We start from the raw sequence: 67,138 nt of genomic DNA, 5'->3' as shown, positions 1-67,138 counted from the left end.
AGACGCAGAGTCCTGTTGAGTGTGGGGTTGCGTAAAGGCTCCCCCAGGGAGTTCAGGTGTACCCAAAGGCTTCCGCTCAGAGCACTTTTTGATGGCAGAAAGTGGCACCGTACGTGTTTTTTCGGGTCTAACTCGGGTTCAGCTTCTTGTTGCGGTTAGGGTTATGTTTAGGGTTGTTAGGAAAGAGTGAAGACGCAGAGTCCTGTTGAGTGTGGGGTTGCGTAAAGGCTCCCCCAGGGAGTTCAGGTGTACCCAAAGGCTTCCGCTGAGAGCACTTTTTGATGGCAGAAAGTGGCACCGTACGTGTTTTTTCGGGTCTAACTCGGGTTCAGCTTCTTGTTGCGGTTAGGGTTATGTTTAGGGTTGTTAGGAAAGAGTGAAGACGCAGAGTCCTGTTGAGTGTGGGGTTGCGTAAAGGCTCCCCCAGGGAGTTCAGGTGTACCCAAAGGCTTCAGCTGAGAGCACTTTTGGATGGCAGAAAGTGGCACCGTACGTGTTTTTTCGGGTCTAACTCAGGTTGAGCTTCTTGTTGCGGTTAGGGTTATGTTTAGGGTTGTTAGGAAAGAGTGAAGACGCAGAGTCCTGTTGAGTGTGGGGTTGCGTAAAGGCTCCCCCAGGGAGTTCAGGTGTACCCAAAGGCTTCCGCTGAGAGCACTTTTTGATGGCAGAAAGTGGCACCGTACGTGTTTTTTCGGGTCTAACTCGGGTTCAGCTTCTTGTTGCGGTTAGGGTTATGTTTAGGGTTGTTAGGAAAGAGTGAAGACGCAGAGTCCTGTTGAGTGTGGGGTTGCGTAAAGGCTCCCCCAGGGAGTTCAGGTGTACCCAAAGGCTTCCGCTCAGAGCACTTTTTGATGGCAGAAAGTGGCACCGTACGTGTTTTTTCGGGTCTAACTCGGGTTCAGCTTCTTGTTGCGGTTAGGGTTATGTTTAGGGTTGTTAGGAAAGAGTGAAGACGCAGAGTCCTGTTGAGTGTGGGGTTGCGTAAAGGCTCCCCCAGGGAGTTCAGGTGTACCCAAAGGCTTCCGCTGAGAGCACTTTTTGATGGCAGAAAGTGGCACCGTACGTGTTTTTTCGGGTCTAACTCGGGTTCAGCTTCTTGTTCCGGTTAGGATTATGTTTAGGGTTGTTAGGAAAGAGTGAAGACGCAGAGTCCTGTTGAGTGTGGGGTTGCGTAAAGGCTCCCCCAGGGAGTTCAGGTGTTCCCAAAGGCTTCCGCTGAGAGCACTTTTTGATGGCAGAAAGTGGCACCGTACGTGTTTTTTCGGGTCTAACTCGGGTTCAGCTTCTTGTTCCGGTTAGGGTTATGTTTAGGGTTGTTAGGAAAGAGTGAAGACGCAGAGTCCTGTTGAGTGTGGGGTTGCGTAAAGGCTCCCCCAGGGAGTTCAGGTGTACCCAAAGGCTTCCGCTGAGAGCACTATTTGATGGCAGAAAGTGGCACCGTACGTGTTTTTTCGGGTCTAACTCGGGTTCAGCTTCTTGTTGCGGTTAGGGTTATGTTTAGGGTTGTTAGGAAAGAGTGAAGACGCAGAGTCCTGTTGAGTGTGGGGTTGCGTAAAGGCTCCCCCAGGGAGTTCAGGTGTACCCAAAGGCTTCCGCTGAGAGCACTTTTTGATGGCAGAAAGTGGCACCGTACGTGTTTTTTCGGGTCTAACTCGGGTTCAGCTTCTTGTTGCGGTTAGGGTTATGTTTAGGGTTGTTAGGAAAGAGTGAAGACGCAGAGTCCTGTTGAGTGTGGGGTTGCGTAAAGGCTCCCCCAGGGAGTTCAGGTGTACCCAAAGGCTTCCACTGAGAGCACTTTTTGATGGCAGAAAGTGGCACCGTACGTGTTTTTTCGGGTCTAACTCGGGTTCAGCTTCTTGTTCCGGTTAGGGTTATGTTTAGGGTTGTTAGGAAAGAGTGAAGACGCAGAGTCCTGTTGAGTGTGGGGTTGCGTAAAGGCTCCCCCAGGGAGTTCAGGTGTACCCAAAGGCTTCCGCTGAGAGCACTTTTTGATGGCAGAAAGTGGCACCGTACGTGTTTTTTCGGGTCTAACTCGGGTTCAGCTTCTTGTTGCGGTTAGGGTTATGTTTAGGGTTGTTAGGAAAGAGTGAAGACGCAGAGTCCTGTTGAGTGTGGGGTTGCGTAAAGGCTCCCCCAGGGAGTTCAGGTGTACCCAAAGGCTTCCGCTGAGAGCACTTTTGGATGGCAGAAAGTGGCACCGTACGTGTTTTTTCGGGTCTAACTCGGGTTGAGCTTCTTGTTGCGGTTAGGGATATGTTTAGGGTTGTTAGGAAAGAGTGAAGACGCAGAGTCCTGTTGAGTGTGGGGTTGCGTAAAGGCTCCCCCAGGGAGTTCAGGTGTACCCAAAGGCTTCCGCTGAGAGCACTTTTTGATGGCAGAAAGTGGCACCGTACGTGTTTTTTCGGGTCTAACTCGGGTTGAGCTTCTTGTTCCGGTTAGGCTTATGTTTAGGGTTGTTAGGAAAGAGTGAAGACGCAGAGTCCTGTTGAGTGTGGGGTTGCGTAAAGGCTCCCCCAGGGAGTTCAGGTGTACCCAAAGGCTTCCGCTGAGAGCACTTTTTGATGGCAGAAAGTGGCACCGTACGTGTTTTTTCGGGTCTAACTCGGGTTCAGCTTCTTGTTGCGGTTAGGGTTATGTTTAGGGTTGTTAGGAAAGAGTGAAGACGCAGAGTCCTGTTGAGTGTGGGGTTGCGTAAAGGCTCCCCCAGGGAGTTCAGGTGTACCCAAAGGCTTCCACTGAGAGCACTTTTTGATGGCAGAAAGTGGCACCGTACGTGTTTTTTCGGGTCTAACTCGGGTTGAGCTTCTTGTTGCGGTTAGGGTTATGTTTAGGGTTGTTAGGAAAGAGTGAAGACGCAGAGTCCTGTTGAGTGTGGGGTTGCGTAAAGGCTCCCCCAGGGAGTTCAGGTGTACCCAAAGGCTTCCGCTCAGAGCACTTTTTGATGGCAGAAAGTGGCACCGTACGTGTTTTTTCGGGTCTAACTCGGGTTCAGCTTCTTGTTGCGGTTAGGGTTATGTTTAGGGTTGTTAGGAAAGAGTGAAGACGCAGAGTCCTGTTGAGTGTGGGGTTGCGTAAAGGCTCCCCCAGGGAGTTCAGGTGTACCCAAAGGCTTCCGCTCAGAGCACTTTTTGATGGCAGAAAGTGGCACCGTACGTGTTTTTTCGGGTCTAACTCGGGTTCAGCTTCTTGTTGCGGTTAGGGTTATGTTTAGGGTTGTTAGGAAAGAGTGAAGACGCAGAGTCCTGTTGAGTGTGGGGTTGCGTAAAGGCTCCCCCAGGGAGTTCAGGTGTACCCAAAGGCTTCCGGTGAGAGCACTTTTTGATGGCAGAAAGTGGCACCGTACGTGTTTTTTCGGGTCTAACTCGGGTTGAGCTTCTTGTTCCGGTTAGGCTTATGTTTAGGGTTGTTAGGAAAGAGTGAAGACGCAGAGTCCTGTTGAGTGTGGGGTTGCGTAAAGGCTCCCCCAGGGAGTTCAGGTGTTCCCAAAGGCTTCCGCTGAGAGCACTTTTTGATGGCAGAAAGTGGCACCGTACGTGTTTTTTCGGGTCTAACTCGGGTTCAGCTTCTTGTTCCGGTTAGGGTTATGTTTAGGGTTGTTAGGAAAGAGTGAAGACGCAGAGTCCTGTTGAGTGTGGGGTTGCGTAAAGGCTCCCCCAGGGAGTTCAGGTGTACCCAAAGGCTTCCGCTGAGAGCACTATTTGATGGCAGAAAGTGGCACCGTACGTGTTTTTTCGGGTCTAACTCGGGTTCAGCTTCTTGTTGCGGTTAGGGTTATGTTTAGGGTTGTTAGGAAAGAGTGAAGACGCAGAGTCCTGTTGAGTGTGGGGTTGCGTAAAGGCTCCCCCAGGGAGTTCAGGTGTACCCAAAGGCTTCCGCTGAGAGCACTTTTTGATGGCAGAAAGTGGCACCGTACGTGTTTTTTCGGGTCTAACTCGGGTTGAGCTTCTTGTTGCGGTTAGGGTTATCTTTAGGGTTGTTAGGAAAGAGTGAAGACGCAGAGTCCTGTTGAGTGTGGGGTTGCGTAAAGGCTCCCCCAGGGAGTTCAGGTGTACCCAAAGGCTTCCACTGAGAGCACTTTTGGATGGCAGAAAGTGGCACCGTACGTGTTTTTTCGGGTCTAACTCGGGTTCAGCTTCTTGTTGCGGTTAGGGTTATGTTTAGGGTTGTTAGGAAAGAGTGAAGACGCAGAGTCCTGTTGAGTGTGGGGTTGCGTAAAGGCTCCCCCAGGGAGTTCAGGTGTACCCAAAGGCTTCCGCTCAGAGCACTTTTTGATGGCAGAAAGTGGCACCGTACGTGTTTTTTCGGGTCTAACTCGGGTTGAGCTTCTTGTTGCGGTTAGGGTTATGTTTAGGGTTGTTAGGAAAGAGTGAAGACGCAGAGTCCTGTTGAGTGTGGGGTTGCGTAAAGGCTCCCCCAGGGAGTTCAGGTGTACCCAAAGGCTTCCGCTGAGAGCACTTTTTGATGGCAGAAAGTGGCACCGTACGTGTTTTTTCGGGTCTAACTCGGGTTGAGCTTCTTGTTGCGGTTAGGGTTATGTTTAGGGTTGTTAGGAAAGAGTGAAGACGCAGAGTCCTGTTGAGTGTGGGGTTGCGTAAAGGCTCCCCCAGGGAGTTCAGGTGTACCCAAAGGCTTCCACTGAGAGCACTTTTTGATGGCAGAAAGTGGCACCGTACGTGTTTTTTCGGGTCTAACTCGGGTTCAGCTTCTTGTTGCGGTTAGGGTTATGTTTAGGGTTGTTAGGAAAGAGTGAAGACGCAGAGTCCTGTTGAGTGTGGGGTTGCGTAAAGGCTCCCCCAGGGAGTTCAGGTGTACCCAAAGGCTTCCGCTGAGAGCACTTTTTGATGGCAGAAAGTGGCACCGTACGTGTTTTTTCGGGTCTAACTCGGGTTCAGCTTCTTGTTGCGGTTAGGGTTATGTTTAGGGTTGTTAGGAAAGAGTGAAGACGCAGAGTCCTGTTGAGTGTGGGGTTGCGTAAAGGCTCCCCCAGGGAGTTCAGGTGTACCCAAAGGCTTGCGCTGAGAGCACTTTTTGATGGCAGAAAGTGGCACCGTACGTGTTTTTTCGGGTCTAACTCGGGTTCAGCTTCTTGTTGCGGTTAGGGTTATGTTTAGGGTTGTTAGGAAAGAGTGAAGACGCAGAGTCCTGTTGAGTGTGGGGTTGCGTAAAGGCTCCCCCAGGGAGTTCAGGTGTACCCAAAGGCTTCCGCTCAGAGCACTTTTTGATGGCAGAAAGTGGCACCGTACGTGTTTTTTCGGGTCTAACTCGGGTTCAGCTTCTTGTTGCGGTTAGGGTTATGTTTAGGGTTGTTAGGAAAGAGTGAAGACGCAGAGTCCTGTTGAGTGTGGGGTTGCGTAAAGGCTCCCCCAGGGAGTTCAGGTGTACCCAAAGGCTTCCGCTGAGAGCACTTTTTGATGGCAGAAAGTGGCACCGTACGTGTTTTTTCGGGTCTAACTCGGGTTCAGCTTCTTGTTGCGGTTAGGGTTATGTTTAGGGTTGTTAGGAAAGAGTGAAGACGCAGAGTCCTGTTGAGTGTGGGGTTGCGTAAAGGCTCCCCCAGGGAGTTCAGGTGTACCCAAAGGCTTCAGCTGAGAGCACTTTTGGATGGCAGAAAGTGGCACCGTACGTGTTTTTTCGGGTCTAACTCAGGTTGAGCTTCTTGTTGCGGTTAGGGTTATGTTTAGGGTTGTTAGGAAAGAGTGAAGACGCAGAGTCCTGTTGAGTGTGGGGTTGCGTAAAGGCTCCCCCAGGGAGTTCAGGTGTACCCAAAGGCTTCCGCTGAGAGCACTTTTTGATGGCAGAAAGTGGCACCGTACGTGTTTTTTCGGGTCTAACTCGGGTTCAGCTTCTTGTTGCGGTTAGGGTTATGTTTAGGGTTGTTAGGAAAGAGTGAAGACGCAGAGTCCTGTTGAGTGTGGGGTTGCGTAAAGGCTCCCCCAGGGAGTTCAGGTGTACCCAAAGGCTTCCGCTCAGAGCACTTTTTGATGGCAGAAAGTGGCACCGTACGTGTTTTTTCGGGTCTAACTCGGGTTGAGCTTCTTGTTGCGGTTAGGGTTATGTTTAGGGTTGTTAGGAAAGAGTGAAGACGCAGAGTCCTGTTGAGTGTGGGGTTGCGTAAAGGCTCCCCCAGGGAGTTCAGGTGTACCCAAAGGCTTCCGCTGAGAGCACTTTTTGATGGCAGAAAGTGGCACCGTACGTGTTTTTTCGGGTCTAACTCGGGTTCAGCTTCTTGTTCCGGTTAGGATTATGTTTAGGGTTGTTAGGAAAGAGTGAAGACGCAGAGTCCTGTTGAGTGTGGGGTTGCGTAAAGGCTCCCCCAGGGAGTTCAGGTGTTCCCAAAGGCTTCCGCTGAGAGCACTTTTTGATGGCAGAAAGTGGCACCGTACGTGTTTTTTCGGGTCTAACTCGGGTTCAGCTTCTTGTTCCGGTTAGGGTTATGTTTAGGGTTGTTAGGAAAGAGTGAAGACGCAGAGTCCTGTTGAGTGTGGGGTTGCGTAAAGGCTCCCCCAGGGAGTTCAGGTGTACCCAAAGGCTTCCGCTGAGAGCACTATTTGATGGCAGAAAGTGGCACCGTACGTGTTTTTTCGGGTCTAACTCGGGTTCAGCTTCTTGTTGCGGTTAGGGTTATGTTTAGGGTTGTTAGGAAAGAGTGAAGACGCAGAGTCCTGTTGAGTGTGGGGTTGCGTAAAGGCTCCCCCAGGGAGTTCAGGTGTACCCAAAGGCTTCCGCTGAGAGCACTTTTTGATGGCAGAAAGTGGCACCGTACGTGTTTTTTCGGGTCTAACTCGGGTTCAGCTTCTTGTTGCGGTTAGGGTTATGTTTAGGGTTGTTAGGAAAGAGTGAAGACGCAGAGTCCTGTTGAGTGTGGGGTTGCGTAAAGGCTCCCCCAGGGAGTTCAGGTGTACCCAAAGGCTTCCACTGAGAGCACTTTTTGATGGCAGAAAGTGGCACCGTACGTGTTTTTTCGGGTCTAACTCGGGTTCAGCTTCTTGTTCCGGTTAGGGTTATGTTTAGGGTTGTTAGGAAAGAGTGAAGACGCAGAGTCCTGTTGAGTGTGGGGTTGCGTAAAGGCTCCCCCAGGGAGTTCAGGTGTACCCAAAGGCTTCCGCTGAGAGCACTTTTTGATGGCAGAAAGTGGCACCGTACGTGTTTTTTCGGGTCTAACTCGGGTTCAGCTTCTTGTTGCGGTTAGGGTTATGTTTAGGGTTGTTAGGAAAGAGTGAAGACGCAGAGTCCTGTTGAGTGTGGGGTTGCGTAAAGGCTCCCCCAGGGAGTTCAGGTGTACCCAAAGGCTTCCGCTGAGAGCACTTTTGGATGGCAGAAAGTGGCACCGTACGTGTTTTTTCGGGTCTAACTCGGGTTGAGCTTCTTGTTGCGGTTAGGGATATGTTTAGGGTTGTTAGGAAAGAGTGAAGACGCAGAGTCCTGTTGAGTGTGGGGTTGCGTAAAGGCTCCCCCAGGGAGTTCAGGTGTACCCAAAGGCTTCCGCTGAGAGCACTTTTTGATGGCAGAAAGTGGCACCGTACGTGTTTTTTCGGGTCTAACTCGGGTTGAGCTTCTTGTTCCGGTTAGGCTTATGTTTAGGGTTGTTAGGAAAGAGTGAAGACGCAGAGTCCTGTTGAGTGTGGGGTTGCGTAAAGGCTCCCCCAGGGAGTTCAGGTGTACCCAAAGGCTTCCGCTGAGAGCACTTTTTGATGGCAGAAAGTGGCACCGTACGTGTTTTTTCGGGTCTAACTCGGGTTCAGCTTCTTGTTGCGGTTAGGGTTATGTTTAGGGTTGTTAGGAAAGAGTGAAGACGCAGAGTCCTGTTGAGTGTGGGGTTGCGTAAAGGCTCCCCCAGGGAGTTCAGGTGTACCCAAAGGCTTCCACTGAGAGCACTTTTTGATGGCAGAAAGTGGCACCGTACGTGTTTTTTCGGGTCTAACTCGGGTTGAGCTTCTTGTTGCGGTTAGGGTTATGTTTAGGGTTGTTAGGAAAGAGTGAAGACGCAGAGTCCTGTTGAGTGTGGGGTTGCGTAAAGGCTCCCCCAGGGAGTTCAGGTGTACCCAAAGGCTTCCGCTCAGAGCACTTTTTGATGGCAGAAAGTGGCACCGTACGTGTTTTTTCGGGTCTAACTCGGGTTCAGCTTCTTGTTGCGGTTAGGGTTATGTTTAGGGTTGTTAGGAAAGAGTGAAGACGCAGAGTCCTGTTGAGTGTGGGGTTGCGTAAAGGCTCCCCCAGGGAGTTCAGGTGTACCCAAAGGCTTCCGCTCAGAGCACTTTTTGATGGCAGAAAGTGGCACCGTACGTGTTTTTTCGGGTCTAACTCGGGTTCAGCTTCTTGTTGCGGTTAGGGTTATGTTTAGGGTTGTTAGGAAAGAGTGAAGACGCAGAGTCCTGTTGAGTGTGGGGTTGCGTAAAGGCTCCCCCAGGGAGTTCAGGTGTACCCAAAGGCTTCCGCTGAGAGCACTTTTTGATGGCAGAAAGTGGCACCGTACGTGTTTTTTCGGGTCTAACTCGGGTTGAGCTTCTTGTTCCGGTTAGGCTTATGTTTAGGGTTGTTAGGAAAGAGTGAAGACGCAGAGTCCTGTTGAGTGTGGGGTTGCGTAAAGGCTCCCCCAGGGAGTTCAGGTGTTCCCAAAGGCTTCCGCTGAGAGCACTTTTTGATGGCAGAAAGTGGCACCGTACGTGTTTTTTCGGGTCTAACTCGGGTTCAGCTTCTTGTTCCGGTTAGGGTTATGTTTAGGGTTGTTAGGAAAGAGTGAAGACGCAGAGTCCTGTTGAGTGTGGGGTTGCGTAAAGGCTCCCCCAGGGAGTTCAGGTGTACCCAAAGGCTTCCGCTGAGAGCACTATTTGATGGCAGAAAGTGGCACCGTACGTGTTTTTTCGGGTCTAACTCGGGTTCAGCTTCTTGTTGCGGTTAGGGTTATGTTTAGGGTTGTTAGGAAAGAGTGAAGACGCAGAGTCCTGTTGAGTGTGGGGTTGCGTAAAGGCTCCCCCAGGGAGTTCAGGTGTACCCAAAGGCTTCCGCTGAGAGCACTTTTTGATGGCAGAAAGTGGCACCGTACGTGTTTTTTCGGGTCTAACTCGGGTTGAGCTTCTTGTTGCGGTTAGGGTTATCTTTAGGGTTGTTAGGAAAGAGTGAAGACGCAGAGTCCTGTTGAGTGTGGGGTTGCGTAAAGGCTCCCCCAGGGAGTTCAGGTGTACCCAAAGGCTTCCACTGAGAGCACTTTTGGATGGCAGAAAGTGGCACCGTACGTGTTTTTTCGGGTCTAACTCGGGTTCAGCTTCTTGTTGCGGTTAGGGTTATGTTTAGGGTTGTTAGGAAAGAGTGAAGACGCAGAGTCCTGTTGAGTGTGGGGTTGCGTAAAGGCTCCCCCAGGGAGTTCAGGTGTACCCAAAGGCTTCCGCTCAGAGCACTTTTTGATGGCAGAAAGTGGCACCGTACGTGTTTTTTCGGGTCTAACTCGGGTTGAGCTTCTTGTTGCGGTTAGGGTTATGTTTAGGGTTGTTAGGAAAGAGTGAAGACGCAGAGTCCTGTTGAGTGTGGGGTTGCGTAAAGGCTCCCCCAGGGAGTTCAGGTGTACCCAAAGGCTTCCGCTGAGAGCACTTTTTGATGGCAGAAAGTGGCACCGTACGTGTTTTTTCGGGTCTAACTCGGGTTGAGCTTCTTGTTGCGGTTAGGGTTATGTTTAGGGTTGTTAGGAAAGAGTGAAGACGCAGAGTCCTGTTGAGTGTGGGGTTGCGTAAAGGCTCCCCCAGGGAGTTCAGGTGTACCCAAAGGCTTCCGCTGAGAGCACTTTTGGATGGCAGAAAGTGGCACCGTACGTGTTTTTTCGGGTCTAACTCGGGTTGAGCTTTTTGTTCCGGTTAGGCTTATGTTTAGGGTTGTTAGGAAAGAGTGAAGACGCAGAGTCCTGTTGAGTGTGGGGTTGCGTAAAGGCTCCCCCAGGGAGTTCAGGTGTACCCAAAGGCTTCCGCTGAGAGCACTTTTTGATGGCAGAAAGTGGCACCGTACGTGTTTTTTCGGGTCTAACTCGGGTTCAGCTTCTTGTTCCGGTTAGGGTTATGTTTAGGGTTGTTAGGAAAGAGTGAAGACGCAGAGTCCTGTTGAGTGTGGGGTTGCGTAAAGGCTCCCCCAGGGAGTTCAGGTGTACCCAAAGGCTTCCGCTGAGAGCACTATTTGATGGCAGAAAGTGGCACCGTACGTGTTTTTTCGGGTCTAACTCGGGTTCAGCTTCTTGTTGCGGTTAGGGTTATGTTTAGGGTTGTTAGGAAAGAGTGAAGACGCAGAGTCCTGTTGAGTGTGGGGTTGCGTAAAGGCTCCCCCAGGGAGTTCAGGTGTACCCAAAGGCTTCCGCTGAGAGCACTTTTTGATGGCAGAAAGTGGCACCGTACGTGTTTTTTCGGGTCTAACTCGGGTTCAGCTTCTTGTTGCGGTTAGGGTTATGTTTAGGGTTGTTAGGAAAGAGTGAAGACGCAGAGTCCTGTTGAGTGTGGGGTTGCGTAAAGGCTCCCCCAGGGAGTTCAGGTGTACCCAAAGGCTTCCGCTCAGAGCACTTTTTGATGGCAGAAAGTGGCACCGTACGTGTTTTTTCGGGTCTAACTCGGGTTCAGCTTCTTGTTGCGGTTAGGGTTATGTTTAGGGTTGTTAGGAAAGAGTGAAGACGCAGAGTCCTGTTGAGTGTGGGGTTGCGTAAAGGCTCCCCCAGGGAGTTCAGGTGTACCCAAAGGCTTCCGCTGAGAGCACTTTTTGATGGCAGAAAGTGGCACCGTACGTGTTTTTTCGGGTCTAACTCGGGTTCAGCTTCTTGTTCCGGTTAAGGTTATGTTTAGGGTTGTTAGGAAAGAGTGAAGACGCAGAGTCCTGTTGAGTGTGGGGTTGCGTAAAGGCTCCCCCAGGGAGTTCAGGTGTACCCAAAGGCTTCCGCTCAGAGCACTTTTTGATGGCAGAAAGTGGTACCGTACGTGTTTTTTCGGGTCTAACTCGGGTTGAGCTTCTTGTTGCGGTTAGGGTTATGTTTAGGGTTGTTAGGAAAGAGTGAAGACGCAGAGTCCTGTTGAGTGTGGGGTTGCGTAAAGGCTCCCCCAGGGAGTTCAGGTGTACCCAAAGGCTTCCGCTGAGAGCACTTTTTGATGGCAGAAAGTGGCACCGTACGTGTTTTTTCGGGTCTAACTCGGGTTGAGCTTCTTGTTGCGGTTAGGGTTATGTTTAGGGTTGTTAGGAAAGAGTGAAGACGCAGAGTCCTGTTGAGTGTGGGGTTGCGTAAAGGCTCCCCCAGGGAGTTCAGGTGTACCCAAAGGCTTCCGCTGAGAGCACTTTTTGATGGCAGAAAGTGGCACCGTACGTGTTTTTTCGGGTCTAACTCGGGTTGAGCTTCTTGTTGCGGTTAGGGTTATGTTTAGGGTTGTTAGGAAAGAGTGAAGACGCAGAGTCCTGTTGAGTGTGGGGTTGCGTAAAGGCTCCCCCAGGGAGTTCAGGTGTACCCAAAGGCTTCCGCTGAGAGCACTTTTTGATGGCAGAAAGTGGCACCGTACGTGTTTTTTCGGGTCTAACTCGGGTTCAGCTTCTTGTTGCGGTTAGGGTTATGTTTAGGGTTGTTAGGAAAGAGTGAAGACGCAGAGTCCTGTTGAGTGTGGGGTTGCGTAAAGGCTCCCCCAGGGAGTTCAGGTGTACCCAAAGGCTTCCGCTGAGAGCACTTTTTGATGGCAGAAAGTGGCACCGTACGTGTTTTTTCGGGTCTAACTCGGGTTCAGCTTCTTGTTCCGGTTAAGGTTATGTTTAGGGTTGTTAGGAAAGAGTGAAGACGCAGAGTCCTGTTGAGTGTGGGGTTGCGTAAAGGCTCCCCCAGGGAGTTCAGGTGTTCCCAAAGGCTTCCGCTGAGAGCACTTTTGGATGGCAGAAAGTGGCACCGTACGTGTTTTTTCGGGTCTAACTCGGGTTCAGCTTCTTGTTGCGGTTAGGGTTATGTTTAGGGTTGTTAGGAAAGAGTGAAGACGCAGAGTCCTGTTGAGTGTGGGGTTGCCTAAAGGCTCCCCCAGGGAGTTCAGGTGTACCCAAAGGCTTCCGCTGAGAGCACTTTTTGATGGCAGAAAGTGGCACCGTACGTGTTTTTTCGGGTCTAACTCGGGTTGAGCTTCTTGTTGCGGTTAGGGTTATGTTTAGGGTTGTTAGGAAAGAGTGAAGACGCAGAGTCCTGTTGAGTGTGGGGTTGCGTAAAGGCTCCCCCAGGGAGTTCAGGTGTACCCAAAGGCTTCCGCTGAGAGCACTTTTTGATGGCAGAAAGTGGCACCGTACGTGTTTTTTCGGGTCTAACTCGGGTTCAGCTTCTTGTTGCGGTTAGGGTTATGTTTAGGGTTGTTAGGAAAGAGTGAAGACGCAGAGTCCTGTTGAGTGTGGGGTTGCGTAAAGGCTCCCCCAGGGAGTTCAGGTGTACCCAAAGGCTTCCGCTGAGAGCACTTTTTGATGGCAGAAAGTGGCACCGTACGTGTTTTTTCGGGTCTAACTCGGGTTCAGCTTCTTGTTGCGGTTAGGGTTATGTTTAGGGTTGTTAGGAAAGAGTGAAGACGCAGAGTCCTGTTGAGTGTGGGGTTGCGTAAAGGCTCCCCCAGGGAGTTCAGGTGTACCCAAAGGCTTCCGCTGAGAGCACTTTTTGATGGCAGAAAGTGGCACCGTACGTGTTTTTTCGGGTCTAACTCGGGTTGAGCTTCTTGTTGCGGTTAGGGTTATGTTTAGGGTTGTTAGGAAAGAGTGAAGACGCAGAGTCCTGTTGAGTGTGGGGTTGCGTAAAGGCTCCCCCAGGGAGTTCAGGTGTACCCAAAGGCTTCCGCTGAGAGCACTTTTTGATGGCAGAAAGTGGCACCGTACGTGTTTTTTCGGGTCTAACTCGGGTTGAGCTTCTTGTTGCGGTTAGGGTTATGTTTAGGGTTGTTAGGAAAGAGTGAAGACGCAGAGTCCTGTTGAGTGTGGGGTTGCGTAAAGGCTCCCCCAGGGAGTTCAGGTGTACCCAAAGGCTTCCGCTGAGAGCACTTTTTGATGGCAGAAAGTGGCACCGTACGTGTTTTTTCGGGTCTAACTCGGGTTGAGCTTCTTGTTGCGGTTAGGGTTATGTTTAGGGTTGTTAGGAAAGAGTGAAGACGCAGAGTCCTGTTGAGTGTGGGGTTGCGTAAAGGCTCCCCCAGGGAGTTCAGGTGTACCCAAAGGCTTCCGCTGAGAGCACTTTTTGATGGCAGAAAGTGGAACCGTACGTGTTTTTTCGGGTCTAACTCGGGTTCAGCTTCTTGTTGCGGTTAGGCTTATGTTTAGGGTTGTTAGGAAAGAGTGAAGACGCAGAGTCCTGTTGAGTGTGGGGTTGCGTAAAGGCTCCCCCAGGGAGTTCAGGTGTACCCAAAGGCTTCCGCTGAGAGCACTTTTTGATGGCAGAAAGTGGCACCGTACGTGTTTTTTCGGGTCTAACTCGGGTTCAGCTTCTTGTTCCGGTTAAGGTTATGTTTAGGGTTGTTAGGAAAGAGTGAAGACGCAGAGTCCTGTTGAGTGTGGGGTTGCGTAAAGGCTCCCCCAGGGAGTTCAGGTGTTCCCAAAGGCTTCCGCTGAGAGCACTTTTGGATGGCAGAAAGTGGCACCGTACGTGTTTTTTCGGGTCTAACTCGGGTTCAGCTTCTTGTTGCGGTTAGGGTTATGTTTAGGGTTGTTAGGAAAGAGTGAAGACGCAGAGTCCTGTTGAGTGTGGGGTTGCGTAAAGGCTCCCCCAGGGAGTTCAGGTGTTCCCAAAGGCTTCCGCTGAGAGCACTTTTTGATGGCAGAAAGTGGCACCGTACGTGTTTTTTCGGGTCTAACTCGGGTTCAGCTTCTTGTTGCGGTTAGGGTTATGTTTAGGCTTGTTAGGAAAGAGTGAAGACGCAGAGTCCTGTTGAGTGTGGGGTTGCGTAAAGGCTCCCCCAGGGAGTTCAGGTGTACCCAAAGGCTTCCACTGAGAGCACTTTTTGATGGCAGAAAGTGGCACCGTACGTGTTTTTTCGGGTCTAACTCGGGTTCAGCTTCTTGTTGCGGTTAGGGTTATGTTTAGGGTTGTTTGGAAAGAGTGAAGACGCAGAGTCCTGTTGAGTGTGGGGTTGCGTAAAGGCTCCCCCAGGGAGTTCAGGTGTACCCAAAGGCTTCCGCTGAGAGCACTTTTTGATGGCAGAAAGTGGCACCGTACGTGTTTTTTCGGGTCTAACTCGGGTTCAGCTTCTTGTTGCGGTTAGGGTTATGTTTAGGGTTGTTAGGAAAGAGTGAAGACGCAGAGTCCTGTTGAGTGTGGGGTTGCGTAAAGGCTCCCCCAGGGAGTTCAGGTGTACCCAAAGGCTTCCGCTGAGAGCACTTTTTGATGGCAGAAAGTGGCACCGTACGTGTTTTTTCGGGTCTAACTCGGGTTCAGCTTCTTGTTGCGGTTAGGCTTATGTTTAGGGTTGTTAGGAAAGAGTGAAGACGCAGAGTCCTGTTGAGTGTGGGGTTGCGTAAAGGCTCCCCCAGGGAGTTCAGGTGTACCCAAAGGCTTCCGCTGAGAGCACTTTTTGATGGCAGAAAGTGGCACCGTACGTGTTTTTTCGGGTCTAACTCGGGTTCAGCTTCTTGTTCCGGTTAAGGTTATGTTTAGGGTTGTTAGGAAAGAGTGAAGACGCAGAGTCCTGTTGAGTGTGGGGTTGCGTAAAGGCTCCCCCAGGGAGTTCAGGTGTTCCCAAAGGCTTCCGCTGAGAGCACTTTTGGATGGCAGAAAGTGGCACCGTACGTGTTTTTTCGGGTCTAACTCGGGTTCAGCTTCTTGTTGCGGTTAGGGTTATGTTTAGGGTTGTTAGGAAAGAGTGAAGACGCAGAGTCCTGTTGAGTGTGCGGTTGCGTAAAGGCTCCCCCAGGGAGTTCAGGTGTACCCAAAGGCTTCCGCTGAGAGCACTTTTTGATGGCAGAAAGTGGCACCGTACGTGTTTTTTCGGGTCTAACTCGGGTTCAGCTTCTTGTTGCGGTTAGGGTTATGTTTAGGGTTGTTAGGAAAGAGTGAAGACGCAGAGTCCTGTTGAGTGTGGGGTTGCGTAAAGGCTCCCCCAGGGAGTTCAGGTGTTCCCAAAGGCTTCCGCTGAGAGCACTTTTTGATGGCAGAAAGTGGCACCGTACGTGTTTTTTCGGGTCTAACTCGGGTTCAGCTTCTTGTTGCGGTTAGGGTTATGTTTAGGCTTTTTAGGAAAGAGTGAAGACGCAGAGTCCTGTTGAGTGTGGGGTTGCGTAAAGGCTCCCCCAGGGAGTTCAGGTGTACCCAAAGGCTTCCGCTCAGAGCACTTTTTGATGGCAGAAAGTGGCACCGTACGTGTTTTTTCGGGTCTAACTCGGGTTCAGCTTCTTGTTCCGGTTAGGGTTATGTTTAGGGTTGTTAGGAAAGAGTGAAGACGCAGAGTCCTGTTGAGTGTGGGGTTGCGTAAAGGCTCCCCCAGGGAGTTCAGGTGTAGCCAAAGGCTTCCGCTGAGAGCACTTTTTGATGGCAGAAAGTGGCACCGTCCCTGTTTTTTCGGGTCTAACTCGGGTTCAGCTTCTTTTTGCGGTTAGGGTTATGTTTAGGGTTGTTAGGAAAGAGTGAAGACGCAGAGTCCTGTTGAGTGTGGGGTTGCGTAAAGGCTCCCCCAGGGAGTTCAGGTGTACCCAAAGGCTTCCGCTGAGAGCACTTTTTGATGGCAGAAAGTGGCACCGTACGTGTTTTTTCGGGTCTAACTCGGGTTCAGCTTCTTGTTCCGGTTAGGGTTATGTTTAGGGTTGTTAGGAAAGAGTGAAGACGCAGAGTCCTGTTGAGTGTGGGGTTGCGTAAAGGCTCCCCCAGGGAGTTCAGGTGTACCCAAAGGCTTCCGCTCAGAGCACTTTTTGATGGCAGAAAGTGGCACCGTACGTGTTTTTTCGGGTCTAACTCAGGTTCAGCTTCTTGTTGCGGTTAGGGTTATGTTTAGGGTTGTTAGGAAAGAGTGAAGACGCAGAGTCCTGTTGAGTGTGGGGTTGCGTAAAGGCTCCCCCAGGGAGTTCAGGTGTACCCAAAGGCTTCCGCTGAGAGCACTTTTTGATGGCAGAAAGTGGCACCGTACGTGTTTTTTTTGGGTCTAACTCGGGTTCAGCTTCTTGTTGCGGTTAGGGTTATGTTTAGGGTTGTTAGGAAAGAGTGAAGACGCAGAGTCCTGTTGAGTGTGGGGTTGCGTAAAGGCTCCCCCAGGGAGTTCAGGTGTACCCAAAGGCTTCCGCTGAGAGCACTTTTTGATGGCAGAAAGTGGCACCGTACGTGTTTTTTCGGGTCTAACTCGGGTTGAGCTTCTTGTTGCGGTTAGGGTTATGTTTAGGGTTGTTAGGAAAGAGTGAAGACGCAGAGTCCTGTTGAGTGTGCGGTTGCGTAAAGGCTCCCCCAGGGAGTTCAGGTGTACCCAAAGGCTTCCGCTGAGAGCACTTTTTGATGGCAGAAAGTGGCACCGTACGTGTTTTTTCGGGTCTAACTCGGGTTCAGCTTCTTGTTCCGGTTAGGCTTATGTTTAGGGTTGTTAGGAAAGAGTGAAGACGCAGAGTCCTGTTGAGTGTGGGGTTGCGTAAAGGCTCCCCCAGGGAGTTCAGGTGTACTCAAAGGCTTCCGCTGAGAGCACTTTTTGATGGCAGAAAGTGGCACCGTACGTGTTTTTTCGGGTCTAACTCGGGTTCAGCTTCTTGTTGCGGTTAGGGTTATGTTTAGGGTTGTTAGGAAAGAGTGAAGACGCAGAGTCCTGTTGAGTGTGGGGTTGCGTAAAGGCTCCCCCAGGGAGTTCAGGTGTTCCCAAAGGCTTCCGCTGAGAGCACTTTTTGATGGCAGAAAGTGGCACCGTACGTGTTTTTTCGGGTCTAACTCAGGTTCAGCTTCTTGTTCCGGTTAGGGTTATGTTTAGGGTTGTTAGGAAAGAGTGAAGACGCAGAGTCCTGTTGAGTGTGGGGTTGCGTAAAGGCTCCCCCAGGGAGTTCAGGTGTACCCAAAGGCTTCCGCTGAGAGCACTGTTTGATGACAGAAAGTGGCACCGTACGTGTTTTTTCGGGTCTAACTCGGGTTCAGCTTCTTGTTGCGGTTAGGGTTATGTTTAGGGTTGTTAGGAAAGAGTGAAGACGCAGAGTCCTGTTGAGTGTGGGGTTGCGTAAAGGCTCCCCCAGGGAGTTCAGGTGTACCCAAAGGCTTCCGCTCAGAGCACTTTTTGATGGCAGAAAGTGGCACCGTACGTGTTTTTTCGGGTCTAACTCGGGTTGAGCTTCTTGTTGCGGTTAGGCTTATGTTTAGGGTTGTTAGGAAAGAGTGAAGACGCAGAGTCCTGTTGAGTGTGGGGTTGCGTAAAGGCTCCCCCAGGGAGTTCAGGTGTACCCAAAGGCTTCCGCTGAGAGCACTTTTTGATGGCAGAAAGTGGCACCGTACGTGTTTTTTTGGGTCTAACTCGGGTTGAGCTTCTTGTTGCGGTTAGGGTTATGTTTAGGGTTGTTAGGAAAGAGTGAAGACGCAGAGTCCTGTTGAGTGTGGGGTTGCGTAAAGGCTCCCCCGGGGAGTTCAGGTGTACCCAAAGGCTTCCGCTGAGAGCACTTTTTGATGGCAGAAAGTGGCACCGTACGTGTTTTTTCGGGTCTAACTCAGGTTCAGCTTCTTGTTGCGGTTAGGGTTATGTTTCGGGTTGTTAGGAAAGAGTGAAGACGCAGAGTCCTGTTGAGTGTGGGGTTGCGTAAAGGCTCCCCCAGGGAGTTCAGGTGTACCCAAAGGCTTCCGCTGAGAGCACTTTTGGATGGCAGAAAGTGGCACCGTACGTGTTTTTTCGGGTCTAACTCGGGTTCAGCTTCTTGTTGCGGTTAGGGTTATGTTTAGGGTTGTTAGGAAAGAGTGAAGACGCAGAGTCCTGTTGAGTGTGGGGTTGCGTAAAGGCTCCCCCAGGGAGTTCAGGTGTACCCAAAGGCTTCCGCTGAGAGCACTTTTTGATGGCAGAAAGTGGCACCGTACGTGTTTTTTCGGGTCTAACTCGGGATGAGCTTCTTGTTGCGGTTAGGCTTATGTTTAGGGTTGTTAGGAAAGAGTGAAGACGCAGAGTCCTGTTGAGTGTGGGGTTGCGTAAAGGCTCCCCCGGGGAGTTCAGGTGTACCCAAAGGCTTCCGCTGAGAGCACTTTTTGATGGCAGAAAGTGGCACCGTACGTGTTTTTTCGGGTCTAACTCAGGTTCAGCTTCTTGTTGCGGTTAGGGTTATGTTTCGGGTTGTTAGGAAAGAGTGAAGACGCAGAGTCCTGTTGAGTGTGGGGTTGCGTAAAGGCTCCCCCAGGGAGTTCAGGTGTACCCAAAGGCTTCCGCTGAGAGCACTTTTGGATGGCAGAAAGTGGCACCGTACGTGTTTTTTCGGGTCTAACTCGGGATGAGCTTCTTGTTGCGGTTAGGCTTATGTTTAGGGTTGTTAGGAAAGAGTGAAGACGCAGAGTCCTGTTGAGTGTGGGGTTGCGTAAAGGCTCCCCCAGGGAGTTCAGGTGTACCCAAAGGCTTCCGCTGAGAGCACTTTTGGATGGCAGAAAGTGGCACCGTACGTGTTTTTTCGGGTCTAACTCGGGTTCAGCTTCTTGTTGCGGTTAGGGTTATGTTTAGGGTTGTTAGGAAAGAGTGAAGACGCAAAGTCCTGTTGAGTGTGGGGTTGCGTAAAGGCTCCCCCAGGGAATTCAGGTGTACCCAAAGGCTTCCGCTGAGAGCACTTTTTGATGGCAGAAAGTGGCACCGTACGTGTTTTTTCGGGTCTAACTCGGGTTCAGCTTCTTGTTGCGGTTAGGGTTATGTTTAGGGTTGTTAGGAAAGAGTGAAGACGCAGAGTCCTGTTGAGTGTGGGGTTGCCTAAAGGCTCCCCCAGGGAGTTCAGGTGTACCCAAAGGCTTCCGCTGAGAGCACTTTTTGATGGCAGAAAGTGGCACCGTACGTGTTTTTTCGGGTCTAACTCGGGTTGAGCTTCTTGTTGCGGTTAGGGTTATGTTTAGGGTTGTTAGGAAAGAGTGAAGACGCAGAGTCCTGTTGAGTGTGGGGTTGCGTAAAGGCTCCCCCAGGGAGTTCAGGTGTACCCAAAGGCTTCCGCTGAGAGCACTTTTTGATGGCAGAAAGTGGCACCGTACGTGTTTTTTCGGGTCTAACTCGGGTTCAGCTTCTTGTTGCGGTTAGGCTTATGTTTAGGGTTTTTAGGAAAGAGTGAAGACGCAGAGTCCTGTTGAGTGTGGGGTTGCGTAAAGGCTCCCCCAGGGAGTTCAGGTGTACCCAAAGGCTTCCGCTGAGAGCACTTTTTGATGGCAGAAAGTGGCACCGTACGTGTTTTTTCGGGTCTAACTCGGGTTGAGCTTCTTGTTGCGGTTAGGGTTATGTTTAGGGTTGTTAGGAAAGAGTGAAGACGCAGAGTCCTGTTGAGTGTGGGGTTGCGTAAAGGCTCCCCCAGGGAGTTCAGGTGTACCCAAAGGCTTCCGCTGAGAGCACTTTTTGATGGCAGAAAGTGGCACCGTACGTGTTTTTTCGGGTCTAACTCGGGTTGAGCTTCTTGTTGCGGTTAGGGTTATGTTTAGGGTTGTTAGGAAAGAGTGAAGACGCAGAGTCCTGTTGAGTGTGGGGTTGCGTAAAGGCTCCCCCAGGGAGTTCAGGTGTACCCAAAGGCTTCCGCTGAGAGCACTTTTTGATGGCAGAAAGTGGCACCGTACGTGTTTTTTCGGGTCTAACTCGGGTTCAGCTTCTTGTTGCGGTTAGGGTTATGTTTAGGGTTGTTAGGAAAGAGTGAAGACGCAGAGTCCTGTTGAGTGTGGGGTTGCGTAAAGGCTCCCCCAGGGAGTTCAGGTGTACCCAAAGGCTTCCGCTGAGAGCACTTTTTGATGGCAGAAAGTGGCACCGTACGTGTTTTTTCGGGTCTAACTCGGGTTCAGCTTCTTGTTCCGGTTAGGCTTATGTTTAGGGTTGTTAGGAAAGAGTGAAGACGCAGAGTCCTGTTGAGTGTGGGGTTGCGTAAAGGCTCCCCCAGGGAGTTCAGGTGTACCCAAAGGCTTCCGCTGAGAGCACTTTTTGATGGCAGAAAGTGGCACCGTACGTGTTTTTTCGGGTCTAACTCGGGTTGAGCTTCTTGTTCCGGTTAGGGTTATGTTTAGGGTTGTTAGGAAAGAGTGAAGACGCAGAGTCCTGTTGAGTGTGGGGTTGCGTAAAGGCTCCCCCAGCGAGTTCAGGTGTACCCAAAGGCTTCCGCTGAGAGCACTTTTTGATGGCAGAAAGTGGCACCGTACGTGTTTTTTCGGGTCTAACTCGGGTTGAGCTTCTTGTTCCGGTTAGGCTTATGTTTAGGGTTGTTAGGAAAGAGTGAAGACGCAGAGTCCTGTTGAGTGTGGGGTTGCGTAAAGGCTCCCCCAGGGAGTTCAGGTGTACCCAAAGGCTTCCGCTGAGAGCACTTTTTGATGGCAGAAAGTGGCACCGTACGTGTTTTTTCGGGTCTAACTCGGGTTCAGCTTCTTGTTCCGGTTAGGGTTATGTTTAGGGTTGTTAGGAAAGAGTGAAGACGCAGAGTCCTGTTGAGTGTGGGGTTGCGTAAAGGCTCCCCCAGGGAGTTCAGGTGTACCCAAAGGCTTCCGCTGAGAGCACTTTTTGATGGCAGAAAGTGGCACCGTACGTGTTTTTTCGGGTCTAACTCGGGTTCAGCTTCTTGTTGCGGTTAGGGTTATGTTTAGGGTTGTTAGGAAAGAGTGAAGACGCAGAGTCCTGTTGAGTGTGGGGTTGCGTAAAGGCTCCCCCAGGGAGTTCAGGTGTACCCAAAGGCTTCCGCTGAGAGCACTTTTGGATGGCAGAAAGTGGCACCGTACGTGTTTTTTCGGGTCTAACTCGGGTTCAGCTTCTTGTTGCGGTTAGGGTTATGTTTAGGGTTGTTAGGAAAGAGTGAAGACGCAGAGTCCTGTTGAGTGTGGGGTTGCGTAAAGGCTCCCCCAGGGAGTTCAGGTGTACCCAAAGGCTTCCGCTCAGAGCACTTTTTGATGGCAGAAAGTGGCACCGTACGTGTTTTTTCGGGTCTAACTCAGGTTCAGCTTCTTGTTGCGGTTAGGGTTATGTTTAGGGTTGTTAGGAAAGAGTGAAGACGCAGAGTCCTGTTGAGTGTGGGGTTGCGTAAAGGCTCCCCCAGGGAGTTCAGGTGTACCCAAAGGCTTCCGCTGAGAGCACTTTTTGATGGCAGAAAGTGGCACCGTACGTGTTTTTTCGGGTCTAACTCGGGTTCAGCTTCTTGTTGCGGTTAGGGTTATGTTTAGGGTTGTTAGGAAAGAGTGAAGACGCAGAGTCCTGTTGAGTGTGGGGTTGCGTAAAGGCTCCCCCAGGGAGTTCAGGTGTACCCAAAGGCTTCCGCTGAGAGCACTTTTTGATGGCAGAAAGTGGCACCGTACGTGTTTTTTCGGGTCTAACTCGGGTTCAGCTTCTTGTTGCGGTTAGGGTTATGTTTAGGGTTGTTAGGAAAGAGTGAAGACGCAGAGTCCTGTTGAGTGTGGGGTTGCATAAAGGCTCCCCCAGGGAGTTCAGGTGTTCCCAAAGGCTTCCGCTGAGAGCACTTTTGGATGGCAGAAAGTGGCACCGTACGTGTTTTTTCGGGTCTAACTCGGGTTCAGCTTCTTGTTCCGGTTAAGGTTATGTTTAGGGTTGTTAGGAAAGAGTGAAGACGCAGAGTCCTGTTGAGTGTGGGGTTGCGTAAAGGCTCCCCCAGGGAGTTCAGGTGTTCCCAAAGGCTTCCGCTGAGAGCACTTTTGGATGGCAGAAAGTGGCACCGTACGTGTTTTTTCGGGTCTAACTCGGGTTGAGCTTCTTGTTGCGGTTAGGCTTATGTTTAGGGTTGTTAGGAAAGAGTGAAGACGCAGAGTCCTGTTGAGTGTGGGGTTGCGTAAAGGCTCCCCCAGGGAGTTCAGGTGTACCCAAAGGCTTCCGCTGAGAGCACTTTTTGATGGCAGAAAGTGGCACCGTACGTGTTTTTTCGGGTCTAACTCGGGTTGAGCTTCTTGTTCCGGTTAGGGTTATGTTTAGGGTTGTTAGGAAAGAGTGAAGACGCAGAGTCCTGTTGAGTGTGGGGTTGCGTAAAGGCTCCCCCAGGGAGTTCAGGTGTACCCAAAGGCTTCCGCTGAGAGCACTTTTTGATGGCAGAAAGTGGCACCGTACGTGTTTTTTCGGGTCTAACTCGGGTTCAGCTTCTTGTTGCGGTTAGGGTTATGTTTAGGGTTGTTAGGAAAGAGTGAAGACGCAGAGTCCTGTTGAGTGTGGGGTTGCGTAAAGGCTCCCCCAGGGAGTTCAGGTGTACCCAAAGGCTTCCGCTGAGAGCACTTTTTGATGGCAGAAAGTGGCACCGTACGTGTTTTTTCGGGTCTAACTCGGGTTGAGCTTCTTGTTGCGGTTAGGGTTATGTTTAGGGTTGTTAGGAAAGAGTGAAGACGCAGAGTCCTGTTGAGTATGGGGTTGCGTAAAGGCTCCCCCAGGGAGTTCAGGTGTACCCAAAGGCTTCCGCTGAGAGCACTTTTTGATGGCAGAAAGTGGCACCGTACGTGTTTTTTCGGGTCTAACTCGGGTTGAGCTTCTTGTTGCGGTTAGGGTTATGTTTAGGGTTGTTAGGAAAGAGTGAAGACGCAGAGTCCTGTTGAGTGTGGGGTTGCGTAAAGGCTCCCCCAGGGAGTTCAGGTGTACCCAAAGGCTTCCGCTGAGAGCACTTTTTGATGGCAGAAAGTGGCACCGTACGTGTTTTTTCGGGTCTAACTCGGGTTGAGCTTCTTGTTGCGGTTAGGGTTATGTTTAGGGTTGTTAGGAAAGAGTGAAGACGCAGAGTCCTGTTGAGTGTGGGGTTGCGTAAAGGCTCCCCCAGGGAGTTCAGGTGTACCCAAAGGCTTCCGCTGAGAGCACTTTTTGATGGCAGAAAGTGGCACCGTACGTGTTTTTTCGGGTCTAACTCGGGTTCAGCTTCTTGTTGCGGTTAGGGTTATGTTTAGGGTTGTTAGGAAAGAGTGAAGACGCAGAGTCCTGTTGAGTGTGGGGTTGCGTAAAGGCTCCCCCAGGGAGTTCAGGTGTACCCAAAGGCTTCCGCTGAGAGCACTTTTTGATGGCAGAAAGTGGCACCGTACGTGTTTTTTCGGGTCTAACTCGGGTTCAGCTTCTTGTTGCGGTTAGGCTTATGTTTAGGGTTGTTAGGAAAGAGTGAAGACGCAGAGTCCTGTTGAGTGTGGGGTTGCGTAAAGGCTCCCCCAGGGAGTTCAGGTGTACCCAAAGGCTTCCGCTGAGAGCACTTTTTGATGGCAGAAAGTGGCACCGTACGTGTTTTTTCGGGTCTAACTCGGGTTCAGCTTCTTGTTCCGGTTAAGGTTATGTTTAGGGTTGTTAGGAAAGAGTGAAGACGCAGAGTCCTGTTGAGTGTGGGGTTGCGTAAAGGCTCCCCCAGGGATTTCAGGTGTTCCCAAAGGCTTCCGCTGAGAGCACTTTTGGATGGCAGAAAGTGGCACCGTACGTGTTTTTTCGGGTCTAACTCGGGTTCAGCTTCTTGTTCCGGTTAGGGTTATGTTTAGGGTTGTTAGGAAAGAGTGAAGACGCAGAGTCCTGTTGAGTGTGCGGTTGCGTAAAGGCTCCCCCAGGGAGTTCAGGTGTACCCAAAGGCTTCCGCTGAGAGCACTTTTTGATGGCAGAAAGTGGCACCGTACGTGTTTTTTCGGGTCTAACTCGGGTTCAGCTTCTTGTTGCGGTTAGGGTTATGTTTAGGGTTGTTAGGAAAGAGTGAAGACGCAGAGTCCTGTTGAGTGTGGGGTTGCGTAAAGGCTCCCCCAGGGAGTTCAGGTGTTCCCAAAGGCTTCCGCTGAGAGCACTTTTTGATGGCAGAAAGTGGCACCGTACGTGTTTTTTCGGGTCTAACTCGGGTTCAGCTTCTTGTTGCGGTTAGGCTTATGTTTAGGCTTGTTAGGAAAGAGTGAAGACGCAGAGTCCTGTTGAGTGTGGGGTTGCGTAAAGGCTCCCCCAGGGAGTTCAGGTGTACCCAAAGGCTTCCACTGAGAGCACTTTTTGATGGCAGAAAGTGGCACCGTACGTGTTTTTTCGGGTCTAACTCGGGTTCAGCTTCTTGTTGCGGTTAGGGTTATGTTTAGGGTTGTTTGGAAAGAGTGAAGACGCAGAGTACTGTTGAGTGTGGGGTTGCGTAAAGGCTCCCCCAGGGAGTTCAGGTGTACCCAAAGGCTTCCGCTGAGAGCACTTTTTGATGGCAGAAAGTGGCACCGTACGTGTTTTTTCGGGTCTAACTCGGGTTCAGCTTCTTGTTGCGGTTAGGGTTATGTTTAGGGTTGTTAGGAAAGAGTGAAGACGCAGAGTCCTGTTGAGTGTGGGGTTGCGTAAAGGCTCCCCCAGGGAGTTCAGGTGTACCCAAAGGCTTCCGCTGAGAGCACTTTTTGATGGCAGAAAGTGGCACCGTACGTGTTTTTTCGGGTCTAACTCGGGTTGAGCTTCTTGTTGCGGTTAGGCTTATGTTTAGGGTTGTTAGGAAAGAGTGAAGACGCAGAGTCCTGTTGAGTGTGGGGTTGCGTAAAGGCTCCCCCAGGGAGTTCAGGTGTACCCAAAGGCTTCCGCTCAGAGCACTTTTTGATGGCAGAAAGTGGCACCGTACGTGTTTTTTCGGGTCTAACTCGGGTTCAGCTTCTTGTTCCGGTTAGGGTTATGTTTAGGGTTGTTAGGAAAGAGTGAAGACGCAGAGTCCTGTTGAGTGTGGGGTTGCGTAAAGGCTCCCCCAGGGAGTTCAGGTGTACCCAAAGGCTTCCGCTGAGAGCACTTTTTGATGGCAGAAAGTGGCACCGTACGTGTTTTTTCGGGTCTAACTCGGGTTGAGCTTCTTGTTGCGGTTAGGGTTATGTTTAGGGTTGTTAGGAAAGAGTGAAGACGCAGAGTCCTGTTGAGTGTGGGGTTGCGTAAAGGCTCCCCCAGGGAGTTCAGGTGTACCCAAAGGCTTCCGCTGAGAGCACTTTTTGATGGCAGAAAGTGGCACCGTACGTGTTTTTTCGGGTCTAACTCGGGTTGAGCTTCTTGTTGCGGATAGGGTTATGTTTAGGGTTGTTAGGAAAGAGTGAAGACGCAGAGTCCTGTTGAGTGTGGGGTTGCGTAAAGGCTCCCCCAGGGAGTTCAGGTGTACCCAAAGGCTTCCGCTGAGAGCACTTTTTGATGGCAGAAAGTGGCACCGTACGTGTTTTTTCGGGTCTAACTCAGGTTCAGCTTCTAGTTGCTGTTAGGGTTATGTTTAGGGTTGTTAGGAAAGAGTGAAGACGCAGAGTCCTGTTGAGTGTGGGGTTGCGTAAAGGCTCCCCCAGGGAGTTCAGGTGTACCCAAAGGCTTCCGCTGAGAGCACTTTTTGATGGCAGAAAGTGGCACCGTATGTGTTTTTTCGGGTCTACCTCGGGTTCAGCTTCTTGTTGCGGTTAAGGTTATGTTTAGGGTTGTTAGGAAAGAGTGAAGACGCAGAGTCCTGTTGAGTGTGGGGTTGCGTAAAGGCTCCCCCAGGGAGTTCAGGTGTACCCAAAGGCTTCCGCTGAGAGCACTTTTGGATGGCAGAAAGTGGCACCGTACGTGTTTTTTCGGGTCTAACTCGGGTTCAGCTTCTTGTTGCGGTTAGGCTTATGTTTAGGGTTGTTAGGAAAGAGTGAAGACGCAGAGTCCTGTTGAGTGTGGGGTTGCGTAAAGGCTCCCCCAGGGAGTTCAGGTGTACCCAAAGGCTTCCGCTGAGAGCACTTTTTGATGGCAGAAAGTGGCACCGTACGTGTTTTTTCGGGTCTAACTCGGGTTCAGCTTCTTGTTGCGGTTAGGGTTATGTTTAGGGTTGTTAGGAAAGAGTGAAGACGCAGAGTCCTGTTGAGTGTGGGGTTGCGTAAAGGCTCCCACAGGGAGTTCAGGTGTACCCAAAGGCTTCCGCTGAGAGCACTTTTTGATGGCAGAAAGTGGCACCGTACGTGTTTTTTCGGGTCTAACTCGGGTTCAGCTTCTTGTTCCGGTTAGGGTTATGTTTAGGGTTGTTAGGAAAGAGTGAAGACGCAGAGTCCTGTTGAGTGTGGGGTTGCGTAAAGGCTCCCCCAGGGAGTTCAGGTGTACCCAAAGGCTTCCGCTGAGAGCACTTTTTGATGGCAGAAAGTGGCACCGTACGTGTTTTTTCGGGTCTAACTCGGGTTCAGCTTCTTGTTGCGGTTAGGGTTATGTTTAGGGTTGTTAGGAAAGAGTGAAGACGCAGAGTCCTGTTGAGTGTGGGGTTGCGTAAAGGCTCCCCCAGGGAGTTCAGGTGTACCCAAAGGCTTCCGCTGAGAGCACTTTTTGATGGCAGAAAGTGGCACCGTACGTGTTTTTTCGGGTCTAACTCGGGTTCAGCTTCTTGTTGCGGTTAGGGTTATGTTTAGGGTTGTTAGGAAAGAGTGAAGACGCAGAGTCCTGTTGAGTGTGGGGTTGCGTAAAGGCTCCCCCAGGGAGTTCAGGTGTACCCAAAGGCTTCCGCTGAGAGCACTTTTTGATGGCAGAAAGTGGCACCGTACGTGTTTTTTCGGGTCTAACTCGGGTTCAGCTTCTTGTTGCGGTTAGGGTTATGTTTAGGGTTGTTAGGAAAGAGTGAAGACGCAGAGTCCTGTTGAGTGTGGGGTTGCGTAAAGGCTCCCCCAGGGAGTTCAGGTGTACCCAAAGGCTTCCGCTCAGAGCACTTTTTGATGGCAGAAAGTGGCACCGTACATGTTTTTTCGGGTCTAACTCGGGTTCAGCTTCTTGTTGCGGTTAGGGTTATGTTTAGGGTTGTTAGGAAAGAGTGAAGACGCAGAGTCCTGTTGAGTGTGGGGTTGCGTAAAGGCTCCCCCAGGGAGTTCAGGTGTACCCAAAGGCTTCCGCTGAGAGCACTTTTTGATGGCAGAAAGTGGCACCGTACGTGTTTTTTCGGGTCTAACTCAGGTTCAGCTTCTTGTTCCGGTTAGGGTTATATTTAGGGTTGTTAGGAAAGAGTGAAGACGCAGAGTCCTGTTGAGTGTGGGGTTGCGTAAAGGCTCCCCCAGGGAGTTCAGGTGTACCCAAAGGCTTCCACTGAGAGCACTTTTTGATGGCAGAAGGTGGCACCGTACATGTTTTTTCGGGTCTAACTCGGGTTCAGCTTCTTTTTCCGGTTAGGCTTATGTTTAGGGTTGTTAGGAAAGAGTGAAGACGCAGAGTCCTGTTGAGTGTGGGGTTGCGTAAAGGCTCCCCCAGGGAGTTCAGGTGTACCCAAAGGCTTCCGCTGAGAGCACTTTTTGATGGCAGAAAGTGGCACCGTACGTGTTTTTTCGGGTCTAACTCGGGTTCAGCTTCTTGTTGCGGTTAGGGTTATGTTTAGGGTTGTTAGGAAAGAGTGAAGACGCAGAGTCCTGTTGAGTGTGGGGTTGCGTAAAGGCTCCCCCAGGGAGTTCAGGTGTACCCAAAGGCTTCCGCTGAGAGCACTTTTTGATGGCAGAAAGTGGCACCGTACGTGTTTTTTCGGGTCTAACTCGGGTTCAGCTTCTTGTTCCGGTTAGGCTTATGTTTAGGGTTGTTAGGAAAGAGTGAAGACGCAGAGTCCTGTTGAGTGTGGGGTTGCGTAAAGGCTCCCCCAGGGAGTTCAGGTGTACCCAAAGGCTTCCGCTCAGAGCACTTTTTGATGGCAGAAAGTGGCACCGTACGTGTTTTTTCGGGTCTAACTCGGGTTCAGCTTCTTGTTGCGGTTAGGGTTATGTTTAGGGTTGTTAGGAAAGAGTGAAGACGCAGAGTCCTGTTGAGTGTGGGGTTGCGTAAAGGCTCCCCCAGGGAGTTCAGGTGTACCCAAAGGCTTCCGCTGAGAGCACTTTTGGATGGCAGAAAGTGGCACCGTACGTGTTTTTTCGGGTCTAACTCGGGTTGAGCTTCTTGTTCCGGTTATGGTTATGTTTAGGGTTGTTAGGAAAGAGTGAAGACGCAGAGTCCTGTTGAGTGTGGGGTTGCGTAAAGGCTCCCCCAGGGAGTTCAGGTGTACCCAAAGGCTTCCGCTGAGAGCACTTTTGGATGGCAGAAAGTGGCACCGTACGTGTTTTTTCGGATCTAACTCGGGTTCAGCTTCTTGTTGCGGTTAGGCTTATGTTTAGGATTGTTAGGAAAGAGTGAAGACGCAGAGTCCTGTTGAGTGTGGGGTTGCGTAAAGGCTCCCCCAGGGAGTTCAGGTGTACCCAAAGGCTTCCGCTGAGAGCACTTTTGGATGGCAGAAAGTGGCACCGTACATGTTTTTTCGGGTCTAACTCGGGTTCAGCTTCTTGTTCCGGTTAGGGTTATGTTTAGGGTTGTTAGGAAAGAGTGAAGACGCAGAGTCCTGTTGAGTGTGGGGTTGCGTAAAGGCTCCCCCAGGGAGTTCAGGTGTACCCAAAGGCTTCCGCTGAGAGCACTTTTTGATGGCAGAAAGTGGCACCGTACGTGTTTTTTCGGGTCTAACTCGGGTTGAGCTTCTTGTTGCGGTTAGGGTTATGTTTAGGGTTGTTAGGAAAGAGTGAAGACGCAGAGTCCTGTTGAGTGTGGGGTTGCGTAAAGGCTCCCCCAGGGAGTTCAGGTGTACCCAAAGGCTTCCGCTGAGAGCACTTTTTGATGGCAGAAAGTGGCACCGTACGTGTTTTTTCGGGTCTAACTCGGGTTCAGCTTCTTGTTGCGGTTCGGGTTATGTTTAGGGTTGTTAGGAAAGAGTGAAGACGCAGAGTCCTGTTGAGTGTGGGGTTGCGTAAAGGCTCCCCCAGGGAATTCAGGTGTACCCAAAGGCTTCCGCTGAGAGCACTTTTTGATGGCAGAAAGTGGCACCGTACGTGTTTTTTCGGGTCTAACTCAGGTTGAGCTTCTTGTTCCGGTTAGGGTTATGTTTAGGGTTGTTAGGAAAGAGTGAAGACGCAGAGTCCTGTTGAGTGTGGGGTTGCGTAAAGGCTCCCCCAGGGAGTTCAGGTGTACCCAAAGGCTTCCGCTCAGAGCACTTTTTGATGGCAGAAAGTGGCACCGTACGTGTTTTTTCGGGTCTAACTCGGGTTGAGCTTCTTGTTGCGGTTAGGGTTATGTTTAGGGTTGTTAGGAAAGAGTGAAGACGCAGAGTCCTGTTGAGTGTGGGGTTGCGTAAAGGCTCCCCCAGGGAGTTCAGGTGTACCCAAAGGCTTCCCCTGAGAGCACTTTTTGATGGCAGAAAGTGGCACCGTACGTGCTTTTTCGGGTCTAACTCGGGTTCAGCTTCTTGTTCCGGTTAGGCTTATGTTTAGGGTTGTTAGGAAAGAGTGAAGACGCAGAGTCCTGTTGAGTGTGGGGTTGCGTAAAGGCTCCCCCAGGGAGTTCAGGTGTACCCAAAGGCTTCCGCTGAGAGCACTTTTTGATGGCAGAAAGTGGCACCGTACGTGTTTTTTCGGGTCTAACTCGGGTTGAGCTTCTTGTTGCGGTTAGGGTTATGTTTAGGGTTGTTAGGAAAGAGTGAAGACGCAGAGTCCTGTTGAGTGTGGGGTTGCGTAAAGGCTCCCCCAGGGAATTCAGGTGTACCCAAAGGCTTCCGCTGAGAGCACTTTTTGATGGCAGAAAGTGGCACCGTACGTGTTTTTTCGGGTCTAACTCGGGTTCAGCTTCTTGTTCCGGTTAGGGTTATGTTTAGGGTTGTTAGGAAAGAGTGAAGACGCAGAGTCCTGTTGAGTGTGGGGTTGCGTAAAGGCTCCCCCAGGGAGTTCAGGTGTACCCAAAGGCTTCCGCTGAGAGCACTTTTTGATGGCAGAAAGTGGCACCGTACGTGTTTTTTCGGGTCTAACTCGGGTTGAGCTTCTTGTTCCGGTTAGGCTTATGTTTAGGGTTGTTAGGAAAGAGTGAAGACGCAGAGTCCTGTTGAGTGTGGGGTTGCGTAAAGGCTCCCCCAGGGAGTTCAGGTGTACCCAAAGGCTTCCGCTCAGAGCACTTTTTGATGGCAGAAGGTGGCACCGTACATGTTTTTTCGGGTCTAACTCGGGTTCAGCTTCTTTTTCCGGTTAGGCTTATGTTTAGGGTTGTTAGGAAAGAGTGAAGACGCAGAGTCCTGTTGAGTGTGGGGTTGCGTAAAGGCTCCCCCAGGGAGTTCAGGTGTACCCAAAGGCTTCCGCTGAGAGCACTTTTTGATGGCAGAAAGTGGCACCGTACGTGTTTTTTCGGGTCTAACTCGGGTTCAGCTTCTTGTTGCGGTTAGGGTTATGTTTAGGGTTGTTAGGAAAGAGTGAAGACGCAGAGTCCTGTTGAGTGTGGGGTTGCGTAAAGGCTCCCCCAGGGAGTTCAGGTGTACCCAAAGGCTTCCGCTGAGAGCACTTTTTGATGGCAGAAAGTGGCACCGTACGTGTTTTTTCGGGTCTAACTCGGGTTCAGCTTCCTGTTGCGGTTAGGGTTATGTTTAGGGTTGTTAGGAAAGAGTGAAGACGCAGAGTCCTGTTGAGTGTGGGGTTGCGTAAAGGCTCCCCCAGGGAGTTCAGGTGTACCCAAAGGCTTCCGCTCAGAGCACTTTTTGATGGCAGAAAGTGGCACCGTACGTGTTTTTTCGGGTCTAACTCGGGTTCAGCTTCTTGTTGCGGTTAGGGTTATGTTTAGGGTTGTTAGGAAAGAGTGAAGACGCAGAGTCCTGTTGAGTGTGGGGTTGCGTAAAGGCTCCCCCAGGGAGTTCAGGTGTACCCAAAGGCTTCCGCTGAGAGCACTTTTTGATGGCAGAAAGTGGCACCGTACGTGTTTTTTCGGGTCTAACTCGGGTTCAGCTTCTTGTTGCGGTTAGGGTTATGTTTAGGGTTGTTAGGAAAGAGTGAAGACGCAGAGTCCTGTTGAGTGTGGGGTTGCGTAAAGGCTCCCCCAGGGAGTTCAGGTGTACCCAAAGGCTTCCGCTGAGAGCACTTTTTGATGGCAGAAAGTGGCACCGTACATGTTTTTTCGGGTCTAACTCGGGTTCAGCTTCTTGTTCCGGTTAGGGTTATGTTTAGGGTTGTTAGGAAAGAGTGAAGACGCAGAGTCCTGTTGAGTGTGGGGTTGCGTAAAGGCTCCCCCAGGGAGTTCAGGTGTACCCAAAGGCTTCCACTGAGAGCACTTTTTGATGGCAGAAAGTGGCACCGTACGTGTTTTTTCGGGTCTAACTCGGGTTCAGCTTCTTTTTCCGGTTAGGCTTATGTTTAGGGTTGTTAGGAAAGAGTGAAGACGCAGAGTCCTGTTGAGTGTGGGGTTGCGTAAAGGCTCCCCCAGGGAGTTCAGGTGTACCCAAAGGCTTCCGCTCAGAGCACTTTTTGATGGCAGAAAGTGGCACCGTACGTGTTTTTTCGGGTCTAACTCGGGTTCAGCTTCTTGTTGCGGTTAGGGTTATGTTTAGGGTTGTTAGGAAAGAGTGAAGACGCAGAGTCCTGTTGAGTGTGGGGTTGCGTAAAGGCTCCCCCAGGGAGTTCAGGTGTACCCAAAGGCTTCCGCTGAGAGCACTTTTTGATGGCAGAAAGTGGCACCGTACGTGTTTTTTCGGGTCTAACTCGGGTTCAGCTTCTTGTTGCGGTTAGGGTTATGTTTAGGGTTGTTAGGAAAGAGTGAAGACGCAGAGTCCTGTTGAGTGTGGGGTTGCGTAAAGGCTCCCCCAGGGAGTTCAGGTGTACCCAAAGGCTTCCACTGAGAGCACTTTTTGATGGCAGAAAGTGGCACCGTACGTGTTTTTTCGGGTCTAACTCGGGTTCAGCTTCTTTTTCCGGTTAGGCTTATGTTTAGGGTTGTTAGGAAAGAGTGAAGACGCAGAGTCCTGTTGAGTGTGGGGTTGCGTAAAGGCTCCCCCAGGGAGTTCAGGTGTACCCAAAGGCTTCCGCTGAGAGCACTTTTTGATGGCAGAAAGTGGCACCGTACGTGTTTTTTCGGGTCTAACTCGGGTTGAGCTTCTTGTTCCGGTTATGGTTATGTTTAGGGTTGTTAGGAAAGAGTGAAGACGCAGAGTCCTGTTGAGTGTGGGGTTGCGTAAAGGCTCCCCCAGGGAGTTCAGGTGTACCCAAAGGCTTCCGCTGAGAGCACTTTTGGATGGCAGAAAGTGGCACCGTACGTGTTTTTTCGGGTCTAACTCGGGTTCAGCTTCTTGTTCCGGTTAGGCTTATGTTTAGGATTGTTAGGAAAGAGTGAAGACGCAGAGTCCTGTTGAGTGTGGGGTTGCGTAAAGGCTCCCCCAGGGAGTTCAGGTGTACCCAAAGGCTTCCGCTGAGAGCACTTTTGGATGGCAGAAAGTGGCACCGTACATGTTTTTTCGGGTCTAACTCGGGTTCAGCTTCTTGTTCCGGTTAGGGTTATGTTTAGGGTTGTTAGGAAAGAGTGAAGACGCAGAGTCCTGTTGAGTGTGGGGTTGCGTAAAGGCTCCCCCAGGGAGTTCAGGTGTACCCAAAGGCTTCCGCTGAGAGCACTTTTTGATGGCAGAAAGTGGCACCGTACGTGTTTTTTCGGGTCTAACTCGGGTTCAGCTTCTTGTTCCGGTTAGGGTTATGTTTAGGGTTGTTAGGAAAGAGTGAAGACGCAGAGTCCTGTTGAGTGTGGGGTTGCGTAAAGGCTCCCCCAGGGAGTTCAGGTGTACCCAAAGGCTTCCGCTGAGAGCACTTCTGGATGGCAGAAAGTGGCACCGTACGTGTTTTTTCGGGTCTAACTCGGGTTGAGCTTCTTGTTGCGGTTAGGGTTATGTTTAGGGTTGTTAGGAAAGAGTGAAGACACAGAGTCCTGTTGAGTGTGGGGTTGCGTAAAGGCTCCCCCAGGGAGTTCAGGTGTACCCAAAGGCTTCCGCTGAGAGCACTTTTTGATGGCAGAAAGTGGCACCGTACGTGCTTTTTCGGGTCTAACTCGGGTTGAGCTTCTTGTTGCGGTTAGGCTTATGTTTAGGGTTGTTAGGAAAGAGTGAAGACGCAGAGTCCTGTTGAGTGTGGGGTTGCGTAAAGGCTCCCCCAGGGAGTTCAGGTGTACCCAAAGGCTTCCGCTGAGAGCACTTTTTGATGGCAGAAAGTGGCACCGTACGTGTTTTTTCGGGTCTAACTCGGGTTCAGCTTCTTGTTCCGGTTAGGGTTATGTTTAGGGTTGTTAGGAAAGAGTGAAGACGCAGAGTCCTGTTAAGTGTGGGGTTGCATAAAGGCTCCCCCAGGGAGTTCAGGTGTACCCAAAGGCTTCCGCTGAGAGCACTTTTTGATGGCAGAAAGTGGCACCGTACGTGTTTTTTCGGGTCTAACTCGGGTTCAGCTTCTTGTTGCGGTTAGGGTTATGTATAGGGTTGTTAGGAAAGTGTGAAGACGCAGAGTCCTGTTGAGTGTGGGGTTGCGTAAAGGCTCCCCCAGGGAGTTCAGGTGTACCCAAAGGCTTCCGCTGAGAGCACTTTTTGATGGCAGAAAGTGGCACCGTACGTGTTTTTTCGGGTCTAACTCGGGTTCAGCTTCTTGTTGCGGTTAGGGTTATGTTTAGGGTTGTTAGGAAAGAGTGAAGACGCAGAGTCCTGTTGAGTGTGGGGTTGCGTAAAGGCTCCCCCAGGGAGTTCAGGTGTACCCAAAGGCTTCCGCTGAGAGCACTTTTTGATGGCAGAAAGTGGCACCGTACGTGTTTTTTCGGATCTAACTCGGGTTCAGCTTCTTGTTGCGGTTAGGGTTATGTTTAGGGTTGTTAGGAAAGAGTGAAGACGCAGAGTCCTGTTGAGTGTGGGGTTGCGTAAAGGCTCCCCCAGGGAGTTCAGGTGTACCCAAAGGCTTCCGCTGAGAGCACTTTTTGATGGCAGAAAGTGGCACCGTACGTGTTTTTTCGGGTCTAACTCGGGTTCAGCTTCTTGTTGCGGTTAGGGTTATGTTTAGGGTTGTTAGGAAAGAGTGAAGACGCAGAGTCCTGTTGAGTGTGGGGTTGCGTAAAGGCTCCCCCAGGGAATTCAGGTGTACCCAAAGGCTTCCGCTGAGAGCACTTTTTGATGGCAGAAAGTGGCACCGTACGTGTTTTTTCGGGTCTAACTCAGGTTGAGCTTCTTGTTGTGGTTAGGGTTATGTTTAGGGTTGTTAGGAAAGAGTGAAGACGCAGAGTCCTGTTGAGTGTGGGGTTGCGTAAAGGCTCCCCCAGGGAGTTCAGGTGTACCCAAAGGCTTCCGCTGAGAGCACTTTTTGATGGCAGAAAGTGGCACCGTACGTGTTTTTTCGGGTCTAACTCGGGTTGAGCTTCTTGTTGCGGTTAGGGTTATGTTTAGGGTTGTTAGGAAAGAGTGAAGACGCAGAGTCCTGTTGAGTGTGGGGTTGCGTAAAGGCTCCCCCAGGGAGTTCAGGTGTACCCAAAGGCTTCCGCTGAGAGCACTTTTTGATGGCAGAAAGTGGCACCATACGTGTTTTTTCGGGTCTAACTCGGGTTCAGCTTCTTGTTGCGGTTAGGGTTATGTTTAGGGTTGTTAGGAAAGAGTGAAGACGCAGAGTCCTGTTGAGTGTGGGGTTGCGTAAAGGCTCCCCCAGGGAATTCAGGTGTACCCAAAGGCTTCCGCTGAGAGCACTTTTTGATGGCAGAAAGTGGCACCGTACGTGTTTTTTCGGGTCTAACTCGGGTTCAGCTTCTTGTTCCGGTTAGGGTTATGTTTAGGGTTGTTAGGAAAGAGTGAAGACGCAGAGTCCTGTTGAGTGTGGGGTTGCGTAAAGGCTCCCCCAGGGAGTTCAGGTGTACCCAAAGGCTTCCGCTGAGAGCACTTTTTGATGGCAGAAAGTGGCACCGTACGTGTTTTTTCGGGTCTAACTCGGGTTGAGCTTCTTGTTCTGGTTAGGGTTATGTTTAGGGTTGTTAGGAAAGAGTGAAGACGCAGAGTCCTGTTGAGTGTGGGGTTGCGTAAAGGCTCCCCCAGGGAGTTCAGGTGTACCCAAAGGCTTCCGCTGAGAGCACTTTTTGATGGCAGAAAGTGGCACCGTACGTGTTTTTTCGGGTCTAACTCGGGTTCAGCTTCTTGTTGCGGTTAGGGTTATGTTTAGGGTTGTTAGGAAAGAGTGAAGACGCAGAGTCCTGTTGAGTGTGGGGTTGCGAAAAGGCTCCCCCAGGGAGTTCAGGTGTACCCAAAGGCTTCCGCTGAGAGCACTTTTTGATGGCAGAAAGTGGCACCGTACTTGTTTTTTCGGGTCTAACTCGGGTTCAGCTTCTTGTTGCGGTTAGGGTTATGTTTAGGGTGATTAGGAAAGAGTGAAGACGCAGAGTCCTGTTGAGTGTGGGGTTGCGTAAAGGCTCCCCCAGGGAGTTCAGGTGTACCCAAAGGCTTCCGCTGAGAGCACTTTTTGATGGCAGAAAGTGGCACCGTACGTGTTTTTTCGGGTCTAACTCGGGTTCAGCTTCTTGTTGCGGTTAGGGTTATGTTTAGGGTTGTTAGGAAAGAGTGAAGACGCAGAGTCCTGTTGAGTGTGGGGTTGCGTAAAGGCTCCCCCAGGGAGTTCAGGTGTACCCAAAGGCTTCCGCTGAGAGCACTTTTTGATGGCAGAAAGTGGCACCGTACGTGTTTTTTCGGGTCTAACTCGGGTTGAGCTTCTTGTTCCGGTTAGGCTTATGTTTAGGGTTGTTAGGAAAGAGTGAAGACGCAGAGTCCTGTTGAGTGTGGGGTTGCGTAAAGGCTCCCCCAGGGAGTTCAGGTGTACCCAAAGGCTTCCGCTGAGAGCACTTTTTGATGGCAGAAAGTGGCACCGTACGTGTTTTTTCGGGTCTAACTCGGGTTCAGCTTCTTGTTGCGGTTAGGGTTATGTTTAGGGTTGTTAGGAAAGAGTGAAGACGCAGAGTCCTGTTGAGTGTGGGGTTGCGTAAAGGCTCCCCCAGGGAGTTCAGGTGTACCCAAAGGCTTCCGCTGAGAGCACTTTTTGATGGCAGAAAGTGGCACCGTACGTGTTTTTTCGGGTCTAACTCGGGTTCAGCTTCTTGTTGCGGTTAGGGTTATGTTTAGGGTTGTTAGGAAAGAGTGAAGACGCAGAGTCCTGTTGAGTGTGGGGTTGCGTAAAGGCTCCCCCAGGGAGTTCAGGTGTACCCAAAGGCTTCCGCTGAGAGCACTTTTTGATGGCAGAAAGTGGCACCGTACGTCTTTTTTCGGGTCTAACTCGGGTTCAGTTTCCTCTTCCGGATAGGGTTATGTTTAGGGTTGTTAGGAAAGAGTGAAGACGCAGAGTCCTGTTGAGTGTGGGGTTGCGTAAAGGCTCCCCCAGGGAGTTCAGGTGTACCCAAAGGCTTCCGCTGAGAGCACTTTTTGATGGCAGAAAGTGGCACCGTACGTGTTTTTTCGGGTCTAACTCGGGTTGAGCTTCTTGTTGCGGTTAGGGTTATGTTTAGGGTTGTTAGGAAAGAGTGAAGACGCAGAGTCCTGTTGAGTGTGGGGTTGCGTAAAGGCTCCCCCAGGGAGTTCAGGTGTACCCAAAGGCTTCCGCTGAGAGCACTTTTGGATGGCAGAAAGTGGCACCGTACGTGTTTTTTCGGGTCTAACTCGGGTTCAGCTTCTTGTTGCGGTTAGGGTTATGTTTAGGGTTGTTAGGAAAGAGTGAAGACGCAGAGTCCTGTTGAGTGTGGGGTTGCGTAAAGGCTCCCCCAGGGAGTTCAGGTGTACCCAAAGGCTTCCGCTGAGAGCACTTTTTGATGGCAGAAAGTGGCACCGTACGTGTTTTTTCGGGTCTAACTCGGGTTCAGCTTCTTGTTGCGGTTAGGGTTATGTTTAGGGTTGTTAGGAAAGAGTGAAGACGCAGAGTCCTGTTGAGTGTGGGGTTGCGTAAAGGCTCCCCCAGGGAGTTCAGGTGTACCCAAAGGCTTCCGCTGAGAGCACTTTTTGATGGCAGAAAGTGGCACCGTACGTGTTTTTTCGGGTCTAACTCGGGTTCAGCTTCTTGTTGCGGTTAGGCTTATGTTTAGGGTTGTTAGGAAAGAGTGAAGACGCAGAGTCCTGTTGAGTGTGGGGTTGCGTAAAGGCTCCCCCAGGGAGTTCAGGTGTACCCAAAGGCTTCCGCTCAGAGCACTTTTTGATGGCAGAAAGTGGCACCGTACGTGTTTTTTCGGGTCTAACTCGGGTTCAGCTTCTTGTTCCGGTTAGGGTTATGTTTAGGGTTGTTAGGAAAGAGTGAAGACGCAGAGTCCTGTTGAGTGTGGGGTTGCGTAAAGGCTCCCCCAGGGAGTTCAGGCGTACCCAAAGGCTTCCGCTGAGAGCACTTTTTGATGGCAGAAAGTGGAACAGTACGTGTTTTTTCGGGTCTAACTCGGGTTCAGCTTCTTGTTGCGGTTAGGGTTATGTTTAGGGTTGTTAGGAAAGAGTGAAGACGCAGAGTCCTGTTGAGTGTGGGGTTGCGTAAAGGCTCCCCCAGGGAGTTCAGGTGTACCCAAAGGCTTCCGCTGAGAGCACTTTTTGATGGCAGAAAGTGGCACCGTACGTGTTTTTTCGGGTCTAACTCGGGTTGAGCTTCTTGTTGCGGTTAGGGTTATGTTTAGGGTTGTTAGGAAAGAGTGAAGACGCAGAGTCCTGTTGAGTGTGGGGTTGCGTAAAGGCTCCCCCAGGGAGTTCAGGTGTACCCAAAGGCTTCCGCTCAGAGCACTTTTTGATGGCAGAAAGTGGCACCGTACGTGTTTTTTCGGGTCTAACTCGGGTTCAGCTTCTTGTTGCGGTTAGGGTTATGTTTAGGGTTGTTAGGAAAGAGTGAAGACGCAGAGTCCTGTTGAGTGTGGGGTTGCGTAAAGGCTCCCCCAGGGAGTTCAGGTGTACCCAAAGGCTTCCGCTGAGAGCACTTTTTGATGGCAGAAAGTGGCACCGTACGTGTTTTTTCGGGTCTAACTCGGGTTCAGCTTCTTGTTCCAGTTAGGCTTACGTATAGGGTTGTTAGGAAAGAGTGAAGACGCAGAGTCCTGTTGAGTGTGCGGTTGCGTAAAGGCTCCCCCAGGGAGTTCAGGTGTACCCAAAGGCTTCCGCTGAGAGCACTTTTTGATGGCAGAAAGTGGCACCGTACGTGTTTTTTCGGGTCTAACTCGGGTTCAGCTTCTTGTTGCGGTTAGGGTTATGTTTAGGGTTGTTAGGAAAGAGTGAAGACGCAGAGTCCTGTTGAGTGTGGGGTTTCGTAAAGGCTCCCACAGGGAGTTCAGGTGTACCCAAAGGCTTCCGCTGAGAGCACTTTTTGATGGCAGAAAGTGGCACCGTACGTATTTTTTCGGGTCTAACTCGGGTTGAGCTTCTTGTTGCGGTTAGGGTTATGTTTAGGGTTGTTAGGAAAGAGTGAAGACGCAGAGTCCTGTTGAGTGTGGGGTTGCGTAAAGGCTCCCCCAGGGAGTTCAGGTGTACCCAAAGGCTTCCGCTGAGAGCACTTTTTGATGGCAGAAAGTGGCACCGTACGTGTTTTTTCGGGTCTAACTCGGGTTCAGCTTCTTGTTGCGGTTAGGGTTATGTTTAGGGTTGTTAGGAAAGAGTGAAGACGCAGAGTCCTGTTGAGTGTGGGGTTGCGTAAAGGCTCCCCCAGGGAGTTCAGGTGTACCCAAAGGCTTCCGCTGAGAGCACTTTTTGATGGCAGAAAGTGGCACCGTACGTGTTTTTTCGGGTCTAACTCGGGTTCAGCTTCTTGTTGCGGTTAGGGTTATGTTTAGGGTTGTTAGGAAAGAGTGAAGACGCAGAGTCCTGTTGAGTGTGGGGTTGCGTAAAGGCTCCCCCAGGGAATTCAGGTGTACCCAAAGGCTTCCGCTGAGAGCAATTTTGAAGGCAGAAAGTGGCACCGTACGTGTTTTTTCGGGTCTAACTCGGGTTGAGCTTCTTGTTGCGGTTAGGGTTATGTTTAGGGTTGTTAGGAAAGAGTGAAGACGCAGAGTCCTGTTGAGTGTGGGGTTGCGTAAAGGCTCCCCCAGGGAGTTCAGGTGTACCCAAAGGCTTCTGCTGAGAGCACTTTTTGATGGCAGAAAGTGGCACCGTACGTGTTTTTTCGGGTCTAACTCGGGTTGAGCTTCTTGTTGCGGTTAGGGTTATGTTTAGGGTTGTTAGGAAAGAGTGAAGACGCAGAGTCCTGTTGAGTGTGGGGTTGCGTAAAGGCTCCCCCAGGGAGTTCAGGTGTACCCAAAGGCTTCCGCTGAGAGCACTTTTGGATGGCAGAAAGTGGCACCGTACGTGTTTTTTCGGGTCTAACTCGGGTTCAGCTTCTTGTTCCGGTTAGGGTTATGTTTAGGGTTGTTAGGAAAGAGTGAAGACGCAGAGTCCTGTTGAGTGTGGGGTTGCGTAAAGGCTCCCCCAGGGAGTTCAGGTGTACCCAAAGGCTTCCGCTGAGAGCACTTTTTGATGGCAGAAAGTGGCACCGTACGTGTTTTTTCGGGTCTAACTCGGGTTGAGCTTCTTGTTCTGGTTAGGGTTATGTTTAGGGTTGTTAGGAAAGAGTGAAGACGCAGAGTCCTGTTGAGTGTGGGGTTGCGTAAAGGCTCCCCCAGGGAGTTCAGGTGTACCCAAAGGCTTCCGCTGAGAGCACTTTTTGATGGCAGAAAGTGGCACCGTACGTGTTTTTTCGGGTCTAACTCGGGTTCAGCTTCTTGTTGCGGTTAGGGTTATGTTTAGGGTTGTTAGGAAAGAGTGAAGACGCAGAGTCCTGTTGAGTGTGGGGTTGCGAAAAGGCTCCCCCAGGGAGTTCAGGTGTACCCAAAGGCTTCCGCTGAGAGCACTTTTTGATGGCAGAAAGTGGCACCGTACTTGTTTTTTCGGGTCTAACTCGGGTTCAGCTTCTTGTTGCGGTTAGGGTTATGTTTAGGGTGATTAGGAAAGAGTGAAGACGCAGAGTCCTGTTGAGTGTGGGGTTGCGTAAAGGCTCCCCCAGGGAGTTCAGGTGTACCCAAAGGCTTCCGCTGAGAGCACTTTTTGATGGCAGAAAGTGGCACCGTACGTGTTTTTTCGGGTCTAACTCGGGTTCAGCTTCTTGTTGCGGTTAGGGTTATGTTTAGGGTTGTTAGGAAAGAGTGAAGACGCAGAGTCCTGTTGAGTGTGGGGTTGCGTAAAGGCTCCCCCAGGGAGTTCAGGTGTACCCAAAGGCTTCCGCTGAGAGCACTTTTTGATGGCAGAAAGTGGCACCGTACGTGTTTTTTCGGGTCTCTCTCAGGTTCAGTTTCTTGTTACGGTTAGGGTTATGTTTAGGGTTGTTAGGAAAGAGTGAAGACGCAGAGTCCTGTTGAGTGTGGGGTTGTGTAAAGGCTCTCCCAGGGAGTTCAGGTGTACCCAAAGGCTTCCGCTGAGAGCACTTTTTGATGGCAGAAAGTGGCACCGTACGTGTTTTTTCGGGTCTAACTCGGGTTGAGCTTCTTGTTGCGGTTAGGGTTATGTTTAGGGTTGTTAGGAAAGAGTGAAGACGCAGAGTCCTGTTGAGTGTGGGGTTGCGTAAAGGCTCCCCCAGGGAGTTCAGGTGTACCCAAAGGCTTCCGCTGAGAGCACTTTTTGATGGCAGAAAGTGGCACCGTACGTGTTTTTTCGGGTCTAACTCGGGTTGAGCTTCTTGTTCCGGTTAGGCTTATGTTTAGGGTTGTTAGGAAAGAGTGAAGACGCAGAGTCCTGTTGAGTGTGGGGTTGCGTAAAGGCTCCCCCAGGGAGTTCAGGTGTACCCAAAGGCTTCCGCTGAGAGCACTTTTTGATGGCAGAAAGTGGCACCGTACGTGTTTTTTCGGGTCTAACTCGGGTTCAGCTTCTTGTTGCGGTTAGGGTTATGTTTAGGGTTGTTAGGAAAGAGTGAAGACGCAGAGTCCTGTTGAGTGTGGGGTTGCGTAAAGGCTCCCCCAGGGAGTTCAGGTGTACCCAAAGGCTTCCGCTGAGAGCACTTTTTGATGGCAGAAAGTGGCACCGTACGTGTTTTTTCGGGTCTAACTCGGGTTGAGCTTCTTGTTGCGGTTAGGGTTATGTTTAGGGTTGTTAGGAAAGAGTGAAGACGCAGAGTCCTGTTGAGTGTGGGGTTGCGTAAAGGCTCCCCCAGGGAGTTCAGGTGTACCCAAAGGCTTCCGCTGAGAGCACTTTTTGATGGCAGAAAGTGGCACCGTACGTCTTTTTTCGGGTCTAACTCGGGTTCAGTTTCCTCTTCCGGATAGGGTTATGTTTAGGGTTGTTAGGAAAGAGTGAAGACGCAGAGTCCTGTTGAGTGTGGGGTTGCGTAAAGGCTCCCCCAGGGAGTTCAGGTGTACCCAAAGGCTTCCGCTGAGAGCACTTTTGGATGGCAGAAAGTGGCACCGTACGTGTTTTTTCGGGTCTAACTCGGGTTCAGCTTCTTGTTGCGGTTAGGGTTATGTTTAGGGTTGTTAGGAAAGAGTGAAGACGCAGAGTCCTGTTGAGTGTGGGGTTGCGTAAAGGCTCCCCCAGGGAGTTCAGGTGTACCCAAAGGCTTCCGCTCAGAGCACTTTTTGATGGCAGAAAGTGGCACCGTACGTGTTTTTTCGGGTCTAACTCGGGTTCAGCTTCTTGTTCCGGTTAGGGTTATGTTTAGGGTTGTTAGGAAAGAGTGAAGACGCAGAGTCCTGTTGAGTGTGGGGTTGCGTAAAGGCTCCCCCAGGGAGTTCAGGCGTACCCAAAGGCTTCCGCTGAGAGCACTTTTTGATGGCAGAAAGTGGAACCGTACGTGTTTTTTCGGGTCTAACTCGGGTTCAGCTTCTTGTTGCGGTTAGGGTTATGTTTAGGGTTGTTAGGAAAGAGTGAAGACGCAGAGTCCTGTTGAGTGTGGGGTTGCGTAAAGGCTCCCCCAGGGAGTTCAGGTGTACCCAAAGGCTTCCGCTGAGAGCACTTTTTGATGGCAGAAAGTGGCACCGTACGTGTTTTTTCGGGTCTAACTCGGGTTGAGCTTCTTGTTGCGGTTAGGGTTATGTTTAGGGTTGTTAGGAAAGAGTGAAGACGCAGAGTCCTGTTGAGTGTGGGGTTGCGTAAAGGCTCCCCCAGGGAGTTCAGGTGTACCCAAAGGCTTCCGCTGAGAGCACTTTTTGATGGCAGAAAGTGGCACCGTACGTGTTTTTTCGGGTCTAACTCGGGTTCAGCTTCTTGTTGCGGTTAGGGTTATGTTTAGGGTTGTTAGGAAAGAGTGAAGACGCAGAGTCCTGTTGAGTGTGGGGTTGCGAAAAGGCTCCCCCAGGGAGTTCAGGTGTACCCAAAGGCTTCCGCTGAGAGCACTTTTTGATGGCAGAAAGTGGCACCGTACTTGTTTTTTCGGGTCTAACTCGGGTTCAGCTTCTTGTTGCGGTTAGGGTTATGTTTAGGGTGATTAGGAAAGAGTGAAGACGCAGAGTCCTGTTGAGTGTGGGGTTGCGTAAAGGCTCCCCCAGGGAGTTCAGGTGTACCCAAAGGCTTCCGCTGAGAGCACTTTTTGATGGCAGAAAGTGGCACCGTACGTGTTTTTTCGGGTCTAACTCGGGTTCAGCTTCTTGTTGCGGTTAGGGTTATGTTTAGGGTTGTTAGGAAAGAGTGAAGACGCAGAGTCCTGTTGAGTGTGGGGTTGCGTAAAGGCTCCCCCAGGGAGTTCAGGTGTACCCAAAGGCTTCCGCTGAGAGCACTTTTTGATGGCAGAAAGTGGCACCGTACGTGTTTTTTCGGGTCTCTCTCAGGTTCAGTTTCTTGTTACGGTTAGGGTTATGTTTAGGGTTGTTAGGAAAGAGTGAAGACGCAGAGTCCTGTTGAGTGTGGGGTTGTGTAAAGGCTCTCCCAGGGAGTTCAGGTGTACCCAAAGGCTTCCGCTGAGAGCACTTTTTGATGGCAGAAAGTGGCACCGTACGTGTTTTTTCGGGTCTAACTCGGGTTGAGCTTCTTGTTGCGGTTAGGGTTATGTTTAGGGTTGTTAGGAAAGAGTGAAGACGCAGAGTCCTGTTGAGTGTGGGGTTGCGTAAAGGCTCCCCCAGGGAGTTCAGGTGTACCCAAAGGCTTCCGCTGAGAGCACTTTTTGATGGCAGAAAGTGGCACCGTACGTGTTTTTTCGGGTCTAACTCGGGTTGAGCTTCTTGTTCCGGTTAGGCTTATGTTTAGGGTTGTTAGGAAAGAGTGAAGACGCAGAGTCCTGTTGAGTGTGGGGTTGCGTAAAGGCTCCCCCAGGGAGTTCAGGTGTACCCAAAGGCTTCCGCTGAGAGCACTTTTTGATGGCAGAAAGTGGCACCGTACGTGTTTTTTCGGGTCTAACTCGGGTTCAGCTTCTTGTTGCGGTTAGGGTTATGTTTAGGGTTGTTAGGAAAGAGTGAAGACGCAGAGTCCTGTTGAGTGTGGGGTTGCGTAAAGGCTCCCCCAGGGAGTTCAGGTGTACCCAAAGGCTTCCGCTGAGAGCACTTTTTGATGGCAGAAAGTGGCACCGTACGTGTTTTTTCGGGTCTAACTCGGGTTGAGCTTCTTGTTGCGGTTAGGGTTATGTTTAGGGTTGTTAGGAAAGAGTGAAGACGCAGAGTCCTGTTGAGTGTGGGGTTGCGTAAAGGCTCCCCCAGGGAGTTCAGGTGTACCCAAAGGCTTCCGCTGAGAGCACTTTTTGATGGCAGAAAGTGGCACCGTACGTCTTTTTTCGGGTCTAACTCGGGTTCAGTTTCCTCTTCCGGATAGGGTTATGTTTAGGGTTGTTAGGAAAGAGTGAAGACGCAGAGTCCTGTTGAGTGTGGGGTTGCGTAAAGGCTCCCCCAGGGAGTTCAGGTGTACCCAAAGGCTTCCGCTGAGAGCACTTTTGGATGGCAGAAAGTGGCACCGTACGTGTTTTTTCGGGTCTAACTCGGGTTCAGCTTCTTGTTGCGGTTAGGGTTATGTTTAGGGTTGTTAGGAAAGAGTGAAGACGCAGAGTCCTGTTGAGTGTGGGGTTGCGTAAAGGCTCCCCCAGGGAGTTCAGGTGTACCCAAAGGCTTCCGCTCAGAGCACTTTTTGATGGCAGAAAGTGGCACCGTACGTGTTTTTTCGGGTCTAACTCGGGTTCAGCTTCTTGTTCCGGTTAGGGTTATGTTTAGGGTTGTTAGGAAAGAGTGAAGACGCAGAGTCCTGTTGAGTGTGGGGTTGCGTAAAGGCTCCCCCAGGGAGTTCAGGCGTACCCAAAGGCTTCCGCTGAGAGCACTTTTTGATGGCAGAAAGTGGAACCGTACGTGTTTTTTCGGGTCTAACTCGGGTTCAGCTTCTTGTTGCGGTTAGGGTTATGTTTAGGGTTGTTAGGAAAGAGTGAAGACGCAGAGTCCTGTTGAGTGTGGGGTTGCGTAAAGGCTCCCCCAGGGAGTTCAGGTGTACCCAAAGGCTTCCGCTGAGAGCACTTTTTGATGGCAGAAAGTGGCACCGTACGTGTTTTTTCGGGTCTAACTCGGGTTGAGCTTCTTGTTGCGGTTAGGGTTATGTTTAGGGTTGTTAGGAAAGAGTGAAGACGCAGAGTCCTGTTGAGTGTGGGGTTGCGTAAAGGCTCCCCCAGGGAGTTCAGGTGTACCCAAAGGCTTCCGCTCAGAGCACTTTTTGATGGCAGAAAGTGGCACCGTACGTGTTTTTTCGGGTCTAACTCGGGTTCAGCTTCTTGTTGCGGTTAGGGTTATGTTTAGGGTTGTTAGGAAAGAGTGAAGACGCAGAGTCCTGTTGAGTGTGGGGTTGCGTAAAGGCTCCCCCAGGGAGTTCAGGTGTACCCAAAGGCTTCCGCTGAGAGCACTTTTTGATGGCAGAAAGTGGCACCGTACGTGTTTTTTCGGGTCTAACTCGGGTTCAGCTTCTTGTTCCAGTTAGGCTTATGTATAGGGTTGTTAGGAAAGAGTGAAGACGCAGAGTCCTGTTGAGTGTGCGGTTGCGTAAAGGCTCCCCCAGGGAGTTCAGGTGTACCCAAAGGCTTCCGCTGAGAGCACTTTTTGATGGCAGAAAGTGGCACCGTACGTGTTTTTTCGGGTCTAACTCGGGTTGAGCTTCTTGTTGCGGTTAGGGTTATGTTTAGGGTTGTTAGGAAAGAGTGAAGACGCAGAGTCCTGTTGAGTGTGGGGTTGCGTAAAGGCTCCCCCAGGGAGTTCAGGTGTACCCAAAGGCTTCCGCTGAGAGCACTTTTTGATGGCAGAAAGTGGCACCGTACGTGTTTTTTCGGGTCTAACTCGGGTTCAGCTTCTTGTTGCGGTTAGGGTTATGTTTAGGGTTGTTAGGAAAGAGTGAAGACGCAGAGTCCTGTTGAGTGTGGGGTTGCGTAAAGGCTCCCCCAGGGAGTTCAGGTGTACCCAAAGGCTTCCGCTGAGAGCACTTTTTGATGGCAGAAAGTGGCACCGTACGTGTTTTTTCGGGTCTAACTCGGGTTCAGCTTCTTGTTGCGGTTAGGGTTATGTTTAGGGTTGTTAGGAAAGAGTGAAGACGCAGAGTCCTGTTGAGTGTGGGGTTGCGTAAAGGCTCCCCCAGGGAATTCAGGTGTACCCAAAGGCTTCCGCTGAGAGCAATTTTGAAGGCAGAAAGTGGCACCGTACGTGTTTTTTCGGGTCTAACTCGGGTTGAGCTTCTTGTTCCGGTTAGGGTTATGTTTAGGGTTGTTAGGAAAGAGTGAAGACGCAGAGTCCTGTTGAGTGTGGGGTTGCGTAAAGGCTCCCCCAGGGAGTTCAGGTGTACCCAAAGGCTTCCGCTGAGAGCACTTTTTGATGGCAGAAAGTGGCACCGTACGTGTTTTTTCGGGTCTAACTCGGGTTGAGCTTCTTGTTGCGGTTAGGGTTATGTTTAGGGTTGTTAGGAAAGAGTGAAGACGCAGAGTCCTGTTGAGTGTGGGGTTGCGTAAAGGCTCCCCCAGGGAGTTCAGGTGTACCCAAAGGCTTCCGCTGAGAGCACTTTTGGATGGCAGAAAGTGGCACCGTACGTGTTTTTTCGGGTCTAACTCAGGTTCAGCTTCTTGTTGCGGTTAGGGTTATGTTTAGGGTTGTTAGGAAAGAGTGAAGACGCAGAGTCCTGTTGAGTGTGGGGTTGCGTAAAGGCTCCCCCAGGGAGTTCAGGTGTACCCAAAGGCTTCCGCTGAGAGCACTTTTTGATGGCAGAAAGTGGCACCGTACGTGTTTTTTCGGGTCTAACTCGGGTTGAGCTTCTTGTTGCGGTTAGGGTTATGTTTAGGGTTGTTAGGAAAGAGTGAAGACGCAGAGTCCTGTTGAGTGTGGGGTTGCGTAAAGGCTCCCCCAGGGAGTTCAGGTGTACCCAAAGGCTTCCGCTGAGAGCACTTTTTGATGGCAGAAAGTGGCACCGTACGTGTTTTTTCGGGTCTAACTCGGGTTCAGCTTCTTGTTGCGGTTAGGGTTATGTTTAGGGTTGTTAGGAAAGAGTGAAGACGCAGAGTCCTGTTGAGTGTGGGGTTGCGTAAAGGCTCCCCCAGGGAATTCAGGTGTACCCAAAGGCTTCCGCTCAGAGCACTTTTTGATGGCAGAAAGTGGCACCGTACGTGTTTTTTCGGGTCTAACTCGGGTTCAGCTTCTTGTTAAGTTAGGGTTATGTTTAGGGTTGTTAGGAAAGAGTGAAGACGCAGAGTCCTGTTGAGTGTGGGGTTGCGTAAAGGCTCCCCCAGGGAGTTCAGGTGTACCCAAAGGCTTCCGCTGAGAGCACTTTTTGATGGCAGAAAGTGGCACCGTACGTGTTTTTTCGGGTCTAACTCGGGTTCAGCTTCTTGTTGCGGTTCGGGTTATGTTTAGGGTTGTTAGGAAAGAGTGAAGACGCAGAGTCCTGTTGAGTGTGGGGTTGCGTAAAGGCTCCCCCAGGGAGTTCAGGTGTACCCAAAGGCTTCCGCTGAGAGCACTTTTTGATGGCAGAAAGTGGCACCGTACGTGTTTTTTCGGGTCTAACTCGGGTTCAGCTTCTTGTTGCGGTTAGGGTTATGTTTAGGGTTGTTAGGAAAGAGTGAAGACGCAGAGTCCTGTTGAGTGTGGGGTTGCGTAAAGGCTCCCCCAGGGAGTTCAGGTGTACCCAAAGGCTTCCGCTGAGAGCACTTTTTGATGGCAGAAAGTGGCACCGTACGTGTTTTTTCGGGTCTAACTCGGGTTCAGCTTCTTGTTGCGGTTAGGGTTATGTTTAGGGTTGTTAGGAAAGAGTGAAGACGCAGAGTCCTGTTGAGTGTGGGGTTGCGTAAAGGCTCCCCCAGGGAGTTCAGGTGTACCCAAAGGCTTCCGCTGAGAGCACTTTTGGATGGCAGAAAGTGGCACCGTACGTGTTTTTTCGGGTCTAACTCGGGTTGAGCTTCTTGTTGCGGTTAGGGTTATGTTTAGGGTTGTTAGGAAAGAGTGAAGACGCAGAGTCCTGTTGAGTGTGGGGTTGCGTAAAGGCTCCCCCAGGGAGTTTAGGTGTACCCAAAGGCTTCCGCTGAGAGCACTTTTTGATGGCAGAAAGTGGCACCGTACGTGTTTTTTCGGGTCTAACTCGGGTTCAGCTTCTTGTTGCGGTTAGGGTTATGTTTAGGGTTGTTAGGAAAGAGTGAAGACGCAGAGTCCTGTTGAGTGTGGGGTTGCGTAAAGGCTCCCCCAGGGAGTTCAGGTGTACCCAAAGGCTTCCGCTGAGAGCACTTTTTGATGGCAGAAAGTGGCACCGTACGTGTTTTTTCGGGTCTAACTCGGGTTCAGCTTCTTGTTGCGGTTAGGGTTATGCTTAGGGTTGTTAGGAAAGAGTGAAGACGCAGAGTCCTGTTGAGTGTGGGGTTGCGTAAAGGCTCCCCCAGGGAGTTCAGGTGTACCCAAAGGCTTCCGCTGAGAGCACTTTTTGATGGCAGAAAGTGGCACCGTACGTGTTTTTTCGGGTCTAACTCGGGTTCAGCTTCTTGTTGCGGTTAGGGTTATGTTTAGGGTTGTTAGGAAAGAGTGAAGACGCAGAGTCCTGTTGAGTGTGGGGTTGCGTAAAGGCTCCCCCAGGGAATTCAGGTGTACCCAAAGGCTTCCGCTGAGAGCACTTTTTGATGGCAGAAAGTGGCACCGTACGTGTTTTTTCGAGTCTAACTCGGGTTCAGCTTCTTGTTCCGGTTAGGGTTATGTTTAGGGTTGTTAGGAAAGAGTGAAGACGCAGAGTCCTGTTGAGTGTGGGGTTGCGTAAAGGCTCCCCCAGGGAGTTCAGGTGTACCCAAAGGCTTCCGCTCAGAGCACTTTTTGATGGCAGAAAGTGGCACCGTACGTTTTTTTTCGGGTCTAACTCGGGTTGAGCTTCTTGTTGCGGTTAGGGTTATGTTTAGGGTTGTTAGGAAAGAGTGAAGACGCAGAGTCCTGTTGAGTGTGGGGTTGCGTAAAGGCTCCCCCAGGGAGTTCAGGTGTACCCAAAGGCTTCCGCTGAGAGCACTTTTTGATGGCAGAAAGTGGCACCGTACGTGTTTTTTCGGGTCTAACTCAGGTTCAGCTTCTTGTTGCGGTTAGGGTTATGTTTAGGGTTGTTAGGAAAGAGTGAAGACGCAGAGTCCTGTTGAGTGTGGGGTTGCGTAAAGGCTCCCCCAGGGAGTTCAGGTGTACCCAAAGGCTTCCGCTGAGAGCACTTTTTGATGGCAGAAAGTGGCACCGTACGTGTTTTTTCGGGTCTAACTCGGGTTCAGCTTCTTGTTGCGGTTAGGGTTATGTTTAGGGTTGTTAGGAAAGAGTGAAGATGCAGAGTCCTGTTGAGTGTGGGGTTGCGTAAAGGCTCCCCCAGGGAGTTCAGGTGTACCCAAAGGCTTCCGCTGAGAGCACTTTTTGATGGCAGAAAGTGGCACCGTACGTGTTTTTTCGGGTCTAACTCAGGTTCAGCTTCTTGTTGCGGTTAGGGTTATGTTTAGGGTTGTTAGGAAAGAGTGAAGACGCAGAGTCCTGTTGAGTGTGGGGTTGCGTAAAGGCTCCCCCAGGGAGTTCAGGTGTACCCAAAGGCTTCCGCTGAGAGCACTTTTTGATGGCAGAAAGTGGCACCGTACGTGTTTTTTCGGGTCTAACTCAGGTTGAGCTTCTTGTTGCGGTTAGGGTTATGTTTAGGGTTGTTAGGAAAGAGTGAAGACGCAGAGTCCTGTTGAGTGTGGGGTTGCGTAAAGGCTCCCCCAGGGAGTTCAGGTGTACCCAAAGGCTTCCGCTGAGAGCACTTTTTGATGGCAGAAAGTGGCACCGTACGTGTTTTTTCGGGTCTAACTCGGGTTGAGCTTCTTGTTGCGGTTAGGGTTATGTTTAGGGTTGTTAGGAAAGAGTGAAGACGCAGAGTCCTGTTGAGTGTGGGGTTGCGTAAAGGCTCCCCCAGGGAGTTCAGGTGTACCCAAAGGCTTCCGCTGAGAGCACTTTTTGATGGCAGAAAGTGGCACCGTACGTGTTTTTTCGGGTCTAACTCGGGTTCAGCTTCTTGTTGCGGTTAGGGTTATGTTTAGGGTTGTTAGGAAAGAGTGAAGACGCAGAGTCCTGTTGAGTGTGGGGTTGCGTAAAGGCTCCCCCAGGGAGTTCAGGTGTACCCAAAGGCTTCCGCTGAGAGCACTTTTTGATGGCAGAAAGTGGCACCGTACGTGTTTTTTCGGGTCTAACTCGGGTTCAGCTTCTTGTTGCGGTTAGGGTTATGTTTAGGGTTGTTAGGAAAGAGTGAAGACGCAGAGTCCTGTTGAGTGTGGGGTTGCGTAAAGGCTCCCCCAGGGAGTTCAGGTGTACCCAAAGGCTTCCGCTGAGAGCACTTTTTGATGGCAGAAAGTGGCACCGTACGTGTTTTTTCGGGTCTAACTCGGGTTCAGCTTCTTGTTCCGGTTAGGGTTATGTTTAGGGTTGTTAGGAAAGAGTGAAGACGCAGAGTCCTGTTGAGTGTGGGGTTGCGTAAAGGCTCCCCCAGGGAGTTCAGGTGTACCCAAAGGCTTCCGCTGAGAGCACTTTTTGATGGCAGAAAGTGGCACCGTACGTGTTTTTTCGGGTCTAACTCGGGTTCAGCTTCTTGTTGCGGTTAGGGTTATGTTTAGGGTTGTTAGGAAAGAGTGAAGACGCAGAGTCCTGTTGAGTGTGGGGTTGCGTAAAGGCTCCCCCAGGGAGTTCAGGTGTACCCAAAGGCTTCCGCTGAGAGCACTTTTTGATGGCAGAAAGTGGCACCGTACGTGTTTTTTCGGGTCTAACTCGGGTTCAGCTTCTTGTTGCGGTTAGGGTTATGTTTAGGGTTGTTAGGAAAGAGTGAAGACGCAGAGTCCTGTTGAGTGTGGGGTTGCGTAAAGGCTCCCCCAGGGAGTTCAGGTGTACCCAAAGGCTTCCGCTGAGAGCACTTTTTGATGGCAGAAAGTGGCACCGTACGTTTTTTTTCGGGTCTAACTCGGGTTGAGCTTCTTGTTGCGGTTAGGGTTATGTTTAGGGTTGTTAGGAAAGAGTGAAGACGCAGAGTCCTGTTGAGTGTGGGGTTGCGTAAAGGCTCCCCCAGGGAGTTCAGGTGTACCCAAAGGCTTCCGCTGAGAGCACTTTTTGATGGCAGAAAGTGGCACCGTACGTGTTTTTTCGGGTCTAACTCGGGTTCAGCTTCTTGTTGCGGTTAGGGTTATGTTTAGGGTTGTTAGGAAAGAGTGAAGACGCAGAGTCCTGTTGAGTGTGGGGTTGCGTAAAGGCTCCCCCAGGGAGTTCAGGTGTACCCAAAGGCTTCCGCTGAGAGCACTTTTTGATGGCAGAAAGTGGCACCGTACGTGTTTTTTCGGGTCTAACTCGGGTTCAGCTTCTTGTTGCGGTTAGGGTTATGTTTAGGGTTGTTAGGAAAGAGTGAAGACGCAGAGTCCTGTTGAGTGTGGGGTTGCGTAAAGGCTCCCCCAGGGAGTTCAGGTGTACCCAAAGGCTTCCGCTGAGAGCACTTTTTGATGGCAGAAAGTGGCACCGTACGTGTTTTTTCGGGTCTAACTCGGGTTCAGCTTCTTGTTGCGGTTAGGGTTATGTTTAGGGTTGTTAGGAAAGAGTGAAGACGCAGAGTCCTGTTGAGTGTGGGGTTGCGTAAAGGCTCCCCCAGGGAGTTCAGGTGTACCCAAAGGCTTCTGCTGAGAGCACTTTTTGATGGCAGAAAGTGGCACCGTACGTGTTTTTTCGGGTCTAACTCGGGTTCAGCTTCTTGTTGCGGTTCGGGTTATGTTTAGGGTTGTTAGGAAAGAGTGAAGACGCAGAGTCCTGTTGAGTGTGGGGTTGCGTAAAGGCTCCCCCAGGGAGTTCAGGTGTACCCAAAGGCTTCCGCTGAGAGCACTTTTTGATGGCAGAAAGTGGCACCGTACGTGTTTTTTCGGGTCTAACTCGGGTTCAGCTTCTTGTTCCGGTTAGGCTTATGTTTAGGGTTGTTAGGAAAGAGTGAAGACGCAGAGTCCTGTTGAGTGTGGGGTTGCGTAAAGGCTCCCCCAGGGAGTTCAGGTGTACCCAAAGGCTTCCGCTGAGAGCACTTTTTGATGGCAGAAAGTGGCACCGTACGTGTTTTTTCGGGTCTAACTCGGGTTCAGCTTCTTGTTGCGGTTAGGGTTATGTTTAGGGTTGTTAGGAAAGAGTGAAGACGCAGAGTCCTGTTGAGTGTGGGGTTGCGTAAAGGCTCCCCCAGGGAGTTCAGGTGTACCCAAAGGCTTCCGCTGAGAGCACTTTTTGATGGCAGAAAGTGGCACCGTACGTGTTTTTTCGGGTCTAACTCGGGTTCAGCTTCTTGTTGCGGTTAGGGTTATGTTTAGGGTTGTTAGGAAAGAGTGAAGACGCAGAGTCCTGTTGAGTGTGGGGTTGCGTAAAGGCTCCCCCAGGGAGTTCAGGTGTACCCAAAGGCTTCCGCTGAGAGCACTTTTTGATGGCAGAAAGTGGCACCGTACGTGTTTTTTCGGGTCTAACTCGGGTTCAGCTTCTTGTTCCGGTTAGGGTTATGTTTAGGGTTGTTAGGAAAGAGTGAAGACGCAGAGTCCTGTTGAGTGTGGGGTTGCGTAAAGGCTCCCCCAGGGAGTTCAGGTGTACCCAAAGGCTTCCGCTGAGAGCACTTTTTGATGGCAGAAAGTGGCACCGTACGTGTTTTTTCGGGTCTAACTCGGGTTCAGCTTCTTGTTGCGGTTAGGGTTATGTTTAGGGTTGTTAGGAAAGAGTGAAGACACAGAGTCCTGTTGAGTGTGGGGTTGCGTAAAGGCTCCCCCAGGGAGTTCAGGTGTACCCAAAGGCTTCCGCTGAGAGCACTTTTTGATGGCAGAAAGTGGCACCGTACGTGTTTTTTCGGGTCTAACTCGGGTTCAGCTTCTTGTTGCGGTTAGGGTTATGTTTAGGGTTGTTAGGAAAGAGTGAAGACGCAGAGTCCTGTTGAGTGTGGGGTTGCGTAAAGGCTCCCCCAGGGAGTTCAGGTGTACCCAAAGGCTTCCGCTGAGAGCACTTTTTGATGGCAGAAAGTGGCACCGTACGTGTTTTTTCGGGTCTAACTCGGGTTCAGCTTCTTGTTGCGGTTAGGCTTATGTTTAGGGTTGTTAGGAAAGAGTGAAGACGCAGAGTCCTGTTGAGTGTGGGGTTGCGTAAAGGCTCCCCCAGGGAGTTCAGGTGTACCCAAAGGCTTCCGCTGAGAGCACTTTTTGATGGCAGAAAGTGGCACCGTACGTGTTTTTTCGGGTCTAACTCGGGTTCAGCTTCTTGTTGCGGTTAGGGTTATGTTTAGGGTTGTTAGGAAAGAGTGAAGACGCAGAGTCCTGTTGAGTGTGGGGTTGCGTAAAGGCTCCCCCAGGGAGTTCAGGTGTACCCAAAGGCTTCCGCTGAGAGCACTTTTTGATGGCAGAAAGTGGCACCGTACGTGTTTTTTCGGGTCTAACTCAGGTTCAGCTTCTTGTTGCGGTTAGGGTTATGTTTAGGGTTGTTAGGAAAGAGTGAAGACGCAGAGTCCTGTTGAGTGTGGGGTTGCGTAAAGGCTCCCCCAGGGAGTTCAGGTGTACCCAAAGGCTTCCGCTGAGAGCACTTTTTGATGGCAGAAAGTGGCACCGTATGTGTTTTTTCGGGTCTAACTCGGGTTCAGCTTCTTGTTGCGGTTAGGGTTATGTTTAGGGTTGTTAGGAAAGAGTGAAGACGCAGAGTCCTGTTGAGTGTGGGGTTGCGTAAAGGCTCCCCCAGGGAGTTCAGGTGTACCCAAAGGCTTCCGCTGAGAGCACTTTTTGATGGCAGAAAGTGGCACCGTACGTGTTTTTTCGGGTCTAACTCGGGTTGAGCTTCTTGTTGCGGTTAGGGTTATGTTTAGGGTTGTTAGGAAAGAGTGAAGACGCAGAGTCCTGTTGAGTGTGGGGTTGCGTAAAGGCTCCCCCAGGGAGTTCAGGTGTACCCAAAGGCTTCTGCTGAGAGCACTTTTTGATGGCAGAAAGTGGCACCGTACGTGTTTTTTCGGGTCTAACTCGGGTTCAGCTTCTTGTTGCGGTTCGGGTTATGTTTAGGGTTGTTAGGAAAGAGTGAAGACGCAGAGTCCTGTTGAGTGTGGGGTTGCGTAAAGGCTCCCCCAGGGAGTTCAGGTGTACCCAAAGGCTTCCGCTGAGAGCACTTTTTGATGGCAGAAAGTGGCACCGTACGTGTTTTTTCGGGTCTAACTCGGGTTCAGCTTCTTGTTCCGGTTAGGCTTATGTTTAGGGTTGTTAGGAAAGAGTGAAGACGCAGAGTCCTGTTGAGTGTGGGGTTGCGTAAAGGCTCCCCCAGGGAGTTCAGGTGTACCCAAAGGCTTCCGCTGAGAGCACTTTTTGATGGCAGAAAGTGGCACCGTACGTGTTTTTTCGGGTCTAACTCGGGTTGAGCTTCTTGTTGCGGTTAGGGTTATGTTTAGGGTTGTTAGGAAAGAGTGAAGACGCAGAGTCCTGTTGAGTGTGGGGTTGCGTAAAGGCTCCCCCAGGGAGTTCAGGTGTACCCAAAGGCTTCCGCTGAGAGCACTTTTTGATGGCAGAAAGTGGCACCGTACGTGTTTTTTCGGGTCTAACTCGGGTTGAGCTTCTTGTTGCGGTTAGGGTTATGTTTAGGGTTGTTAGGAAAGAGTGAAGACGCAGAGTCCTGTTGAGTGTGGGGTTGCGTAAAGGCTCCCCCAGGGAGTTCAGGTGTACCCAAAGGCTTCCGCTGAGAGCACTTTTTGATGGCAGAAAGTGGCACCGTACGTGTTTTTTCGGGTCTAACTCGGGTTCAGCTTCTTGTTGCGGTTAGGGTTATGTTTAGGGTTGTTAGGAAAGAGTGAAGACGCAGAGTCCTGTTGAGTGTGTGGTTGCGTAAAGGCTCCCCCAGGGAGTTCAGGTGTACCCAAAGGCTTCCGCTGAGAGCACTTTTTGATGGCAGAAAGTGGCACCGTACGTGTTTTTTCGGGTCTAACTCGGGTTCAGCTTCTTGTTCCGGTTAGGCTTATGTTTAGGATTGTTAGGAAAGAGTGAAGACGCAGAGTCCTGTTGAGTGTGGGGTTGCGTAAAGGCTCCCCCAGGGAGTTCAGGTGTACCCAAAGGCTTCCGCTGAGAGCACTTTTGGATGGCAGAAAGTGGCACCGTACATGTTTTTTCGGGTCTAACTCGGGTTCAGCTTCTTGTTGCGGTTAGGGTTATGTTTAGGGTTGTTAGGAAAGAGTGAAGACGCAGAGTCCTGTTGAGTGTGGGGTTGCGTAAAGGCTCCCCCAGGGAGTTCAGGTGTACCCAAAGGCTTCCGCTGAGAGCACTTTTTGATGGCAGAAAGTGGCACCGTACGTGTTTTTTCGGGTCTAACTCGGGTTCAGCTTCTTGTTGCGGTTAGGGTTATGTTTAGGGTTGTTAGGAAAGAGTGAAGACGCAGAGTCCTGTTGAGTGTGGGGTTGCGTAAAGGCTCCCCCAGGGAGTTCAGGTGTACCCAAAGGCTTCCGCTGAGAGCACTTTTTGATGGCAGAAAGTGGCACCGTACGTGTTTTTTCGGGTCTAACTCGGGTTCAGCTTCTTGTTGCGGTTAGGCTTATGTTTAGGGTTGTTAGGAAAGAGTGAAGACGCAGAGTCCTGTTGAGTGTGGGGTTGCGTAAAGGCTCCCCCAGGGAATTCAGGTGTACCCAAAGGCTTCCGCTGAGAGCACTTTTTGATGGCAGAAAGCGGCACCGTACGTGTTTTTTCGGGTCTAACTCGGGTTGAGCTTCTTGTTGCGGTTAGGGTTATGTTTAGGGTTGTTAGGAAAGAGTGAAGACGCAGAGTCCTGTTGAGTGTGGGGTTGCGTAAAGGCTCCCCCAGGGAGTTCAGGTGTACCCAAAGGCTTCCGCTGAGAGCACTTTTTGATGGCAGAAAGTGGCACCGTACGTGTTTTTTCGGGTCTAACTCGGGTTCAGCTTCTTGTTGCGGTTAGGGTTATGTTTAGGGTTGTTAGGAAAGAGTGAAGACGCAGAGTCCTGTTGAGTGTGGAGTTGCGTAAAGGCTCCCCCAGGGAGTTCAGGTGTACCCAAAGGCTTCCGCTGAGAGCACTTTTTGATGGCAGAAAGTGGCACCGTACGTGTTTTTTCGGGTCTAACTCGGGTTCAGCTTCTTGTTGCGGTTAGGGTTATGTTTAGGGTTGTTAGGAAAGAGTGAAGACGCAGAGTCCTGTTGAGTGTGGGGTTGCGTAAAGGCTCCCCCAGGGAGTTCAGGTGTACCCAAAGGCTTCCGCTGAGAGCACTTTTTGATGGCAGAAAGTGGCACCGTACGTGTTTTTTCGGGTCTAACTCGGGTTGAGCTTCTTGTTGCGGTTAGGGTTATGTTTAGGGTTGTTAGGAAAGAGTGAAGACGCAGAGTCCTGTTGAGTGTGGGGTTGCGTAAAGGCTCCCCCAGGGAGTTCAGGTGTACCCAAAGGCTTCCGCTGAGAGCACTTTTTGATGGCAGAAAGTGGCACCGTACGTGTTTTTTCGGGTCTAACTCGGGTTCAGCTTCTTGTTGCGGTTAGGCTTATGTTTAGGGTTGTTAGGAAAGAGTGAAGACGCAGAGTCCTGTTGAGTGTGGGGTTGCGTAAAGGCTCCCCCAGGGAATTCAGGTGTACCCAAAGGCTTCCGCTGAGAGCACTTTTTGATGGCAGAAAGTGGCACCGTACGTGTTTTTTCGGGTCTAACTCGGGTTGAGCTTCTTGTTGCGGTTAGGGTTATGTTTAGGGTTGTTAGGAAAGAGTGAAGACGCAGAGTCCTGTTGAGTGTGGGGTTGCGTAAAGGCTCCCCCAGGGAGTTCAGGTGTACCCAAAGGCTTCCGCTCAGAGCACTTTTTGATGGCAGAAAGTGGCACCGTACGTGTTTTTTCGGGTCTAACTCGGGTTCAGCTTCTTGTTGCGGTTAGGGTTATGTTTAGGGTTGTTAGGAAAGAGTGAAGACGCAGAGTCCTGTTGAGTGTGCGGTTGCGTAAAGGCTCCCCCAGGGAGTTCAGGTGTACCCAAAGGCTTCCGCTGAGAGCACTTTTTGATGGCAGAAAGTGGCACCGTACGTGTTTTTTCGGGTCTAACTCGGGTTGAGCTTCTTGTTGCGGTTAGGGTTATGTTTAGGGTTGTTAGGAAAGAGTGAAGACGCAGAGTCCTGTTGAGTGTGGGGTTGCGTAAAGGCTCCCCCAGGGAGTTCAGGTGTACCCAAAGGCTTCCGCTCAGAGCACTTTTTGATGGCAGAAAGTGGCACCGTACGTGTTTTTTCGGGTCTAACTCGGGTTCAGCTTCTTGTTGCGGTTAGGGTTATGTTTAGGGTTGTTAGGAAAGAGTGAAGACGCAGAGTCCTGTTGAGTGTGGGGTTGCGTAAAGGCTCCCCCAGGGAGTTCAGGTGTACCCAAAGGCTTCCGCTGAGAGCACTTTTTGATGGCAGAAAGTGGCACCGTACGTGTTTTTTCGGGTCTAACTCGGGTTCAGCTTCTTGTTGCGGTTAGGGTTATGTTTAGGGTTGTTAGGAAAGAGTGAAGACGCAGAGTCCTGTTGAGTGTGGGGTTGCGTAAAGGCTCCCCCAGGGAGTTCAGGTGTACCCAAAGGCTTCCGCTGAGAGCACTTTTTGATGGCAGAAAGTGGCACCGTACGTGTTTTTTCGGGTCTAACTCGGGTTCAGCTTCTTGTTGCGGTTAGGGTTATGTTTAGGGTTGTTAGGAAAGAGTGAAGACGCAGAGTCCTGTTGAGTGTGGGGTTGCGTAAAGGCTCCCCCAGGGAGTTCAGGTGTACCCAAAGTCTTCCGCTCAGAGCACTTTTTGATGGCAGAAAGTGGCACCGTACGTGTTTTTTCGGGTCTAACTCGGGTTCAGCTTCTTGTTGCGGTTAGGGTTATGTTTAGGGTTGTTAGGAAAGAGTGAAGACGCAGAGTCCTGTTGAGTGTGCGGTTGCGTAAAGGCTCCCCCAGGGAGTTCAGGTGTACCCAAAGGCTTCCACTGAGAGCACTTTTTGATGGCAGAAAGTGGCACCGTACGTGTTTTTTCGGGTCTAACTCGGGTTCAGCTTCTTGTTGCGGTTAGGGTTATGTTTAGGGTTGTTAGGAAAGAGTGAAGACGCAGAGTCCTGTTGAGTGTGGGGTTGCGTAAAGGCTCCCCCAGGGAATTCAGGTGTACCCAAAGGCTTCCGCTGAGAGCACTTTTTGATGGCAGAAAGTGGCACCGTACGTGTTTTTTCGGGTCTAACTCGGGTTGAGCTTCTTGTTGCGGTTAGGGTTATGTTTAGGGTTGTTAGGAAAGAGTGAAGACGCAGAGTCCTGTTGAGTGTGGGGTTGCGTAAAGGCTCCCCCAGGGAGTTCAGGTGTACCCAAAGGCTTCCGCTGAGAGCACTTTTTGATGGCAGAAAGTGGCACCGTACGTGTTTTTTCGGGTCTAACTCGGGTTCAGCTTCTTGTTGCGGTTAGGGTTATGTTTAGGGTTGTTAGGAAAGAGTGAAGACGCAGAGTCCTGTTGAGTGTGGGGTTGCGTAAAGGCTCCCCCAGGGAGTTCAGGTGTACCCAAAGGCTTCCGCTGAGAGCACTTTTTGATGGCAGAAAGTGGCACCGTACGTGTTTTTTCGGGTCTAACTCGGGTTCAGCTTCTTGTTGCGGTTAGGGTTATGTTTAGGGTTGTTAGGAAAGAGTGAAGACGCAGAGTCCTGTTGAGTGTGGGGTTGCGTAAAGGCTCCCCCAGGGAATTCAGGTGTACCCAAAGGCTTCCGCTGAGAGCACTTTTTGATGGCAGAAAGTGGCACCGTACGTGTTTTTTCGGGTCTAACTCGGGTTGAGCTTCTTGTTGCGGTTAGGGTTATGTTTAGGGTTGTTAGGAAAGAGTGAAGACGCAGAGTCCTGTTGAGTGTGGGGTTGCGTAAAGGCTCCCCCAGGGAGTTCAGGTGTACCCAAAGGCTTCCGCTGAGAGCACTTTTTGATGGCAGAAAGTGGCACCGTACGTGTTTTTTCGGGTCTAACTCGGGTTGAGCTTCTTGTTGCGGTTAGGGTTATGTTTAGGGTTGTTAGGAAAGAGTGAAGACGCAGAGTCCTGTTGAGTGTGGGGTTGCGTAAAGGCTCCCCCAGGGAGTTCAGGTGTACCCAAAGGCTTCCGCTGAGAGCACTTTTTGATGGCAGAAAGTGGCACCGTACGTGTTTTTTCGGGTCTAACTCGGGTTCAGCTTCTTGTTCCGGTTAGGGTTATGTTTAGGGTTGTTAGGAAAGAGTGAAGACGCAGAGTCCTGTTGAGTGTGGGGTTGCGTAAAGGCTCCCCCAGGGAGTTCAGGTGTACCCAAAGGCTTCCGCTGAGAGCACTTTTTGATGGCAGAAAGTGGCACCGTACGTGTTTTTTCGGGTCTAACTCGGGTTCAGCTTCTTGTTCCAGTTAGGCTTATGTTTAGGGTTGTTAGGAAAGAGTGAAGACGCAGAGTCCTGTTGAGTGTGGGGTTGCGTAAAGGCTCCCCCAGGGAGTTCAGGTGTACCCAAAGGCTTCCGCTGAGAGCACTTTTTGATGGCAGAAAGTGGCACCGTACGTGTTTTTTCGGGTCTAACTCAGGTTCAGCTTCTTGTTGCGGTTAGGGTTATGTTTAGGGTTGTTAGGAAAGAGTGAAGACGCAGAGTCCTGTTGAGTGTGGGGTTGCGTAAAGGCTCCCCCAGGGAGTTCAGGTGTACCCAAAGGCTTCCGCTGAGAGCACTTTTTGATGGCAGAAAGTGGCACCGTACGTGTTTTTTCGGGTCTAACTCGGGTTGAGCTTCTTGTTGCGGTTAGGGTTATGTTTAGGGTTGTTAGGAAAGAGTGAAGACGCAGAGTCCTGTTGAGTGTGGGGTTGCGTAAAGGCTCCCCCAGGGAGTTCAGGTGTACCCAAAGGCTTCCGCTGAGAGCACTTTTTGATGGCAGAAAGTGGCACCGTACGTGTTTTTTCGGGTCTAACTCGGGTTCAGCTTCTTGTTGCGGTTAGGGTTATGTTTAGGGTTGTTAGGAAAGAGTGAAGACGCAGAGTCCTGTTGAGTGTGGGGTTGCGTAAAGGCTCCCCCAGGGAGTTCAGGTGTACCCAAAGGCTTCCGCTGAGAGCACTTTTTGATGGCAGAAAGTGGCACCGTACGTGTTTTTTCGGGTCTAACTCGGGTTCAGCTTCTTGTTCCGGTTAGGGTTATGTTTAGGGTTGTTAGGAAAGAGTGAAGACGCAGAGTCCTGTTGAGTGTGGGGTTGCGTAAAGGCTCCCCCAGGGAGTTCAGGTGTACCCAAAGGCTTCCGCTGAGAGCACTTTTTGATGGCAGAAAGTGGCACCGTACGTGTTTTTTCGGGTCTAACTCGGGTTCAGCTTCTTGTTCCAGTTAGGCTTATGTTTAGGGTTGTTAGGAAAGAGTGAAGACGCAGAGTCCTGTTGAGTGTGGGGTTGCGTAAAGGCTCCCCCAGGGAGTTCAGGTGTACCCAAAGGCTTCCGCTGAGAGCACTTTTTGATGGCAGAAAGTGGCACCGTACGTGTTTTTTCGGGTCTAACTCAGGTTCAGCTTCTTGTTGCGGTTAGGGTTATGTTTAGGGTTGTTAGGAAAGAGTGAAGACGCAGAGTCCTGTTGAGTGTGGGGTTGCGTAAAGGCTCCCCCAGGGAGTTCAGGTGTACCCAAAGGCTTCCGCTGAGAGCACTTTTTGATGGCAGAAAGTGGCACCGTACGTGTTTTTTCGGGTCTAACTCGGGTTGAGCTTCTTGTTGCGGTTAGGGTTATGTTTAGGGTTGTTAGGAAAGAGTGAAGACGCAGAGTCCTGTTGAGTGTGGGGTTGCGTAAAGGCTCCCCCAGGGAGTTCAGGTGTACCCAAAGGCTTCCGCTGAGAGCACTTTTTGATGGCAGAAAGTGGCACCGTACGTGTTTTTTCGGGTCTAACTCGGGTTCAGCTTCTTGTTCCGGTTAGGGTTATGTTTAGGGTTGTTAGGAAAGAGTGAAGACGCAGAGTCCTGTTGAGTGTGGGGTTGCGTAAAGGCTCCCCCAGGGAGTTCAGGTGTACCCAAAGGCTTCCGCTGAGAGCACTTTTTGATGGCAGAAAGTGGCACCGTACGTGTTTTTTCGGGTCTAACTCGGGTTGAGCTTCTTGTTCCGGTTAGGGTTATGTTTAGGGTTGTTAGGAAAGAGTGAAGACGCAGAGTCCTGTTGAGTGTGGGGTTGCGTAGAGGCTCCCCCAGGGAGTTCAGGTGTACCCAAAGGCTTCCGCTCAGAGCACTTTTTGATGGCAGAAAGTGGCACCGTACGTGTTTTTTCGGGTCTAACTCAGGTTCAGCTTCTTGTTCCGGTTAGGGTTATGTTTAGGGTTGTTAGGAAAGAGTGAAGACGCAGAGTCCTGTTGAGTGTGGGGTTGCGTAAAGGCTCCCCCAGGGAGTTCAGGTGTACCCAAAGGCTTCCGCTGAGAGCACTTTTTGATGGCAGAAAGTGGCACCGTACGTGTTTTTTCGGGTCTAACTCGGGTTCAGCTTCTTGTTCCGGTTAGGCATATGTTTAGGGTTGTTAGGAAAGAGTGAAGACGCAGAGTCCTGTTGAGTGTGGGGTTGCGTAAAGGCTCCCCCAGGGAGTTCAGGTGTACCCAAAGGCTTCCGCTGAGAGCACTTTTTGATGGCAGAAAGTGGCACCGTACGTGTTTTTTCGGGTCTAACTCGGGTTCAGCTTCTTGTTGCGGTTAGGGTTATGTTTAGGGTTGTTAGGAAAGAGTGAAGACGCAGAGTCCTGTTGAGTGTGCGGTTGCGTAAAGGCTCCCCCAGGGAGTTCAGGTGTACCCAAAGGCTTCCGCTGAGAGCACTTTTTGATGGCAGAAAGTGGCACCGTACGTGTTTTTTCGGGTCTAACTCGGGTTGAGCTTCTTGTTGCGGTTAGGGTTATGTTTAGGGTTGTTAGGAAAGAGTGAAGACGCAGAGTCCTGTTGAGTGTGGGGTTGCGTAAAGGCTCCCCCAGGGAGTTCAGGTGTACCCAAAGGCTTCCGCTGAGAGCACTTTTTGATGGCAGAAAGTGGCACCGTACGTGTTTTTTCGGGTCTAACTCAGGTTCAGCTTCTTGTTGCGGTTAGGGTTATGTTTAGGGTTGTTAGGAAAGAGTGAAGACGCAGAGTCCTGTTGAGTGTGGGGTTGCGTAAAGGCTCCCCCAGGGAGTTCAGGTGTACCCAAAGGCTTCCGCTCAGAGCACTTTTTGATGGCAGAAAGTGGCACCGTACGTGTTTTTTCGGGTCTAACTCGGGTTCAGCTTCTTGTTGCGGTTAGGGTTATGTTTAGGGTTGTTAGGAAAGAGTGAAGACGCAGAGTCCTGTTGAGTGTGGGGTTGCGTAAAGGCTCCCCCAGGGAGTTCAGGTGTACCCAAAGGCTTCCGCTGAGAGCACTTTTTGATGGCAGAAAGTGGCACCGTACGTGTTTTTTCGGGTCTAACTCAGGTTCAGCTTCTTGTTGCGGTTAGGGTTATGTTTAGGGTTGTTAGGAAAGAGTGAAGACGCAGAGTCCTGTTGAGTGTGGGGTTGCGTAAAGGCTCCCCCAGGGAGTTCAGGTGTACCCAAAGGCTTCCGCTGAGAGCACTTTTTGATGGCAGAAAGTGGCACCGTACGTGTTTTTTCGGGTCTAACTCGGGTTGAGCTTCTTGTTGCGGTTAGGGTTATGTTTAGGGTTGTTAGGAAAGAGTGAAGACGCAGAGTCCTGTTGAGTGTGGGGTTGCGTAAAGGCTCCCCCAGGGAGTTCAGGTGTACCCAAAGGCTTCCGCTGAGAGCACTTTTTGATGGCAGAAAGTGGCACCGTACGTGTTTTTTCGGGTCTAACTCGGGTTCAGCTTCTTGTTGCGGTTAGGGTTATGTTTAGGGTTGTTAGGAAAGAGTGAAGACGCAGAGTCCTGTTGAGTGTGGGGTTGCGTAAAGGCTCCCCCAGGGAGTTCAGGTGTACCCAAAGGCTTCCGCTGAGAGCACTTTTTGATGGCAGAAAGTGGCACCGTACGTGTTTTTTCGGGTCTAACTCGGGTTCAGCTTCTTGTTGCGGTTAGGGTTATGTTTAGGGTTGTTAGGAAAGAGTGAAGACGCAGAGTCCTGTTGAGTGTGGGGTTGCGTAAAGGCTCCCCCAGGGAGTTCAAGTGTACCCAAAGGCTTCCGCTGAGAGCACTTTTTGATGGCAGAAAGTGGCACCGTACGTGTTTTTTCGGGTCTAACTCGGGTTGAGCTTCTTGTTCCGGTTAGGGTTATGTTTAGGGTTGTTAGGAAAGAGTGAAGACGCAGAGTCCTGTTGAGTGTGGGGGTTGCGTAAAGGCTCCCCCAGGGAGTTCAGGTGTACCCAAAGGCTTCCGCTCAGAGCAATTTTTGATAGCAGAAAGTGGCACCGTACGTGTTTTTTCGGGTCTAACTCGGGTTGAGCTTCTTGTTGCGGTTAGGGTTATGTTTAGGGTTGTTAGGAAAGAGTGAAGACGCAGAGTCCTGTTGAGTGTGGGGTTGCGTAAAGGCTCCCCCAGGGAGTTCAGGTGTACCCAAAGGCTTCCGCTGAGAGCACTTTTTGATGGCAGAAAGTGGCACCGTACGTGTTTTTTCGGGTCTAACTCGGGTTCAGCTTCTTGTTGCGGTTAGGCTTATGTTTAGGGTTGTTAGGAAAGAGTGAAGACGCAGAGTCCTGTTGAGTGTGGGGTTGCGTAAAGGCTCCCCCAGGGAATTCAGGTGTACCCAAAGGCTTCCGCTGAGAGCACTTTTTGATGGCAGAAAGTGGCACCGTACGTGTTTTTTCGGGTCTAACTCGGGTTGAGCTTCTTGTTGCGGTTAGGGTTATGTTTAGGGTTGTTAGGAAAGAGTGAAGACGCAGAGTCCTGTTGAGTGTGGGGTTGCGTAAAGGCTCCCCCAGGGAGTTCAGGTGTACCCAAAGGCTTCCGCTCAGAGCACTTTTTGATGGCAGAAAGTGGCACCGTACGTGTTTTTTCGGGTCTAACTCGGGTTCAGCTTCTTGTTGCGGTTAGGGTTATGTTTAGGGTTGTTAGGAAAGAGTGAAGACGCAGAGTCCTGTTGAGTGTGGGGTTGCGTAAAGGCTCCCCCAGGGAGTTCAGGTGTACCCAAAGGCTTCCGCTGAGAGCACTTTTTGATGGCAGAAAGTGGCACCGTACGTGTTTTTTCGGGTCTAACTCGGGTTCAGCTTCTTGTTGCGGTTAGGGTTATGTTTAGGGTTGTTAGGAAAGAGTGAAGACGCAGAGTCCTGTTGAGTGTGGGGTTGCGTAAAGGCTCCCCCAGGGAGTTCAGGTGTACCCAAAGGCTTCCGCTCAGAGCACTTTTTGATGGCAGAAAGTGGCACCGTACGTGTTTTTTCGGGTCTAACTCGGGTTCAGCTTCTTGTTGCGGTTAGGGTTATGTTTAGGGTTGTTAGGAAAGAGTGAAGACGCAGAGTCCTGTTGAGTGTGCGGTTGCGTAAAGGCTCCCCCAGGGAGTTCAGGTGTACCCAAAGGCTTCCACTGAGAGCACTTTTTGATGGCAGAAAGTGGCACCGTACGTGTTTTTTCGGGTCTAACTCGGGTTCAGCTTCTTGTTGCGGTTAGGGTTATGTTTAGGGTTGTTAGGAAAGAGTGAAGACGCAGAGTCCTGTTGAGTGTGGGGTTGCGTAAAGGCTCCCCCAGGGAATTCAGGTGTACCCAAAGGCTTCCGCTGAGAGCACTTTTTGATGGCAGAAAGTGGCACCGTACGTGTTTTTTCGGGTCTAACTCGGGTTCAGCTTCTTGTTGCGGTTAGGGTTATGTTTAGGGTTGTTAGGAAAGAGTGAAGACGCAGAGTCCTGTTGAGTGTGGGGTTGCGTAAAGGCTCCCCCAGGGAGTTCAGGTGTACCCAAAGGCTTCCGCTGAGAGCACTTTTTGATGGCAGAAAGTGGCACCGTACGTGTTTTTTCGGGTCTAACTCGGGTTCAGCTTCTTGTTGCGGTTAGGGTTATGTTTAGGGTTGTTAGGAAAGAGTGAAGACGCAGAGTCCTGTTGAGTGTGGGGTTGCGTAAAGGCTCCCCCAGGGAGTTCAGGTGTACCCAAAGGCTTCCGCTGAGAGCACTTTTTGATGGCAGAAAGTGGCACCGTACGTGTTTTTTCGGGTCTAACTCGGGTTCAGCTTCTTGTTGCGGTTAGGGTTATGTTTAGGGTTGTTAGGAAAGAGTGAAGACGCAGAGTCCTGTTGAGTGTGGGGTTGCGTAAAGGCTCCCCCAGGGAATTCAGGTGTACCCAAAGGCTTCCGCTGAGAGCACTTTTTGATGGCAGAAAGTGGCACCGTACGTGTTTTTTCGGGTCTAACTCGGGTTCAGCTTCTTGTTGCGGTTAGGGTTATGTTTAGGGTTGTTAGGAAAGAGTGAAGACGCAGAGTCCTGTTGAGTGTGGGGTTGCGTAAAGGCTCCCCCAGGGAGTTCAGGTGTACCCAAAGGCTTCCGCTGAGAGCACTTTTTGATGGCAGAAAGTGGCACCGTACGTGTTTTTTCGGGTCTAACTCGGGTTGAGCTTCTTGTTGCGGTTAGGGTTATGTTTAGGGTTGTTAGGAAAGAGTGAAGACGCAGAGTCCTGTTGAGTGTGGGGTTGCGTAAAGGCTCCCCCAGGGAGTTCAGGTGTACCCAAAGGCTTCCGCTGAGAGCACTTTTTGATGGCAGAAAGTGGCACCGTACGTGTTTTTTCGGGTCTAACTCGGGTTCAGCTTCTTGTTGCGGTTAGGGTTATGTTTAGGGTTGTTAGGAAAGAGTGAAGACGCAGAGTCCTGTTGAGTGTGGGGTTGCGTAAAGGCTCCCCCAGGGAGTTCAGGTGTACCCAAAGGCTTCCGCTGAGAGCACTTTTTGATGGCAGAAAGTGGCACCGTACGTGTTTTTTCGGGTCTAACTCGGGTTCAGCTTCTTGTTGCGGTTAGGGTTATGTTTAGGGTTGTTAGGAAAGAGTGAAGACGCAGAGTCCTGTTGAGTGTGGGGTTGCGTAAAGGCTCCCCCAGGGAATTCAGGTGTACCCAAAGGCTTCCGCTGAGAGCACTTTTTGATGGCAGAAAGTGGCACCGTACGTGTTTTTTCGGGTCTAACTCGGGTTCAGCTTCTTGTTGCGGTTAGGGTTATGTTTAGGGTTGTTAGGAAAGAGTGAAGACGCAGAGTCCTGTTGAGTGTGGGGTTGCGTAAAGGCTCCCCCAGGGAGTTCAGGTGTACCCAAAGGCTTCCGCTGAGAGCACTTTTTGATGGCAGAAAGTGGCACCGTACGTGTTTTTTCGGGTCTAACTCGGGTTGAGCTTCTTGTTGCGGTTAGGGTTATGTTTAGGGTTGTTAGGAAAGAGTGAAGACGCAGAGTCCTGTTGAGTGTGGGGTTGCGTAAAGGCTCCCCCAGGGAGTTCAGGTGTACCCAAAGGCTTCCGCTGAGAGCACTTTTTGATGGCAGAAAGTGGCACCGTACGTGTTTTTTCGGGTCTAACTCGGGTTCAGCTTCTTGTTCCGGTTAGGGTTATGTTTAGGGTTGTTAGGAAAGAGTGAAGACGCAGAGTCCTGTTGAGTGTGGGGTTGCGTAAAGGCTCCCCCAGGGAGTTCAGGTGTACCCAAAGGCTTCCGCTGAGAGCACTTTTTGATGGCAGAAAGTGGCACCGTACGTGTTTTTTCGGGTCTAACTCGGGTTCAGCTTCTTGTTCCAGTTAGGCTTATGTTTAGGGTTGTTAGGAAAGAGTGAAGACGCAGAGTCCTGTTGAGTGTGGGGTTGCGTAAAGGCTCCCCCAGGGAGTTCAGGTGTACCCAAAGGCTTCCGCTGAGAGCACTTTTTGATGGCAGAAAGTGGCACCGTACGTGTTTTTTCGGGTCTAACTCAGGTTCAGCTTCTTGTTGCGGTTAGGGTTATGTTTAGGGTTGTTAGGAAAGAGTGAAGACGCAGAGTCCTGTTGAGTGTGGGGTTGCGTAAAGGCTCCCCCAGGGAGTTCAGGTGTACCCAAAGGCTTCCGCTGAGAGCACTTTTTGATGGCAGAAAGTGGCACCGTACGTGTTTTTTCGGGTCTAACTCGGGTTGAGCTTCTTGTTGCGGTTAGGGTTATGTTTAGGGTTGTTAGGAAAGAGTGAAGACGCAGAGTCCTGTTGAGTGTGGGGTTGCGTAAAGGCTCCCCCAGGGAGTTCAGGTGTACCCAAAGGCTTCCGCTGAGAGCACTTTTTGATGGCAGAAAGTGGCACCGTACGTGTTTTTTCGGGTCTAACTCGGGTTGAGCTTCTTGTTGCGGTTAGGGTTATGTTTAGGGTTGTTAGGAAAGAGTGAAGACGCAGAGTCCTGTTGAGTGTGGGGTTGCGTAAAGGCTCCCCCAGGGAGTTCAGGTGTACCCAAAGGCTTCCGCTGAGAGCACTTTTTGATGGCAGAAAGTGGCACCGTACGTGTTTTTTCGGGTCTAACTCGGGTTCAGCTTCTTGTTCCGGTTAGGGTTATGTTTAGGGTTGTTAGGAAAGAGTGAAGACGCAGAGTCCTGTTGAGTGTGGGGTTGCGTAAAGGCTCCCCCAGGGAGTTCAGGTGTACCCAAAGGCTTCCGCTGAGAGCACTTTTTGATGGCAGAAAGTGGCACCGTACGTGTTTTTTCGGGTCTAACTCGGGTTCAGCTTCTTGTTCCAGTTAGGCTTATGTTTAGGGTTGTTAGGAAAGAGTGAAGACGCAGAGTCCTGTTGAGTGTGGGGTTGCGTAAAGGCTCCCCCAGGGAGTTCAGGTGTACCCAAAGGCTTCCGCTGAGAGCACTTTTTGATGGCAGAAAGTGGCACCGTACGTGTTTTTTCGGGTCTAACTCAGGTTCAGCTTCTTGTTGCGGTTAGGGTTATGTTTAGGGTTGTTAGGAAAGAGTGAAGACGCAGAGTCCTGTTGAGTGTGGGGTTGCGTAAAGGCTCCCCCAGGGAGTTCAGGTGTACCCAAAGGCTTCCGCTGAGAGCACTTTTTGATGGCAGAAAGTGGCACCGTACGTGTTTTTTCGGGTCTAACTCGGGTTGAGCTTCTTGTTGCGGTTAGGGTTATGTTTAGGGTTGTTAGGAAAGAGTGAAGACGCAGAGTCCTGTTGAGTGTGGGGTTGCGTAAAGGCTCCCCCAGGGAGTTCAGGTGTACCCAAAGG

The sequence above is a fragment of the Anser brachyrhynchus genome (assembly GCF_964034855.1).
Source record: "Anser brachyrhynchus genome assembly, contig: SCAFFOLD_89, whole genome shotgun sequence".
Classification (NCBI taxonomy): Eukaryota; Metazoa; Chordata; class Aves; order Anseriformes; family Anatidae; genus Anser; species Anser brachyrhynchus.
This window is presented reverse-complemented; position numbering follows the sequence as displayed.